Source organism: Castor canadensis, chromosome 3 (genome assembly GCF_047511655.1).
Source record: "Castor canadensis chromosome 3, mCasCan1.hap1v2, whole genome shotgun sequence".
Classification (NCBI taxonomy): domain Eukaryota; kingdom Metazoa; phylum Chordata; class Mammalia; order Rodentia; family Castoridae; genus Castor; species Castor canadensis.
In genome coordinates, this window is record NC_133388.1 from 24,934,697 (window position 1) to 25,006,785 (window position 72,089).

At 35.0% G+C, this 72,089-nt stretch overlaps 1 long non-coding RNA gene across 3 annotated transcripts; it reads left to right on the forward strand.

Annotated features, from left to right (window-relative positions):
• The first annotated feature begins 27,057 nt into the window (after positions 1-27,057).
• Positions 27,058-58,853, forward strand: LOC141421270 (uncharacterized). 3 transcript variants are annotated; one of them, XR_012445880.1, is made up of 4 exons: positions 27,058-27,161; positions 36,810-36,892; positions 41,907-42,274; positions 43,821-43,896. It is a non-coding gene; the product is annotated as an uncharacterized lncRNA (long non-coding RNA). The 3 variants fall into 3 exon arrangements; XR_012445881.1 differs by lacking the exons at positions 41,907-42,274; positions 43,821-43,896 and adding an exon at positions 57,396-58,853; XR_012445879.1 differs by lacking the exon at positions 43,821-43,896 and having other exon boundaries at positions 41,907-43,671.
• The last annotated feature ends 13,236 nt before the right edge of the window (positions 58,854-72,089 follow it).

A 72,089-nucleotide genomic window follows, 5' to 3' on the forward strand; every position in this document is an offset into this window, starting at 1 on the left:
GACTTTGAAAGAGTATATTTCTGTAAATGGAAAAATGAAAAGTAAAAATAATTTTGTTATGTTTACTCCCATATATGTGTTTCTTATGTATTGAGAAAGTCTTTCCAGAAAAAAATACAGGAGAATGTTAATAGCAGTTGGGATTTATTTTAAGAATAGAAATTAAAATAAAGGTGATTAACCACACTTAAGACTTAAGAATATGGATTGTTGGAGAGTCTTATTAGATACATACTCAAGTAGGAAGTTTGTTTCTTCCAACTTGCCAGGGCCAAAGTTCTAGCAATCAGCTGAGTGGAAAAACAACTCATTTTCTCCTTTGAAATGTGATATTTCTCCTGATTTCTTCTCTGCAGGTAGCTGCCATTGTTTCCATCTTCAGTGAATACCCTGAATTTAAGTCACTGGATCCTGACCTGACTGAGCTATGTTCAAACAGCTCCATAAATGAGAAATACACTGTCTTTTAAATTTTTTTCTAAGAGCATCCTAAGTAATTGGCAATTAACCTTAGAAACATCTCTAGTACTTAACTTTCTTTCTAACCACTAAGTCTTTTCAAAAGTTTGAGGTTAATTATAATAGACAGGATATGTCAGGCACTTAAAATGTTGCTAAGATAAGCAATTAAGTAATGCCAGTTGAAGATAGTAAGAGAAGGTGTCAAAGAGGCATCTTCAGGATTATGACCCTTTTTTGGACATATTGGTCCTCTCCTCACTAAAGTGTTAGTATAAAGCTGCAATATTTATAGAAAGAAAATTTATATTCCTAGCCTGGTGGGAAGGTGTTTTCTTTATTTCTTCTCCCATTCTGTGCCACCTTGATTCTCTCCTATCCTTTTATTGCTTACATTTATGTGTGCTAAGGACAGTTACTGAAAAATGTATTATCCTTGTAGAATGTGTGGTAGCTTAAAAAAACTTAAACATCCAACATTTTTTACAATGCCAGAACAAATTCCTTGATAATCAGGATGAGGATTTTCCTTTCATATACAAGAAAATATATACATTGTCTATGAAAAAACAGATTCTCAGCACTGGCTTGAGTCAGATGTGCAGGTCCTAATTTAGTTTTACATCTACCCACTGCATTAAACTATCTCATTTGTGAACTTGAAGTTAGGGAGCTTGGTGGGTCCCACTTCTTCTATATCATGGGGATGATTTGTTCACTGTGAAAATGGAGAATGGTAGATCCCATTAGTTGGGATTAGGGTAACACATTCCCATAATTAATGCACATATTTTTAACTCTGGAAGCATTCCAAGGACATTTGATCCTCTCATCAGTGTACTTTATGATCCCATGCTCAATACCTCTGAGAATGGTGGCAAAGGTCACTCTCATCAGGAGAAACCTTGTTTTCCCTCTCATGATTGTTCACCTACCCTCAAGAAATCACTCACTCTAAAGATTAATGTCAAGTTACCTAGATCTTCTATGTTACTAAATATTTTTCAAGTATAATCACTGCTTGGTATCCATGAGAAATGAGTTCCAAGAACCCCTCAGTTACCAGAATCAATGGATGCTATATGTCTTATATAAAATAGCAGAGTATCTGCATATAATCTACATATAAACTCCCTTATTTATTTATTTATTTATTTATTTATTTTTTTTTTTTTTTACTGGTCTTCATGTCTGTTTTTGTGCCAGTACCATGCTGTTTTTATTGTTATTGCTTTGTAATATAGTTTGAAGTCAGGTATTGTGATACCTCCTGCATTGTTCTTTTGACTGAGTATTGCCTTGGCTATTCGTGGCCTCTTGTGTTTCCATATAAATTTCATGGTAGATTTTTCAATCTCTTTAATGAATGTCATTGGAATTTTGATGGGAATTGCATTAAACATGTAGATTACTTTTGGGAGTATAGACATTTTTATTATGTTGATTCTACCAATCCATGAGCATGGGAGATCTCTCCACTTTCTACAGTCTTCCTCAATCTCTTTCTTCAGAAGTTTATAGTTTTCGTTGTAGAGGTCATTTACATCTTTTGTTAGGTTTACACCTAGGTATTTGATTTTGTTTGAGGCTATTGTAAATGGAATTGTTTTCATACATTCTTTTTCCGTTAGCTCATTGTTAGTGTATAGAAATGCTAATGATTTTTCTATGTTGATTTTATATCCTGCTACCTTGCTATAGCTATTGATGATGTCTAGAAGCTTCTGAGTAGAGTTTTTTGGGTCTTTAAGGTATAGGATTATGTTGTCTGCAAATAGGGATATTTTGACAGTTTCTTTACCTATTTGTATTCCTTTTATTCCTTCTTCTTGCCTAATTGCTGTGGCTAGGAATTCCAGTACTATGTTGAATAGGAGTGGAGATAGTAGGCATCCTTGTCTGGTTCCTGATTTTAGAGGGAATGGTTTCAGTTTTTCTCCATTAAGTATAATGCTGGCTGTAGGTTTGTCATATATAGCTTTTATAATGTTGAGGAACTTTCCTTCTATTCCTAGTTTTTTTAGAGCTTTTATCATGAAATGATGTTGGATCTTATCAAAGGCTTTTTCTGCATCTATTGAGAAGATCAAGTGGTTTTTGTCTTTGCTTCTGTTTTTTTTTTTTTTTTTCATTTTTCTTTTATTATTCATATGTGCATACAAGGCTTGGTTCATTTCTCCCCCCTGCCCCCATCCCCTCCCTTACCACCCACTCCACCCCCTCCTTCTCCCCCCCCCACAATACCCATCAGAAACTATTTTGCCCTTATTTCTAATTTTGTTGTAGAGAGAGTATAAGCAATAATAGGAAGGAACAAGGGTTTTTGCTGGTTGAGATAAGGATAGCTATACAGGGCATTGACTCACATTGATTTCCTGTGTGTGGGTGTTACCTTCTAGGTTAATTCTTTTTGATCTAACCTTTTCTCTAGTACCTGTTCCCCTTTTCCTATTGGCCTCAGTTGCTTTAAGGTATCTGCTTTAGTTTCTCTGTGTTAAGGGCAACAAATGCTAGCTAGTTTTTAGGTGTCTTACCTATCCTCACCCCTCCCTTGTGTGCTCTCGCTTTTATCATGTGCTCATAGTCCAATCCCCTTGTTGTGTTTGCCCTTGATCTAATGTCCACATATGAGGGAGAACATACGATTTTTGGTTTTTTGAGCCAGGCTAACCTCACTCAGAATGATGTTCTCCAATTCCATCCATTTACCAGCAAGTGATAACATTTCATTCTTCTTCATGGCTGCATAAAATTCCATTGTGTATAGATACCACATTTTCTTAATCCATTCGTCAGTGGTGGGGCATCTTGGCTGTTTCCATAACTTGGCTATTGTGAATAGTGCTGCAATAAACATGGATGTGCAGGTGCCTCTGGTAAACTCCCTTATACTTTAAATCATCCTTAGATTACTTACAATGCCTAAAAACAGGCAAATGCTGTATAAATAGTTGTTATAATATCTAGTGCTATGGGTAAAAAAGAATAGTTTGTAGATGTACAATATAGACACAATTGTTTTTAATGTAGTCTATGCATAGTTGGTTAAACCTGGCTATGTAGAACCCATAGGTATAGAAGGCTGACTGCATCCCATGCTAATCATAGTATGTGGAATAATGATGATATTAAAAAATCACACTAATGCTTACCAAAGGTTGTAAACTAAGACTGTGATTTATTTAATTTAATAACTTATTCAGGGAAATAAAATGTAGTCTGTCACCATAAAAGGTTAACACAACTCTCAAAAAATTTCAATCCTTTGTTCAAGGCATATTTTAACTTTTCAGAAAAGATGACTGTTAAATAGTAACATGAAACTATCAACTCGTGAATTTGTCACTAAAATTTCTAATGATAGTTATGAGAGAAATGTCATTTATAAAATGTGTTTTGAACATATATTATATCTTTGCAGGCCAGAAATATGATTCTGAGGAAAAATAAAAATGCTTTATAAGGCTTACACAATAGTGTGAGTAAGAAAACTTAATTGAATAATATATTTGAATGACAATAAAGGGGAAGAAGTTATTTAAAGCCACCATTTTTACATCTGAGCAATGTAGTCAATAATTTTACAAATCTCATAGGTTATTACAAAATTAAATGAGGCCATACATGTGGAACTGTGTATATCAGTATCTGACACATAGCTTACATATAGAAGTAATAGCCTGGCATTATGCCTGTCCATTTGTGTCTACACACACACGCTAAGATGAGCTCAATACATTAAAATAAAGCATTTATTTACTTATTTATTTTATTAAATTATTTATTTTAGATATAACTCTTTTACAAACAGAATTTTGCTATATTTTTATTTTCTGTATTATGAAATTGTATCATGATTAGCTAATATGTGAAGTAATTATGCTATGTTCTTATCTGGTTTGTCTTCTCATTCTTTTGACAATGTCATTCTGTGAGCAGATGTTTTAAATTTTAATGAAGTCTAGCTTACAGATTATTTCTTTCATGGATCATGAGTTGATTGTTTTATCTAAAAAGTAAGCATCAAACCTAAGTTCTAGATTGTTCTCCCACATTGTCTTCTGTTTTTTACTTTTATATGTTACTTTTAGGTTTATGATCCATTATCTCTTAATTTTGGGTAGAGTTTAAGATCTGTTTCTAGATTAATTTCTTTACCCATTCATAAATATCCCTTTGTTTTAGTACTACTTGATAAAGATTATCTTTTTTCCATTTTATTGTCTTTGCACTTTTGTCAAAATCAGTTGGCTACATTTTCTTGTGTCAATTTTTGAACTTTAGTCTAGTGATTTGTCTACTCTTCTACCAGTACCACACTGGCTTGATTACTATAGTTTTAAGTAAGTATGTATTGAAATCAGGTAATTCTAGTGCTTTGTATTTTTTTCCTTCAAACTTTGTTGGCTATTCTAGGTCATTTGTTTCTCCTTTTAAACTTTTGTATCAGTAAGTCAGTGTTGGCAAAATAATTTTGATGGAATCTATTTAATTTTAATTCAGAATTACTGAATTCCAGTGATTACTTTTAGCTGTTCCTATCTTTGTGAAAGGTTTAATAGGGTTAGTCCCCAGTTTAGAACAGACAATCTTCATGGGTGGCAGTATATCATACTTTTATACTTTCAAAGATATTAAAATTCACAGCTTTATATTATTTAACTCTTGGAGAATACTACATATTGTAAAGTACAAGATCAATGCTCCAAATATCTTAGTATACTTCTTTCCTTGGAATCTAACAATAAGTTTCTGATAATATATTACCAAATACCAGATAATGGTGTCATCCAGCTTTGTCCCATTATCTTCAATTCCTTAGCACTCTACAAGACAGACACTATTACCCCTATGCTGGGCACGTGAGACTGATGTTTACCAATAATGTACCCAAGTGTTAAAATACATGACAATCAATTGCACTATCAGGATATCCATGGGTCTTCTGCCCTCCCTGTCAATGACTTTACACTATGCCACATTGCTTCTGTGTCAGATAGAGCATCAAAAGAATGAAGAGCATATTTTGACACAGAGAAATTAAACTCTCCTTTGCCCAAGACTCCCAACTAATCTGTAAAATCATAAGGATATTCGGAGAAGGACATGTTATGCAGGATTATTATTTTTAATGTAGAACTTCTCACACATTGGTAGCACTGTGTGCCAAGGAAAAGGAAATGGGTCTAATGTTCTTTCCTAAATCTTTTGGTAAACTTTACTTCTTTATTGTTTTTGTCTTCTTTGAAGCAAAAATGTCTTTGCCTTGAATATTAAGAATTCTATCAGTTAATCTCTGGCAAGTATTTAGTGAGTTAAGTCAGTGCCCCTTAATAAGCAATGGTCTTGTCTATGCTCAAAGGTATAAGAATAATGTAATATCATTATTAAAACTTCCATAGACAAAAGCGATTTGTAATTATGAAAAGCTATTAGTATAGTGAGCTCACTGAAAATTTGAAAACATGCAGAGGGTGGCTCTGAGTTTTGCTTGAGAAGTAGCCCTTCACTATGGCTATGTGCTAATCTGACTTGTGGAAGGTTCAGAGCAATGATTAGGCATGCCAGAATTCATGTTCCAAGTAATAATTATGAATCCCAGCAGGAAGCAGAAAGGCATGCATTACCCAAAACAGCAAACATGCCCTAAGCTAGAAGAGCATTGCTTTGAGTAGTCAGATAAAGAAACAAACTTTCAAAAAAGAAAATAATAGTCAACAAATTACGTTATAGATGAAATAATGCATTAAACAAAGCCTCATGGTTTAGGAATAGAGGAAGTTCAGGGAGAGAAATTGCAACACAAATTGGTTTAGTTTCAAAGTCACTTGTTACCTTAGGACTTATACAAAAGAAAATAGTAGTAAACAATCCAGAGCAGCTGTTTAATGACTTACCCAATGAGAGACTAATTTAAGAGAAACTTCATAATACTTCAACTATCACACAGTCAGAGAATTTGCACATAAAAAATTAATGAGAGAGAAAGAGAAAGAGAGAGGCAGACGGAAAGAGAGACAGAGAGAGAGAATGTATTCATGCATATGGTGAACACTATGAGGAAATCTATATTTACCTGTGTTCGTTTGTCATAAATAGAACAAAGATGTTAAGGTAGTCATGATTTGAAGCAAGACATTTGATAATGATATATTCATTCACAGAAAACAATATTCCAAGATAGGATTTAAGGAGGCTGTTTCCTATTTTATCCATCAAAAATTTGTCTGTTTCCTACCTCTAGAATATGTAATTAATTTAGCTAGAACCTTAACTGTCTAATTCACTACTTTATAATTAATGCTAGAAGACTCATTAGAATATAGCAGTAATTCACTAAATATTTATTAAATCTGAGATAATGTTTTTACATGTCTGGAAACATTTGGTTAGTCATCACCCTTTATTAATCATCTAGTTTAGCATATAAATATATATGCAATATTATATATTTTTTTTATATCTTTTATTCATATGTGCATGCAATGTTTGAGTCATTTCTTCCTCTTTTGCCCCTCTCCCTCCCTTTCCCCCCACCCCTTCCCTCTATCCCCAACCCCCTTGCTTCCAGAAATTGTTTTGCCCTTATCTTTAATTTTGTTGAAGAGAGAGTATAAACAATAATAAGAAGGACAAAGGGTTTTTGCTAGTTGAGATAAGGATAGCTGTACAGGCAGATTCCTCGTATTGCTTTCATGTGTATATGTGTTACATTCTAAGTTGATTCTTAAACTGACCTTTTCTCTACTTCCTGATCCTCTTCTCCTATTGGCCTCTATCGCTTTAAAGTTTCTGCATTAGAATATTTTCTTAAACTTGGAGGACATTGCTGTTATCCTCTCTTGTTGGACATTGGGAAGCTCCTCATTAGTATCCTTGGAATAAAATTAATTTTTCTTGAAAATTTTAGGATCTTTTATTAATTCTTTCTATTTTGAAGGTTCTTGCACTATATCTCTATCCCTCTGATTTGGCATTTGATGGATGGTTTCCAAAATGCTTTGACAAAATGCTTTAGAAAGTCAAGTTAAAAGGAGGGACAATTTATTTTGGCTCTTGGTTTTAAAAGCTTCAGTCCATGTTTGCTTGGTCCCATTGCCTTTTGGCTTGTGAGGCAGCTAGAAAGCAAAGACAGAAAGGAAGGGGATAGAGCTGCAATATCCTTTTTACATCTTCTGTGATGTAAATTCCTCCCACTAGTACCGACTTCCTAAAGGTTCAACACCTCTCAATAGCACCACAGACTGACAACCAAGCCTTGAGCATATGGACTTTTGAGTGACATTTAAGATCCAAACCATAACAATTTGTGTCTGTCATTTTCCCTGGAAATGACTTCCTGTATTACTTTCACTAATGTCCCACTTTCATTACTTTGTCTTTCTTTGTAAAATTGTTATTGGATAGATAACCTTGACTCATATTCTGTGTCTCATACTTAGTTACATTTTCTTTAGCATTTCCTTGTCTTTTCAATCTATTTGGATTAGAAATCTCAGCAATTTACTGTAAAGCACCAATTCCCATCTTGCAGACTAGACCTTTCCAAAAGTTTCATCAGTTTTTTTGAGAAAGGAAATCTTTGTTTTTTATCTTGCAATAATAAACTGATTTTTGGTTTTCTCAGCAAAATATGTCTGGGGTGATAAAGATGGAATAGATTATCTCTCTCCAATTGCTTCTCTCCCTTTAGCTTTCTATACTAACTGACACTTATCCTGAACCTGATGGCAAATCACAAGGCAAGTCAGCTCCATTTCTTTGACTCCATTCTACAAGTTTTATAAACCCTAGCTCTTATCTTTGTTTTTTCACCAATCAACAAATGTTTACTTGAATATTTGATAAAAACTTCTCTTTATTAGGAGGATGATATAGTAATTAATGAACTAGCTATCGGCAATTTTTTTTTTTCAAAGCTATGTCTTCCAGAAATCTTTCTTATTTTCTGACCTGGTGGTGATTATCTCTCCTATTCTCTTATCTGGTAATGATTATCTCTCCTATTCTCTCAAATTTTATATGTACATTAACATTATATAGAGAGAAATCACTGATTTATATATATATATATAAATAAAAATTAAAGTGAGTCTTAAGAGACAAAAATGTTACAATATTCACAGCTTATTCTCTCGAACCACAAACTACATCTAATATGGTCATTTTGAATTTCATTTTATTTCTTAAAGACATGTAAATATAATTTCTGATTTATTCCTAAATTTGGTATAATCTTACTTTGACCATCAGTGTTGTTCAAAGTATAGTACAAAATTAAGACTCTAGTCATTGCAATTTAAAAGGTTTGAATTAGATTTTTCTGTTTAGTTTTCTTTTAGTTGAAAACACTGAGTTTTCAGAGATTTACTTACTTGAGAAACTTAGATGAAATTACTGTCAGCAAACACACGTATGATATGTGAAATACCTAAAATATATTAAGTGCTCCATCACTGTAGTCGGCCGAAACAGAGACATTTGTGAAATGAGATGGTAGCATGACTGTGGGAGAGAATTAATTCTCTGGTATAAACTATTTTCCACCATATTATCTTTCTCTCTATTTAGTTATTATGATCTATTTGAGCTATGATTTCTATTAGTTAATATGGTTTATAAATAGATTGTGGCTAAGTGAACAGAATGTGTGTGTATTTCTGTTTGTGTGTGTTCTGAAAAGGGTGTGTACAATTATTAAATCTTCCATAATTTTCTTAATAACAATTTTACTTCACATGATATCAATTGGTTTAAGTAATTTTTAATCAAGTTATTTTACATGTACAGAAAAGAAGGTACAATAAAATGCTAAAATGATTAAAATTGACATTTCTACCAGGATTTATAGATAAGGCACAGAACTGAACCCTTGTTCCTCATTAAAATAGCTCCCCTGGGTGAAATAAGTATTTATAATGATATATGGGACACTTTGAAAGTAATTTTTCATTATCTTTTTATAAATATTTTGTTGTATGTTTAAGTGAAATCCCTTAATATTTATTTTGAAACGGTGTCCTCAATTCTGTTGAGATTTTGCAAGTCTATAGAGAAATCCATCAAGTAATGCACTGTGCTTTGCATTTTGTGTTATATGCTGACATTCATTTAATTATGTTTTGAAATGTGGATTCATCATGATTGTGTTTTATTTGAACCATCACCTTAATGTTTAAATGCATGTCTTAACTAACTTTATTGAGAAGAGTTGGAAAATAGGTAGCTAAAATCGACTCAGAGTATCTTTCCACAAACCTTCAATATCTCATTCTTAGAAATTTTATTTCTCATGGAGATTGGGAAACTTATCTCATCCATGACTTCAAAACATCTAATACACAATTTAGCTTTAGTTTTTCCTCCTTTACCCTGTTAAATTGCCATGGCAATGAGAATGCTGCTCCTTCTAGTCAGGGAAGATGACATCTACAAGGCTTTGCTATATTACTTAATAAATATTTGCCCTACAGTCACTTGAACTGTTGGTCATAGATTTGAGATTTCTCCAATATATGGATTCCACCCTCTACTTATTACATCTTTAATCAAAATGTGTAATTGGAATCTTTTTTGACTAAGGGCATGTTTGTATTTGTTCTCTGCCCCTTTCTTGTCTGTTTTCATTTTTTAAATTTCTCCCTAACAACATGTGCAGAAAAATGAAAAAAATAAAGCCAAGTCTCAGTTCTGATAATTGAGACAATATATCTATGGATATTTTCAGAGTTCTCTTCCCCAAGGTAAGACAAGGACTATAAGGCCTATGGCAAAGCTGACTTCTGCCTTCTACCCATCTTTATATAGAGATCATGTATGCCTCGTTGACAGATCTATAGTGATACTGGTTTTAAAGTAGCAGCTCCAGGACATTTTGCACTTTTTCCCCCAATGACTTATCAGCAGTGACATCAACCTGCACAGGGGAAATTTGTTACCCCTCCTTCTATTGTTATTGCTTTAACAAAACAACAGAAGGTTCTGTTTGCTCTGGGAATAATGTTTTCCCCAAGGCTATGGTTACTTCTATAAATATGGTTTGTAGGTCTGTTTTTAAATTATTTGAATAACGAATAACAGTGCTGTTATTCTTCTTGTCAGGTTGACCAAGTCTTCTCTCTGGAACAATTCTGGTCCAGATGTACGAAACCAAAATAAGTTGTTTCTTCAAATATATCTGAAAATCATCCACTAGAATTATTTGCTGTGGGGGAGAGTCAGAAATGGCATTTTGTATCAATGTTCAACATTCACTACTTTTATGAAATTGGATATGAAGTGTCACCCACAAAAAGGCTCAAGTATTGAAGGTTTGGTTACCAGTGCAGCAGTGTTGGGAAGTCACTGTATCATAAGGATTTTGACCTAATCAACAGATGAATTCATAATGTATTCATAATTTTATGTCATTGTTGGGAGATGGTGGTAACTAGCAGGTAGGCTTGGTTGGAGAAAGTCAGTCACTGGGGGCATGCTCTTGAAGGATATACCTTGTGCTCATCCCCCTCCTCTGTTTCTGCTCCCTAGAAATTGTGAGCCAAAACAAATTTTCTCCTATAAGCTGTTTTGCTCAGATATTTTGTCATAGCAACAAAAATATAATTATTACCATTACTACTATGAAGAAAGATAAGATGGTCAGTAGAGGACAGAATAAAGAGAATGAAAGAGGACATAGAGGAAAGAATCAAATGGTTACTACTCCATAAACTACTGCCCACATATCCTAACCCTACCTGTCTTCAACCACTCTGGCTTCTCCATACACAAGCACGAAGAAACTCATGTTCAAGCTTACACAAGAATGCAGGTAGAATTGAACTAGAATAAAGAGCAAAGCAAGTCTCAGGTAAAGGGGATGAAATTATAAAGACAAATTCAACTATGAGGGCCAGGCATGGTGGTGAAAATCTATAATCCAAGATACTCCATAGGTAGAGATAGGAAGATTAAGGCTGAAGACCAGTTTGGGCAAAATTAGCATGAGCACTTATCTGAAAAATAAACTAAAAGGAAAAGGACTGGAAGCATGGCTCAAGTGGAAGAAAAGTTCACTATAAAATGTTTATTCTAAGTTTGGATACCCAAAAGGCCCCAAGGGGAAGTGGCAACAATCTTTAAGGTACATGATGAATGGGATCACTTGAAGGGGATTCTGAGACCTTGGTCCCTTCTTTTCCTCTCTCTTTACCTCCTTTCTGCCACAAAGTGACCAGCTTCTTCTACCACACATTCTTACCATGATGTACTGCCTTGCCACAGGATCAAATGCAACAGGCCCACCTGGTCATTGGCTGAAACCTACAAAGCTTTTAGTCAAAATAAATCTTTCCTTTTTATAAGTTGATTATCTCAGTTATTTTGTTGTAGCAATTGAAAACTGACTAAACAGTAAACAAGATAAAATGTTGCCGGAATACTTCAAGTTCATTCTATATCCCACCCTTACCCACTTTTTATTGCCTTCCATTGTCAATGTCTTCATCTTCTGTATTTATTATTTCAGCCTGGGTAGTTTGCTTTCTCAATATCTGTCTCTTCTGAACTTTTCAAAGCACAGTCCCACCAAAGACTTTCATGGCAAGTAGGGAATCTCCTAATTTTCTCTACCACAGACTTGTATTTTAAGGGTTTTTTTTTTCCTCTAAGCACCTCAGCATAAAATATATGTGAAGATACAACAAAACTACATGTATGTCTAGTCAGCAGCATACTCAAAAACCTAACACTCATCATTAATAGAAATTATAAAATATAACTCAAGTTATGCTTGACTTTTAATTAGTGTAAAAACTTTAATATAGCAGATTTCTTTCACATTAAGGATTCAACATGCTTGTTTCCTTTTTTAAAAAATTCACCCCATTTCCATTAGTAGAGTTTGATAACATAGGTTTCTTAATGCAAATTAGCCTGCAATTTTGGAAAACATTCTCCAGAGATATATAACTTCCTAGCATATGGCTTTGCTTTCATGTGGGATGCAAACATTAGCTTCTAATATATAAGAAAATTAAGCTCACTCAACCATGGAGCAATGCATGTTTTATCAGAACTCTGAAAATTCAGCTCCCTGTTTCTATTTCTCTCAAGAGATGCAAATGTGGACAGCAGCTCTGATTACAGAAGAGAGAGGCTGTGTCTATAAGAACCCAAAATTAATGCAGCAAATATAAGTAATAATAATCTAATTATTGTTTCACATATGCATAAGGCAATAATAGAGACCAAACCCATGACAATGACCTGAAAATTGATTGTTTTTAAATAGTAACTCTCTCTATATAAATTCATTTCAATTCAATAGACATTTATTGGTGACCTGTTCTAGAAGCTTGGGGTTCATCAGTGAACTAAATTACATCCCTAATGAAATTTCTATTCAAATAATATTAGACTGACAATAAGACATAAACATTACAAATAAATAAATTGTATAACATAGTAAGTATTGTAAACAAAAAAAGGAACAGGGTTAAAGGATCAGTAATGAAGAGGATGCGTATTGAAATAGTATGGTTGAGGAACTATTCATTGACTAGTGATGTTTGAGGCAAAATTGGAAGAAGACAGGACTTCGCCACATTGATATCTGAGGACAAACAGTTTTAAATGGTGGAAGTACCATGGATCACATTCCAAGAGAGGAGCCCACCTGAGGCAAAGAACAGCAAGGAACAGCAGCAAAGATATAAAAGAAATAGAATGAGCAAAAGTTAGGTGGTGCAACCACTCTGAAAAAAATTTGGAGGCTTCTGAAAAATGTAAATATAGATCTGCCATATGCTCCAGCAATCCCACTTCTGGGGATATTCCCAAAGGAATGCTACACAGGCTACTCCAAAGGCACCTGCACACCCATTTATTGCAGCTCAATATTCACAATAGCCAAGTTATGGAAACAACCAAGATGCCCCAATACTGACAAATGGATCAAGAAAATGTGGTATTTATATACAATGCAATTTTACTCAGCCATGAAGAAAAATGAAATCTTATCATTTGCAAGTAAATGGATGGGACTGGAGAACATCATTCTGAGTGAGGTTAGCCAGACTCAGAAACCCAAAAATTGTATGTTCTCCCTCATATGCAGTCTTTAGATCTAGGGCAAATACAGCAATGTGGTTGGACTTGGGTTACATGACAAGGGGAGAACATATATGGGAGGTACTGGGTTAGATAGAAAACCCAAAACATGAAAGCATTTGATGTCCCACTCCAGAGTAATTAAAACAGAAACCTTAAAGCAACAGAGGTCAACACTAGAAGGGGATCAAGAAGCAGTATAAAGATCAGTTAGAGATGAATCAACCTGGGTTGTAACACATTTGTAAATGAAAGTAATGCTAGGAATCTCTCTGTATAGCTGTCCTTATCTCAATTAGCAAAAATGCTTTGTCTTTCTTATTATTGCTCATTTCTACTCTTCAACAGAACTGGAGAAAAGCACAGAACAGGGTCTTCCTGGAAGGGAGTGGGAGGGGGGTAGAAGGTGGAGGCAGGGAACAAGGGGTAGAAATGACCCAAACAATGTATGCACATGTGAATAAATAAATAATTAAAAAAAAATAAATTCAATTAAAGAGATCAGAAAGGTAATGAAATAATGGATTAGGGATGGTGTACGAATCAACTACAGCTACCCTTTTTAAGAGTGGAAAATGGAATTTTTCAAGAGAATGAGCAGAGATGTAACTCCAAAGGCAGAGCAACGTTTAAAGCTCACCTCCACCGCAGAGTTCGGGGCCATGCAGGGGTGTGGACAGTGTGGGATTAGTGAGGGTAGAGGGATGTGCCCAAACTTTCAATACTTGGAAGAAAGACCCAACAAGTTCCCTGATGAATTTTCTAAAAGATAAATAGAAAAATTCAAACCTTACGTAAACTAAACACTTAAAAATTTTATTGAATATTAGCCCTTATTTTATTTGACCTAAAAAATAGACCCACAAAACAGAGAGGCAAGGTTTTATTTACCTGCACTTACAGACAAAAGTTAAAGGAGACTTACTAAAGGATGAATGAAACTCTTATCTATTGAATGAATCATTCAAACATAGCTTTGTGCCGGATACCAGACATTTGAATTTATTATATCATTTAATCTGCATACAAACCATGTCAGAAAGGACCAGCCCCATGTTCTCAAAAAATGAAACTAAGACTAGAAATGGCCTATGATGTGTCCAAGTTTCTACAATTAGAGCCATGACTTAAAATAGCTGTCACCACAAAATTCTTTTTTTAAAATTTTTTTCACAAGCTCCAGCTGCTTCTATTTTCTAGAAGTACCTAAATGAATGGATGAAATAACATTTGTCATTTTATCCTCACAACATCCTTACGAGTAATTAATATTGTTAGCATTCATTTTCGAGAAAAAGAGACAAAGATTGTATAATAAAATGTCCTAAAGTGCTACTACAGCAAACTTTAAATTTACTTGTTTTTTTTTTACTCTAGAATCATAGAGTTTTAGACACAATATAATAAGAAATATATGCCCTCAGCAGCCACCCAAGAGAATTTTGAAAATTAAATGCTAAACACAAATTTGTCCATACATAGTATTTATAATTTTTTTATCATTACCCAGAAAGAGAATCATGTTGGATACCTAATTTAAATTTCAAAATTTAAAAATCAAGTCTATGTAAGGCAATCTCTAAAAGATGGGGCAGCCATCATTTTGGATGTTGCTGATTGAACATATCATTTCTAAATATCTGTATCAAATGAGCCAAGTTTCATGAAGGGAAAAAAATCTGAGCAGTAGGATCTCAAAGCATATTTTAACCCAGGGTGCTGAAATTCATGAAAGCTAGTAATTCTATACCTGCCTTTTGGCTCTCAGACAATGAAGTTGCTGCCCACCAGGTACATGTTTGCCCTCTGCTTGCCACCTGTGCCTCATAGTATTCCTTTTATCTCCTTCCCTTTCATCCAGGTATGATCTGGGAAGTATACTTCAAGGCCTGATTACTGACAGGCTGCTTTGAGGAAAGAAGCCCATGATGTCTCTGCCAGTATCCTTTAGAGTAGACTTTGATTAGAGTTTTTGTGGAATTCAATTAAATTCAGCATGCATTGTGGAGTACCTGCAGTAACTCCTGCTATTCTTTTTGGTGCTGAAATGGAAATCTAAGAGAATAAACTCAAAGTTTTTGGATGTCACAATCTGGTAAAAGATAATGCATGAAAATGCATAGGTTTAAAAAAATGAATAAGATTGGGATGTCTCCAAAGGAAGAGTGATACATTAAATTTGAACTCTAAACAAAGGGTGAAGACTTGTTCTTATAAGATGAGTGGGGGTTTTAAGATGTGTTTACATAGAAAGTGAGTTTGAACTTGATTAGAAATATGTGTTCATCAGAGCAAGGGAAAGAATTATGTATTTCAGATGAGATTGCACATATTTATAAGAGCAAGAATGGTGAATTTTGGGAAAACAAATAGTTTGCTATTTAATGACAAGATGCAAATGAGTGACTATATAGGGAGGAGAAAAGAGTATTATGAGAAGTGTTGTTAAATGTTGTTAATTTCTTAACATAAGAAAACATTAAGTTCCAAGCTGAGGGCTTGAAAGTTTATTTTGCATTGTCACGTATCTTTAGAAAACTTTATGTGTAGTTAGTTCCATGATCACAAGCGAGCTTTGAGAAGACTGTTACAATAAGGTGTAGGAGGGAATGACCAAAAGCTGGAAAAGTAATTAGTACAATAGATAATTTAAAAAACCCTAATCCTTATATAAGAAGAAAACAAGGACATAGATGCAAGATATACAGTAAAGGTAAAATTGAGAACATAAGAGTGTTGTTTCTAGAGGGTAAATTTGAGGGGTAAATGGTATAAAACCAGATTGACTAATAGGAAGACACTGTCATTAATCAATGTATCCCAGGAGCAGGTAGGAAATTTTGATCAAGTTGTTAAAATGTAAATTCCTATGTATATGCTAAAAAAATTAATAGCATCAGTAGGGGTTCAGAATTCAGAGGTAGATTAGGCCTAAGTTATAAATTTTGGATACATATGTGAGAAGGGTATCATAGAATTTCATGAAATAAGTAGACAAAAACTTATATATTAAGAAGAAAAGGGAGTGGAATAGGTGGATATAGGAAATGTTTATGAGTAAGTGGAAAAGTAGTAGCTAGTGATAAAGAATATCATGGAGACCAGGAAGAGGAACAAAAAGGATTTTAGGGGAGCTCCAAAATCAAGAGGACAATTAGAGAAGTGAAAAACTCTCTAATATTTGAAATAAGTCTAAGAAAATGGTGATTATCAATGAATAATCAATGATTATTTCATTCCACAAAATTCATCCAGGATAATAGAAGTCGCATGAATTTTCTCATGTATAAAGAATTTCAAGCCAAGTTGTCCCTCTTTAAAGTGATTTTCATGCAGATATCCAGTGCTCTTAAAACCAACAGCAATGTGGAATATTCTTAGAAGTAAACCTTCTCCAAAATAAGGTCAGAAATGCACAGTTGCCTCAAGAAAGCTATCTCTCTTCTTTATATTAGCACTCTAAAAGTTCAGAATATTGTTTTTTAGGAAGAATTGAGCTTTGACTGGCAAGAGAATTTGATATTACATCTTACACATGTTCAGTCCTTCGATCTCCGGGGTTGTTTGAGATGAGTGCGGTTGTAAGTATTAATTAATATGAATAAATTTTAGGGGAAACCAGTGCATTTGATGACTGTAAGTAATTGGTAAGCATTAGGTGCAGATTTTCAAGAGACTAGAGTTGACAGAGATCATCATAACTGCAGAAGTAGGAGGGATAAATGAGTTAAAAGGAAGAAAATCCAGCACAGATGACTATATACTTAAGAAATGTGCTGGTGAGTACAAGAAAAGATAGCATTATTTTGTGAAGAAATAGTAGAAAGAGTTTTATTTTTCTTTGTTTTGTTTGGGTCATAACCCAATTAAATACATTTATGGCAGAGAAAGGAAACAGTATGAAGAAACATAAGAATAAGCAGTTGCACTGATACATAATATAAAGTAGAAGATGAGAAGAATTAATCCTAGCAGTGTGAAAAATAATAATTTTCTTTTTGAGAAAGAGAATTGAGAAATATGGAGCATAAACTGGAACAGCTGATATCAAAAGCAGGGAAAAAAATTCCAAATGACCTAAATTGTTCCTTTCTAGTGGGCAACTAAACTTGTTGAGAATGAGGAAAGAAAAATTGTGTCCAGAAATTTTGGAAGCTGGAAAACCTTTAAGTAGCTCCTGTGGGGAGCAGATAAGAATCCACTAGAAGTTTAATATTGCTCAATGGCACTGCCAGTATATACCTCATTCATTCACTGGGTCATTCATTCCACACCTGTATTAAGTGTCAATTACATGATTTTCCATCTTGGGCTTATGGATGTGATTCAAAAGAAAGGAAATAGCCTGGTGTCCTCTTTCATAAAGTTTCCATTCTAGTGAGAGATCAGGCAATGTGCAAGTATAAAAACAAGAATTCTGGATAATGATAAAGACCATGAGGATAAGCAATAATGGGAAAGAGACAACTAAAGATTCTTCAAGTGATAAGGGAACTTTCAATGGGATGTCATCTATTTGCAGTGATGACAAGTAGATGTCATTTATATGAGGATGTGAATGTAGATTTTAATGGGGAGAGTGAAGAAAAAGCACAGAAGCCAGGGTATAAAACACACTGTTACATCTGGAGAAAAGAAAGGTATGCCTGAGTTTAGGGAGCATATGGGTATAATAGGAAGAACATTGACTTTGACTGAAGAGACCACTGGACCAAGCTCATGCTTAGCTCTGCAGGTACAAGAAAGGAATTCACATTTTATTCTAGGAAAAAAGTAATTAACTCTAGTGTTTGAATTAGAAAAAGAGGTATTCTAGTACAAATTTTAAAAGATGATTGCTTGAGCTGGCTACAACACGCATTCTTACAGATGAGTGAGGTTAGGTGAAAATAGGAAGATTAGTTCAAAAGAGTTTGTTGAGGACACTTGTGAGATCATGAAAGACCAATGAGTTGGTAGATTAGGGAGAAGCTTGTGCTGAAATATTAAAAATGCCAGAGAAATCATTGAAAAACAATGAAATGATAAGGAAAAGAAAGGTAAGCAATGATGGCAAGACTTGAGGAGAGAACTTTGAATGATAAAACTCTGGCAATAAATCAGACCTGATAAATATGAAATAAAGACAATATAAAATACTCATAAATAGCCTAGCATGATGGTGCATGTGTGTAACACCAGCTATTCAGGAGACAGAAGCAGGAGACCCATGAGTTCCAGGCCAGCAATTGAAATGTTAGCAAGACACTATCTCAAAGACAAAAATGCCAAAAGGCTGGGGGCACGTCTTCAGTAGTAGACTGCTTGCTTAGCATGTGCAACACCCCCAGTTAAATCCCTAGTACTACAAATACACATGCACCATAAATAGGACAAAATCATAAATAGGTTTTGTCTCAAAGGCATAGGACAAAGAAATAAATGGAAAAAAGAACCAGGGGAAAATGTGTGTAGATGTTTAAATGAGTAGACTAAAATATAGAGATTTAAACTAATTTGTCTGGGGACATGTGGTCAGTTTTCAATAGGTCTTTTGTGTAAGTTAGTTTCCATCACTTTGACAAAATATCTGAAATAATCAAGTTAAAAAGAGGCAAGATTTATTGCTTCTCATGATTGCACAGTGTTTTATGGCCCTGCTGTCTTTGAACCAATAACCTAACAGCTACTCATAGGCATGACAACCCGTAGTTTCCACCACCTCCCAGTAGTACCACCAGTGGGGAGCAAACTTTGAATACCTGAATCTTTGTTAGATACTCCAGTTCTGAACTGCAATATCCTTCAAATCAATGTTTCAAGTATACAGAAAGACTGGTTGTGAGAAGGCTTACCCATGTACTAACCACTTGATTTTGTCCAATTCAAACCTTTTTCTGTAAATTTATTTTCACTTAGCTAAAAGTGAAAGGGAAAGAATTCTGTTCCCCTCTGTATTTCTTTCTGATTTTGTTCTCTGCTATTTAAAGCTAACTTTCTAGTCCAGGTGGTTGTCTTAATTTTAAATAAATCTTATGCATTATTTTAAAATTTGGTAAATAGGAGGGATTCCAAGATGGCAGCTACAGGGAGGAAGCAGAAAGCGTGCCTCCCATAGTGAAATCTTGGAGAGATGCTGGAGACACACCATTCTGACAAAACCACCAAGAAGAGGCAAAATTTTGACTCCTCCACACCTCCAGCCAGCGAAGAGAATCTCTACTTCATGTTAAATGGAGAAACCAGGAGGGCCCCGGGCCACCAGTCACCTGTGCCCAGACAGCTTGGGAAGACACAGACAAGGTGATCTTAGCGGTACCGCGGTACTCCCACAGACAACCCTGGGCCAGAGCAGCATAGCCCCCTGGACAGACCGACCTCCACCCGGGGAAAAAAGAGAAACTGAGTAATAAGCAATAAGAACAATAAAGACACGTAGGAAAGAGGATGGTGCACACTGAGCACCAAAGATTGGGGGAAGGGAATCCTTCCCAGAACTGTAAATAAACAAGCTGGGTGGGCCGGAGAGGCTCTGGAGGGAGCTGGGAGTGTGCCCAGAAACCAGGAGTGGAAAAGCTTGTGAGAGTGGCAGAGGGAGGAAAACTCCACAGGAGAGGGGGGAAGACCCACTTCCCACATGAACTGTAAACAAACACACAGGCCCGAGAAAGCAGGTGCAGTGTCACCTCCCCCAGTGTGCTTGGAAAGGGGAAAGCTTGTAGCAGTGGCTCACACACAGGAGAACTCTGAGTAAACAAAGCCTGCAGGGCCAGGTGAGTGTTAAGCTCACCCATGAGATCTACATAAATAACACCTCCAGCAAGAGCAGGCTGACAGCAGTGGGCAGGCAAGCCACAGCCGCAGATACCATTCACAGAACTGTCTCCAGACTCTTTTTTTTTTTTTTTTCTCTCTCCCTACCTTTGATGAGAAAACAACTGAACTACACCTGCATGCTGAAAAACTTACTGAAACTGTATTGCATTTGAACTTGGGACATGTGGTGGGTTCTTTTTATAATGTGCAGTTTTGTTCTACTTTATGCATCCCTTTGATGAGACAACTACAGAACAACACCTGAGGCACCATCTCCTGGATTGGAGACTGAGAGGGACACCAAAATTATTAAAACTGAAACTTCATTGCATTTGAACTTGGAGGTTTTTTTTTTTATTCTTTTTTATTTTCTATTTTTCATTTTGTTTTATTTTATTTATATATATATTTCTTTCATTTACTTATTTTTTATTTTTATTCTTATCTTTATTCTTTTTAGCTTTTATTTTCAATCCTCTCCCTGTCTCTCAAAAGCCTGTTCAGCTTACTGTCGATTAGTTCACTAACACTCCCTGTTTATACCTTTGAAACTTTTTTGTTTGATTCCTTGTTTTGTTTTCTCCTGCTTGTCTGTTTATTTGTTTTTCCCTTTTCTTTAGCTTCTTGCTTTCCATCTCCTCTCACCCTTCCATTCTAAATATTACCATTGTTATTATTACAAGCTAGAAAATACTTAATTTCACACAGTACAGGGACAGTAACAACACCAAGGACAATGACAGGAAGACAGAAAAAACAGGGAAACCAGTTTCTTCACAGCAAAAAATTAGTACAGGAACCAGAGGGGAATGAAGAAACCAGATACTCAGATCCAGACTCCAAAACGAAGATAAACTCTGCCAAAGAACCCAATGAAGCCCAAGAATAATTTAAAAGAAGACATACTACAAGTACTCAATGAGAATTTTATAGAGATGATACTGGATAGTGTCAACCAAAATGTACTGGACACACTCAAGAAATTCCAAGACAATAAAAATAGAGAATTTGAAAAAGCAAACGAAGAAATAAAGGAAACCATAGAAGCACTGTATAAACACCAAAGTGAAACAGAGAACACGGTGAATAAACAGATGAATGATCTCAGGACAAAAATAGACAACATTATTAGAGGAAACCAGCCAAGACATGGAAAACCTCAGAAAAAAAAAACGAAACAGAACTGCAAAACAAAACAGAAGGCCAATCCAGCAGAATAGAACAAACAGAAGACAGAATCTCAGAACTTGAAGATAAAATGGTAATTAAAGGAAAAACCAAAGAACTATTAATTAAACAACTCAAGGCCTGTGAAAAGAAAATGCAAGAACTCACTGACTCCATCAAAAGACCAAACTTCAGAATCATGGGCATCAAAGAAGGAGAAGAGGAGCAAGTAAAGGGAATGAGTAATATATTCAACAAAATAATAATGGAAAATTTCCCAAATCTAGAGAAAGATTTTCCCATACAGATGCAAGAGGCCTCCAGGACACCAAATGACTAGGTCAAAATAGAACTACCCCACAACATATCATCATTAAAACAACAAGTTTAGAAATTAGGGAAAGAATATTAACGGCTGTAAGAGAGAAAAAACAAATAACATACAAAGGTAAACCCATCAAAATCACAGCAGACTTCTCAACAGAAATATTAAAAGCAAGAGGAGCATGGGGTGAGATCTTCCGGGCACTGAATGAAAATAACTTCAACCCCAGGATACTCTACCCTGCAAAACTATCATTCAAAGTAGATGGAGCAATAAAAGTCTTCCATGATAAGCAGAAACTAAAACAATATGTGACCAGAAAGCCACCACTACAAAAGATTCTTCAAGGGATTCTGCACACCAAAAGTGAAACCCAACATAACCATGAAAGGGCAGGCAACACCAAACTACAGGAAATGAAAAATCAAGAAAGTAGAGAGTAACCTCAACTTAGGTACACACAATCAAACCTTCAAATAACTAAGACAACTAAATTACAGGAATCACCACATACCTATCAGTACTAACACTTAATGTTAATGGACTTAATTCCCCAATCAAAAGTCACCATTTAATGAACTGTATTAAAAAGGAAGATCCAACAATTTGTTGCTTACAGGAGACCCATCTCACTGACAGAAATAAGCATAGGCTTAGGATGAAAGGCTGGAAGAAGATTTACCAAACCAATGGCCCCTGAAAACAGGCAGGAGTAGCAATACTTATCTCTGACAAAGTAGACTTCAAACCTATATTGATCAAATGAGATAAAGAAGGACATTCCATACTAATAAAAGGGGAAATAGAACAAAAGGAAATAATAATCATCAAACTGTATGCACCCAATGTCAACACACCAAATTTCATCAAATATACCCTGAAAGACCTAAAAGCATATATTAACGCCAACACAGTGGTTGTGGGAGACTTTAACACCCCATTTTCATTAATAGATAGGTCATCCAAACAAAAAAATCAATAAAGATATCCAATATTTAAAATATACAATAGATCAAATGGACCTACTTGATGTCTACATCCAACTTCTACACAATATACATTCTTCTCAGCAGCCCATGGAACCTTCTCCAAAATAGATCATATCCTAGGGCACAAAGCAAGCCTCAGCAAGTATAAGAAAATAGAAATTATACTGTGCATACTATCTGATCACAATACAGTAAAAGTAGAACTCAACAACAAAAGTAAAGACAAAAAACATGCAAACAGCTGGAAATTAAATAACTCATTACTTAATGAACAATAGATCATTGATGAAATAAAAGAGGAAATTAAAAAGTTCCTGGAAGTCCATGCAAATGAAAACATAACCTACCGGAACCTATGGGACACAGCAAAGGCAGTCCTGAGAGGAAAGTTTATAGCCATGAGTGCATATATTAAAAAGACTGAAAGATCCCAAATCAATGACCTAATGATACATCTCAAACTCCTAGAAAAACAAGAACAACCATATACCAAAACAAATAGAAGGAGAGAAATAATAAAAATAAGAGCTGAAATCAATGAAATAGAAACCAAAAAAAACATACAAAGAATTAATGAAACAAAAAGTTGATTCTTTGAAAAAATAAACAAGATCGGTAGACCCCTTGCAAACCTGACTAAAATGAGGAGAGAAACAACCCAAATTAGTAGAATCAGGAATGCAAAAGGGGAGATAACAACAAACACCATGGAAGTCCAGGAAATCATCAGAGACTACTTTGAGAACCTATATTCAAATAAATTTGAAACTCTTAACAAAATGGACAGATTTCTAGATACATATGATCATCCAAAAGTGAACCAAGAGGAAATTAATCACCTGAATAGATCTATAACACAAAATGAAACTGAGGCAGCAATCAAGAGTCTCCCCCCAAAAAAAAGTCCAAGAGCAGATGGATTCTCTGCTGAATTCTATCAGACCTTTAAAGAAGTGATACCAACCCTCCTTAAACTGTTCCATGAAGTAGAAAGGGAAGGAAAACTGCCTAACACATTTTATGAAGCCTGTATTAAACTTATCCCCAAACCAGGCAAAGACACCTCCAAAAAGGAGAACTATAGGCCAATCTCCTTAATGAACATTGATGCAAAAATCCTCCACAAAATAATGGCAAACCGAATTCAACAACACATCAAAAAGATTATTCACCATGACCAAGTAGGCTTCATCCCAGGGATGCAGGGGTGGTTCAACATATGAAAATCAATAAACGTAATAAACCACATTAACAGAAGCATAGACAAAAACCACTTGATCATCTCAATAGATGCAGAAAAAGCTTCTGATAAGAACCAACACCATTTCAGGATAAAAGCTCTAAGAAAACTAGGAATGGAAGGAAAGAACCTCAACATTATAAAAGCTATATATGACCAACCTACAGCCAGCATTATACTTAACAGAGAAAAACTGAAACCATTCCCTCTAAAATCAGGAACAGGACAAGGATGCCCACTATCTCCACTCCTATTCAACATAGTACTGGAATTCCTAGCCACAGCAATTAGGCAAGAAGAAGGAATAAAAGGAATACAAATAGGTAAAGAAACTGTCAAAATATCCCTATTTGCTGATGACATGATCCTATACTTAAAGACCCAAAAAACTCTACTCAGAAGCTTCTAGACATCATCAATAGCTATAGCAAGGTAGCAGGATATAAAATCAACATAGAAAAATCATTAGCATTTCTATACACTAACAATGAGCAAACTAAAAAAGAATGTATGAAAACAATTCCATTTACAATAGCCTCAAAAAAAATCAAATACCAAGGTGTAAACCTAACAAAAGATGTGAAAGACCTCTACAAGAAAAACTATAAACTTCTGAAGGAAGAGATTGAGAAAGACTATAGAAAGTGGAGAGATCTTCCATGCTCATGGATTGGTAGAATCCATAGTAAAATTGTCTATACTCCCCAAAGTAATCTAAATGTTTAATGCAATTCCCATCAAAATTCCAATGACTTTCATTAAAGAGATTGAAAAATCTACCGTGAAATTTATGTGGAAACACAAGAGGCCACGAATAGCCAAGGCAATATTCAGTCAAAAGAATAATTCTAGAAGCATCATGATACCTGACTTCAAACTATATTACAAAGCAATAATGATAAAAACAGCATGGAATTGGCACAAAAACAGACATGAAGACCAGTGGAACAGAATAGAGGACCCAGATATGAAGCCACACAACTATAACCAACTTGTCTTTGACAAAGGAGCTAAAAATATACAATGGAGAAATAGCAGCCTCTTCAACAAAAACTGCTGGGAAAACTGGTTAGCAGTCTGCAAAAAATTGAGACTACATCCATGTATATCACCCAATACCAAGATTAACTCAAAATGGATCAAGGATCTTAATATCAGACCACAAACTCTAAAGTTGATACAGGAAAGAGTAGGAACTACTCTGGAGTTAGTAGATATAGGTAAGAACTTTCTCAACAAAACCCCAGCAGCACAGCAACTAAGAGATAGCGTAAATAAATGGGACCTCATAAAACTAAAAAGCTTCTGTTCATCAAAAGAAATGGTCTCTAAATAGAAGAGAACACCCACAGAGTAGGAAAAAATACTTGCCAGCTATACATCAAAGGACTGATAACCAGAATATACAGGGAACTTAAAAAAAATAAATTCTCCCAAAACTAATGAACCAATAAAGAAATAGGCAAGTGAACCAAACAGAACTTTCTCAAAAGAAGAAATTCAAATGGGCAAAAAACACAGGAAAAAATGCCCACCATCTCTAGCAATAAAGGCAATGCAAATTAAAACCACACTAAGATTCCACCTCACCCCTGTTAGAATAGCCATCATTAGCAACACCACAAACAACAGGTGTTGGTGAGGATGCTGGGTAAAAGGAACCCTCTTACACTGTTGGTGGGAATGTAAACTAGTACAACCACTCTGGAAAAAAATTTGGAGGCTACTTAAAACACTAAACATTGATCTACCATTTGATCCTGCAATACCACTCTTGGGGATATATCCAAAAGACTGTGACACAGGTTACTCCAGAGGCACCTGCACATCCATGTTTATTGCGGCACTACTCACAATAGCCAAGTTATGGAAACAACCAAGATGCCTCACCACTGATGAATGGATTAAGAAAATATGGTATCTATACACAATGGAATTTTATGCAGCCATGAAGAAGGACGAAATGTTATCATTCACTGGTAAATGGGTGGAATTGGAGAACATCATTCTGAGTGAGGTTAGCCTGGCCCAAAAGACTAAAAATCATCTGTTCTCCCTCATATGTGGACATTAGATTGAGGGCAAACACAACAAGGGGATTGGACTTTGAGCACATGATAAAAGCGAGAGCACACAAGGGAGGGGTGAGGATAGGTAAGACACCTAAAAAATTAGCTAGCATTTGTTGCCCTGAATGCAGAGAAACTAAAGCAAATACCTTAAAAGCACCTGAGGCCAATAGGAAAAGGGGACCAGGAACTAGAGAAAAGGTGAGATCAAAAAGAATTAACCTAGAAGGTAACACACACGCACAGGAAATCAATGTGAGTCAACTCCCTGTATAGCTATCCTTATCTCAACCAGCAAAAACCCTTGTTCCTTCCTATTATTGCTTATACTCTCTCTACAACAAAATTAGAAATAAGGGCAAAATAGTTTCTGCTGGGTATTGAGGGGGTAGGGGGGGAGAGGGAGGGGGCGGAGTGGGTGATAAGGGAGGGGGTGGGGCAGGGTGGAGAAATGAACCAAGCCTTTTATGCACATATGAATAATAAAACAATAAAAATAAAATAAAATAAAATAAAATTTGGTAAATAAATTTCTAACAATGATAACATAGCATTTAAAAAATGTCTAATATTATCATCACAATATGTCACATTATATATTCAATGTGTTTTAAACATAACATAGTGTTTGAGTTTGTGAATTGTACACTTGCAAAAATATATTATTTTTCTCCTAATGCAAATTTTCTTACACATGTCCCTTGTGTATGTGATTAACTACTTCTGCTAGATATTTATGAGGAAGGTTAATGAATGAAAGAATATTCCTATCTTTGTTTTTTGAGTAATAACCAACCAACCTACAGTGATCTTGCCCCTTGTTATTTTGTACTTTTTCTTATCCAATTGTGCCTGGAAATTCACATTGACCCACTTCTGTGTCAACACTTGCTATTTTTAGCCCATGAAAATATTTGCTAAGCTGATGCATTCAATTTGATGTTCATATTCATAAAGACAAAGAAGCAGATCATAAAACATTTTAGCCTTCACAGAATCTACCTGCATCATAAAGAAAAGCAACAAAAGTATGTTAAGTATTCTGATAAGCTATATAACCATATTTGTTGTTGGTTTTAATACTGTCTCAGGTCTTGGTACTTGGTAAGGGAAGAATTTTAACTTATGTTCTCTAGGTATATATGTGAGTGTGTATATGTACATAATGTATATTTGTATAAATGTATTTTCCTATGTGCTTGGATGTATGTGTGTATTTTGTGTATATATATACAATCTTTCTTGGAGTCTCCTAAAATCTAATATAATGTAATAATTTGTGTTATTATCTACTTATTCTAAGTTGTCTTTAGTGAAATTATTTAGCAAAGTAACACAAGACAAAGAAAGAATATATTGTTGGTTGAAATCAGCAAATTTCTGTTTCGGGTGGAAACATAAAATAGTCTAAATCATTAGGAAAATAATTTGGCTTATTGCATCAAAACCATGAAAATATTTATAAATACTAATCCAATAAATTCACTTCAATAAATTACCACTACAATTATCAGAAATTTCCACACAGATTTTCACCTCTATTGGTAGTCATTATAATATTGCTGTTAATGAAAGAAAAAGGGATTGGGGCATAGCTTGCATAGATTAATTGACTAGCAAGTGTGAGGCCCTAAATTCATTCCTGAGTATCACAATAAACAAACAAATGCACAAACAAGTAAATAACTAACTAAACAAAGCAAAATGGTTTCCTTTAGGATTCCTTTGCTTGAGTCACCCAGAAAATTGATTTGGCTCATATTTCACTGTGTTTAAATGGGAGTAAACCAAGTGAACCACAATTTTATAGTGTTTAATTAGATTATTTTTTAAAAGCTGCTCACCAAATGAAGCAAAGGGCAAAATTTTTTTCTCTCCAAGACTGTAATAATCTGTACTCTGAACTTTATTTTTTTAAGCCACTATAGTTCCTTGTAAGCCCTCTTTTGGCTTCTATTTTGATTTATCCTAGTATATATTATTAACTTACATGGAAGAAATTCTCTGAAGTTATCTTTTAAATAAATCTGGATATGGATTTGCGGGGTGCCAACTGAAAGCATATCACAGGAATACTATGTCTTAAAGATAAGACTGGCAGGACAGATGTGAGCCTTTCCATCCTTCTCTGTGTTTTATATGACCACCCATTTCTTTCTTTACCTTCAATCTCCTGGTATATTTCACTTTTAATACTGGCATTTGCCCAGCCAATAACTGCCTTGGACAATAGCCTTGGTTTTGTCATAAGGATAATATATTTTCACAAGGATGAGTTCTTTTTGGAACAATTTATCCAGTGGATTAGGCTCTCCTGCATTGCGGAGCTCAGCAGGTCTTCCTGTTTCAACTGTTTGCTAGTCTAAGATTTATTAGGCTTTACTCACGGTACTTTCACTGGGCATATTTCATCCCACAGACCTCCTGATGTTCTGTAGGGAAGGCTAGAGAGCTGTACGTGTTATGTCACACTTGTGGATTCCTTAAGTGCACAAATTTGAAAGAACACTAAATAAATTTCAGATATTTATTATCCCATTGTATTTCCCTCAGAATTTTGCAATGTTCAGAGTAGAATAAAAGCAGGGAAAAAACAATGATATAAAATTTTGCAAAAAAGAAAATACTAGATGGGAGTACTGTTGCCTGTTGTTTTCTCCTGATGTGCTGTTAATTCTCCATTGGCTTCACACACTTGTCATTACTAAGCATTCTTCATATTTCTCCACCCTGCTTTCTGCCCTGGCCTTCACTATCTACATCAGACTTCCTTGATGACTACTTAAGTTTGCCAAACGTAAAGCACCAGGAACTTTGCAGAGGATGGAGTATGAGAGAAGTTGAATATCCTTTCTTCTAGACCATTCCTGACTCAGTGCCATAAGATGGCAGTGGTGTGTCCCTACAGGATGTAGCTTCTGAAGGCTATTTAAATATTTATATTTCATTATAAATATAATGTAATATTTGCATTTCCTTCTCTTGTGCCTTCAACGCAGGTGTGGTAATGAGTTTCTGCTATTGGAAGTCTCAGAGTACCTTGCCTTTAATTGTCTCAGTTGGTCCCTCAACCCACCCTGTAAGTAAGTAATCCCTCTAGTAAAGTTTTTTGTACCATCTTAGTCTGAAAAGTTATCCTGCAAAGGCCTTAACAGACACACATGGTATGGGTGGCAAGGCCCTACCTGCATGATTGGCAGACAGTCAGCATTTCAAGAAGTTCTTGTTTGTGTGTATTTCTTTGTTTTTATTCTTTTTTTCCCAATTTCTTCTTGATACACATCTCTTGTCCATTTACCCTAAGGTCAAGGTGCTTCTTATTATGCATCTCAGGTGTGTATAATAAGCAACGTTAAACTTTAAGAGTTTGTACTCTTAGAAAAATGAAAAGCATTCTTTTGAATTTAATGGTTTATGAAATGAGTAAAGTTTTAGAGCTTTACACATTAGTTGTTTACATAGCTTCACAGGACAAAGCAGCCTCTTGTCTAGCCCCTGCTTTCAATTACACCCACTCTCTGAAACTCTTCTAACAAAAATGTCCACTGATAACTAACATAAGCAGAATTAGTGAAATTTGAAAGATTCAAACATTGCATAAATAATCTCCAAAGGGCCACAAATTCCTCATTCGCTTTATGACTGGTTTTATGACTTTTGTCTACAGAACAAAAGTACCTTGGTGACTCACTTCACAAGTGGTCAGATTATGTTGATGAGAAATACTCAACTCTTCACTGCTTGGTTTCCTGTTATTTTGTTATTATATAAAATACAGAGTGTATTTTCCTATATCACTGAAATCTAATGCAAGCCTACTGTTGAGGTCCTAGGAAAAGGTCAACAAAACCCAAGGATGGTATATCATTTAAACTTCTGGATAATATTAAAAGAAGTTTGTAGCAGAAACCATCTGAAAACTCAAATGTGTCCTTCAAACATTGAGGTTAATACATTCAACAAGGTTAGGAAAACCACAAGGTGAGACCACCACTCTTACCACATTGCACCAAAACCAAGGAAGGTACATACCATCATAAAGTATTATGTAAATGCCTCCCAGGGTTGTGTAGTGCACAATCTAGATGGCTGTACTTCCAGTAAGGTTCTGATGACAACCATTGGTCCAACTAACAAAGAAACATTCACAGACATGATGATCAATATATACTTACTAAATTACATTCCATGATTTAAATCTGCCACTGAAATCTACTACCCAGTTTCAGATAATCATTTCTTGCTCTGAATTTTCCAATCTAATTTGTTTCCTTTATTAGGTAAGTATATGTTTATGGAAATAATTATCCATTGCACAAGTCCACAAACTTTTTCTAAAGGGCCATAAAATATATTAGGCTTGATATCCATATGGTCTCTGTCACAACTACTTAAATCTGCTGTTGTAACATGAAAACAACCATAAGCAATACATAAATAAACAACTATGGCTGTGCTCCAAAGAGTTTTTATTTACAAAACAAGCAGCTGGTCTCAAAGTAATAGTTTGACCATTATTGATTTAGAAATACCTCAATATTTGTATATTCAAAATAAAACACCATGGTTATTTCATTTTTTTCCTTCTTTATCCATCCAGTTGTTTTAGTGTGTGTATGTGTGTGTTGCACATACATGGACTCACCCTCAGACATATGGAATCTGATTTTCTGGAGAAGAAGCCAATAACATGTATTTTCATATGCCACCCTCCCAAGTCTCGGTTGTCTAGCCAACTTTGTCAGAAACCATTGTAATTAATTCCAACTCCACACATTATTTTTTGCTTTGGATTATTTGAATTATTCTATAGGAAAATTCAGCTTTTTAAGGCACTAACTCTGCCCAGTTTCTTGGCTCAATTTGTTTATTACTTTACAACTATTACTAAATTCAGTTCATCAGCAAAGGAAGTCAAAATTCTTCATCTGATTTCATGTCACTCTTTTGACTACTGTCACCAAAATCCAAGCCACTACCTCCTGACTTTGTATAATAGTCTCCTGGTTAGTCATGTAGTTCCTATCTGTGCCTGCATTTGGTCTATACCTCATGCCTATTCAAACATCTTTCTAAAAATTATATTAATTTTTTGATCATATTTTTCTACCTCATTGAATGTTCAAAGCCAAATGTCTTAAAAATCTAGATGGTGTGCTGGCAGAGTGGCTCAAGTGGTAGAGCAACTGCCTAGCAAATGTGAGCCCCTGATTTCAAATCCCAGTAATGCCAAAAACATAAAATAAAATAAAATAAAATCTATAGGGCTTACCCTTCCCTTTATCCCATTAGTTCGCTGACATCATGCAGCAGTGGTCTCCCAGCTCTTTCGTGAATATCCTAATAATGCCTTTCCATCTAGTCCCGAAGAGCCTCTCATGATCATTCCCCAAAGATGTACAACTCTTACCCAGGACTTCCTTCACATGGCTCCAAAAAAATTTCAGTGTGCTTTCTCTAGATGACAAATATCAAAATACAATGCCCTAATGTCAGTTTTCAGTACTTTTCTAAACTAATAATCCCTATTTGCCACAGAATTTCCTTTGTGTTTTTTTGTTTTTGTTTTTGTTTTCCTTTGTTTGTTTAGGCTGTCATTTTGTTATAATGTAAGCTACAACATGAGTGCAAGCATTTTGTTTGTTGAATGAATGAATGTGTGACACAGATGATGCTTGCCTTTATTTCAAACCTCTAAGATTGTGCTGAAATGTCTTTTTTTTGATAATGTGCTTCCATTTAAACTTTATCCCTTTGGTCTAATTGCAAAACTTTCTTAAGTGTTTTCCACTATTATTTTGTACGTAAAACTAAACAAGGAAGTAGAATTATCTTCTCAGAAGTTGGAAGTGACTGCATTAACAAGATCTCCTTAAATATGAATACATTTCATTCTTGTTAAATTAATGCATAAAATGAAGACATACTATTTATAATCTCTGAAATGTCTTCAATAGATTTTCCAATTGTCATTATTTTCAACCTGTGCTATTCCAGCTTTTCTGCTGAATTTAACCAATGGTATTTAAAGAAGATGTTAATTCAACTTTAAAAAGCTGCATTTATTTAGTTTACTTTTGCTTTAACTCTCTTCATATTAATACTGAAACGGGAAATTGTAGAGAAAATGTTGTGAACATCACATATATATTTGATACATTATAAGAACCTTTGTAAATACCACAGTATAGCCCCATCCAGCACAAGAATAAAGGGAAAAAAATAAAATCAACAATTAAAAAAATAAACAACAGTTTGACCAATGATTAGAAATCTTTGAGTAGAAAATTTAATTCAGGAGCACGGGAAACAGGACTCTTGCTTCTCCCCTGCTACCACTCACTCTTCCCTATGTTAAGAGTGCAGAATTGCAACTCTGTTGATGTGTACATTTTATTGCTGTAAATTCTTCAGGAAGTAAATTAGATTTTTTTTTGTAACAGAGAGAGTGCCCTTGTTAAAATTTGCAACAGACAAACTAATTGTTTTTTAATGATGATTTTTTTGCATTTCTGTTGAAAACAAAGATATGTTCAGAGTAACATAAAAATTAAATAGTGGGAAATTTTTAATTTGATAGAAAAAAATGTGGTGGACTGCTCTAATCCCCCTGAAGACCAAAGGAATTATTCCTGCAACTTCTGATAAAATGTCACCTAAAAACCAAATTAGGGGTGGATGGGTCTCTCCTCTACCCCCCCAAAACCTGCTTAAGTATTAAAAATAGTGCTCTTCATATTTATCAAATATCATTATAAGCACGTAATAAATATTAAATTATTTAAATTCTTACATCAGTCTCTAAAATACTATTATTACCATAATTTAAAGAAAGAAAAACAAATAACAGAGAAGTTATATAACTTCCCCAGAACATGCCTCCATCAAGTCTGGTGACCAAGTCTGAGTAATTAACTGCTATACCATGCTGCCCTTTGGATATGCTTGAAGAAAAATCTTAGATGAAATGAATTTAGCAGATTTTATTTTACCATCAAAAATATTGATGAATTGGGCATCAATTAAAACTTGAAGACTTTTACAGATCCATGCTTTTAGAATTAGCAATAAGTTTTATAGACTCAACAAATACAACATCAAGGCAGTACTAGATTGGCCAGGCATAGCCTTCTTGAGTGTAACCCGTAGACTGTCACCTAGGACAGTCCATAGGTGACAGTTGGCTGTGTCTGCGTGTTCAGCTTATCTCATTTTACTGTTACATTGGGCTTCAGTTTGCTTGTGAAGGGTCCCAAATGCACTGGAGGCATTTCTGCTTGATGGTTTCCCATCTACCATTTTTTTCTAATAAGTGAAACAGAATTTGGGTTCTACTCTGGTGGTTTAACTTTACATAAAATTATAATTTGCATAACTCCAATAGAAGTATGAAAATAATATTTGGTCCAAACTAGATTTAATTAGTGTTCAGTTTATCTTCTTGTTTCCTGGGCACTAATAATCGTGCGTTTTATTTTTGTTCTATTTAGAAACTTTACCCTTTATTTAAAGAAAGAAAATAGAAGAAAAATATTTCCAGCGTTTTTGAATTGTTATAATTAAGGAGTTTGCTTATATTCACTTTGCTTTTCAGAAATTTCTATTACTACATTTTCCCTAAATATAATATAAAGTAGTTAGGTATAATGCAAGAGTGACTAGCATATGCTTCATGATTTCATTTGTAAAAGGCTGAAAAAGGCGAGATGCAGAGGCCCATGCTTATAATCCCAGCTATGCAGGAAGCATAAATCAAGAGAATTATAATTTGAGGACAGGCTGAGAAAAAAGTTGTCAACACCCAATAGGGTGGGCATGGTGGTTCATGCCTGTCATCCCAGCTATAGAGAATACTTGAATAGGAAGACCAAGGTCCAAGTTGGCTCAGGAAAAAATGTGAGAACCTACTAAAAATAAGCAAAAAAAGGGTTGAGGATGTGGCTTAATGGTAGAGCATCTACCTAGCAAAACATGAGGCTCCGAGCTCAAACCCCAGTACCAAAAATAAATAAATAAATGTTTCAGCAAGCCATTTATCAGTTAGTTTTGGGAAAGCAGGAGTTACTGACTGGAAGGTGACATGTCCTGGTGTCCAGGAATACCCACTTCTTTATGTAGGTGTCTTAATTCCATTGTGTGGAAATCAACTGGCACTGAAGTTATATTTTTATCTCAGTAAGTCATATCTGTAAATAAGCTACTGATAGCCAGAGTAAAATAAAACAAAAAATTAAAGAATAATTATTATAACCCTTAATATTAAAGAATATCTTTAAGAAAACTATAACTCTCAACTTGCCAATACAAGAAACCGCTATATATTGAATGTTTTTAAAAATCTAGCTATAAAATCTTCAAAGAAACATAGACAAAATATAACTGGGAAGTTTTAAGTCAAGAAATGGTAAGAGAAAATCAAAAAGGAAAAGATTATAATCCAAGAGAGATAAGAAAATAATAAAAATATATCATTGGAAATAAAAAATAGTACTTCCATAATGTCAATAGGAGAAAGATATAGACCAGAAACATATAAACACTTTCAATCTCATTGTACCTTACTACATGGCAAAATTATATAGAAGAGCAATAGATATATCAAGTAATAATATTGGCAAATTATTCAAATCCTCAATCTGAAATGGATATACTAAAACACCCAAATCTTTGCATATATAATTGATACATAGGAAATTTGCAAATTATACATAAGAGAAACACATGATTTTATACAACCTTTAGGTACTATCTCAAAAGAGCACAACAATATGCAAAAAAAGAAAGCCAGTGATATATTCTGGCAAGAGTACAATACCCTTACAATGCAATAACAAAGGTAGGCATTTAAAAACAAAAATATAGTTGAAAATGAAAAATAACATTTCTAAATAATTCCATGGTTTAAAAAGTCATATTGAAAATTATATGGCCCTGAAGATTCATTCTCCACAAAATAAAACAAGATTTTCAAAACTAGCATGACTAGTTCTACTCCCAATTATATATTGAATAAATGAAACATTATTTTTCATTGTAAATAACTAGAATAGTGGGCAAAGTAAAAGAAACAAATATTTTCAGATATTGTGACAATATCTGACATTGCAGTGTCTGAATTAAAAGTCTGGACCAAGGAAGGCCAGAGTAGGTTACAGATCAGAGTCCAAGAAGGCAGAGGCAGATGCGAATTTGCTGTGCAGAGATATGACTCTTGAAATCTTCATAGAGTCCTCTTGAATCCTGAATCTTGAAATTCGTTTATGTTTGTATATGTAAAGTTGAAATTCTAGAAGACTGGGAGCAAGTTAGAAGTGAACAATTTTCAGACCTCAGAGAGGGCTGATGAATATTCAAATTCCAAACAGGCAGACCATAAAAATGTCATTCAACATTCAGAGACATCATTAGAAAGCACAGAAACAACCACTCTTCAAGAGCAAGACTAGACTAGCCCAAGGATAAGGATTACTTTAGTCTTGCCTGAAAAGGTGCTTCAGCAAGCTTTGAGAAGTATCATGACTACCAAAATAAACTTCAAAACTTTTTGAAGGAGAACAAAAAATCCCATTCTCTCAAACATGCCCTATTCCCTATGTCAAAAATCCAATACAGAATTAGCAAATGTGAGATAATAACAAATGTGGTTAAAAACCAGTAGAGTAATTACCTAACAGAAATAAATTCAGAAACAATAAAGATGCAGATTGAGCGGAGAAAATCTTTAAAACTGCTTAAGAAATCAAAAGGACAAAATTGAAAAATATATAAATTGGGCACAATTTTGGAAAAATTATCAATATAAAGTAAGAAAATAAAAATAAACCACACAAGAAAAGAAATGGGTGTGAAGCTGATCAGAAGAGATTTTCTTTCTTTTTTTCTGGGGTAGAGGGGCAGGCATGGTGATTGAACTCAGAGCCAAACATGCTACCATGTAATTCACATGGTAGTCAATTTACTTTTAGTTTGTTTTTCATATGGGATCTCACACTTTTTGTCCCAGGTGTCCCTGGACCATGTTCCTTTTACCTCCACCTATTTGGAACTTTTTATTTTTACCACCATGCTCACCCTGGAAGAGGTTATTTTTATATTGAAAGAATAATTTTATATTAGTGTACATTAAAACAATCAAAATCAAAATCCTTCAGGCTAAATATTACTTATGAAATTAACTCAAAAAGAAATTGAACACCCAAACAAACCAATAACCGCTAAAGAAATTTAATGGTTAATCAGTAATCTTTACTGTCTCTACTTTTTTACACAAATTTTACAAAACTCAAAAGAAGCATTTAATTCTTGTCATTAAACACTGCTATGGTCTTGTTTGAAGAACTTCACAGCAGCATAGAAGTTTCTGTTCCCCATCTATAATAATGTTCATAAGACCCACTGAGGATATACAAATCCTAATCTGAAGGTTCCTCTCCTCTTTGATCAGTAGAGGCCACTGAGTCTGAGTTAGTTTAGTGACAGAATCAGCCCTTGATTGTCAAACACTCCCTTTCTAAGCAGGGCACATCCTTGGCTAAGGAGGTAATGAACTATTCAGACTTACACCAAGTTTTCTTACCTGAACCCAAAGCATATATCTCCATGGTGTCAGACATTTTATATCGTGCGTGCTCTGCTACTTCTCTGTTTATAAATTTGTTTGCTTCTTTTCTTCTCAGAAAATATTATTTTCTAAGTTCCAGCTACTTAGAAAGCAGAAGCAGGAAGATCACAAGTTTGACATGAGCCAGCCATGGAAAAGGTAGTGAGATTCTGTTTCAAAGTGATAACAACAGGGCTGGGAGCTATTAATACTCTTGTGCTAGAGTACTTGCCTAGTAAGCACGAGTCTTTGGGTTCAATCCCTAGTACTGCAAAGATAAGTAAATAAAAAATTAACTAATTAATTAAATACTACTCTATTTGAGCATTTGACAATAGTGGAATATAAGTCTAATGTTTCTTGCATAATTCCTATGCTTAATATGTTTATCATGAGACCCATAAAGATGGTATTAATTGAACCTATTATCAAATTTTGGTAGCTGTCATTATTAGTTATATCTTACTGCAGTTACTCCTACTCTGTACTTTGCCACACCAAAAACCAGATTTCAATTCCCTTTTAACAAGTAATTCTCCCTCACCTTTTACTTTCTTCCATTTTACTTTTTCATTCTATTCATCTTTATGTGTTGTATAAAATTATTTAAATTGTAAGTGAAAATTATAGAATCTTATATGCTTAATAGGTAGCTCAGATACAATTAAACATAAAGGACTGAGTATTAACCAACTTCAGCAAGGAGAAATTTCCCTATGTTATTACTTTGTCCTTCACTGACAATGCAGGGCCTGAGATATATGTTTGCACTGTTTTCTGTCTTCCTTGCGTTGCTATAATGAGTTGAGCTGTCAGTAGTGAGGATGTACCAAAAGGACTATGAATATGTAGAGTGCGGCAAGATAAGATGAACTGGAGTGCATAATGTTGACTCCAAGGGCATTGTATTCCTGGCTTTTATTAAGCAGCATTCATTTTTCAAAGATTTTTCACTCATTTTCATGAAAACTTCCTATACATGCACATAAAGGATGTTGATCTGGCTTGTTTCTGAATTCAACCAAAATCATAAAGTAGAGTAGAAGGAATAAACATGCATGGGGAGGCATTTATTTCCATTGCCCTTGCTTTCCCTGTAGAGCTCTGTCCTTCACAGACTTCTAGTATGTAAGGCTTCAGCTGACACCGTCCAACATTCCCCTACATTTCCAGGAGCATTGTCTGTGGCATCAAAATTTTCTTACGCTTCATTCTCTAAGAAGCTGAAATGGTAAAGGACTATGAGTAGAACTTCTTGGCAGCTTAAAAATTCACAGATAATTTCCACACATTTTAATGATTCTGCTTGAACCTGATGAACTCACGACAATGTATCAGGAGTGATTGTGAAAACAACTTTGCATTTTTAACTGGAGCTTTCTAAAAGGAAAAGCAGTTAAGTATTGAAAAACCATTTTTGGATAAGGGATGTGCATGTGTATGGGGGTGTGACGTGTCTATGTAGGACTACTTCCATCTGAATTTTATGTTGTCAGGATAGTAGGGAATAAGGATTCTCCACTTCTTTATGAAAGGAACTAACCTCTTTTGAAAAATAGTGCTTCCCAGACCCGCAGAGTTATTCTTTTCAAATTTTTACATGACAACACTATGTGACAGATGAATTTTCAAAGTATACACATAAGATACACTCTACATGGTTTCACTAAATGCTCTCTTTGGTTTTAATATTTCGGGTAGCATGACTATTGGCAGACATTTTGTAAAAGTCTCAAGAGAATCATAGAGATGTAGACAGACATTTCACTTCTACATCCCAATGTCAAGTAAATCTGAGTAATCTATAAAATCCATATACCTGACAATACTACTTACTGCCCAAACTAATAACTAGGGGTAGTGGTTGGCTTCTAATTTTGAGAAATGCTAGCTCTGGTTATTTTTATCATCTTAAACTACTTCCAATACTTACTTACAACTCTCTATAGAGAACTGTTAAACATTTCCCTCAATACCAAAATTCCTTATAGACTTCATTATCCTTTGTTGGATATTTTTCAATCTGATTTTAATCGAAATAATTTTATTTTGGCTCTGAAGGACAAAACAAAATTTAAAATAGGGATGAATGCTAATAAAGAAAAATGTGACTTATCTCCTAAAAAGATACCATATATCCTGATTCTAAGATTATAACTAGTCCCCTTGCCCTATCATTCAGATATGTTCCAATAGGTAACATGATGTACACAAATATTAGTAACAACAGGATTGTTACTGAAATAGCAACAACCACGCCAGTTCTTCTGTGCCTTAATCATGCTGTTTGATACAATGCAACTTGTCTATGAGGACAAACATGAAGCCATTAAATTGCTGGTACACCTGTCCCTGTCTCACCCCACCCTAACCTGAAGATCTTAAGATTTCAGGTGATATACTAGTCACATTTGTTTCCCAAACTTCTAGGATAAATATAATTGAATATGATCTCTTTTGTTTATTGGAGAAGTTTTTTTTTTCTTTTATTCATATGTGCATACAATGTTTGGGTCATTTCTCCCCCCTCCCCCCTTCCCCCTCCCTCCCACACCACCAGCTCGCTTCCAGGCAGAAACAGTTTTGCCCTTATCTTGGAGAAGGTTTTAAAAAATATTTTCATTACTTATTTTGCACACCTGCAGCCCTTTTTGCTTAGTTATTTTTCAGGTAAGGTCTCATGATCCCATGTAGATGGGATGACAGGAGTTAATAACCATGCCCAGGTTAGTGGTTGAAAAGGTGGTCTTACTAACTTTTTGGCTGTACTGGCCCCACTTGTACCATGATCTTCTCAATCTCTGTTTCCTGAGTATCTGGGATTGCAGGCATGAACCACCATGCCTGGCCTGGACTTTTCTAGTAATGACTCAATTATATGCTTTTAAATTTCAATGCCTGAGTGGTCTTTAAAAATCAATCTAGAATGTATATTATTATTAATACTATTATTATTATTTGCTTTATTGGAGTTTGAATTTAGGGCCTTGCACTTGCTAGGTGGGTGCTTAACCACCTAAGCCATGCCTCCAACCCTTTTAGCTTTAGATATTTTTGAGATAGGATCTTGCAATTTCTGCCTAGATGGGTCTGTTCCATGTTCTTCCTAGTTATACCTTCTGTGTATCTGGGATGAGAGTTGTGCATCACCATATCTAACTTTTATTGTTTGAGATAGAATCTTGGGAACATTATGACTGAGCTGGTCTTAAGTCAGGATCTTTCCAATCTGAGCCTCCTGAGTTGCTACGATTATGGGGTTTTTTTGTTTTTTGTTTGGGGATTTATTTCACATAACAAGAATAGAGTGTAGCAAGCACAAGGAAGGGCTTAAAATATATGTCAGTAACTTAAGTTAATAAATCAAGAAGGCAATTTATCTAAATTAAGAGTTTTTCTATTGAATTTTCTCATATTTTGTTCTGAAGGCATGAAATATGCATGTACAATATCTTTCTCCATACAGTTCACACACCCGTAATCAAGCTCTGTAATGTAACAAGAGAAACCATTGTCTTAGAAAACAGAGCTAATTATTTCTGTAAAGTAATGACTGAAAAAATGAATTAGACTTCATAAAGTTAGTTAAAATTTCCACAAACATTAAAGTAAATGCTAACTCAAATGTTATTTAATTTTGACTCAAGGATAATATTGAAAGTTATTAATAATATTTTGCTTTGTCATATGTCTCAACTTTTTACATGCCTTGTATCAAGCATTTTATTAATATTCAGAACTGCTCTTGTTACAGCAATAGCACAGGTATAACTTTTCATGCTAGTGATGCACTTGATTTGATCATAGATCCAACTGGTAATAGAAACCTCCTGCCAGGACATAGATCTCATGATCCCTTCCATCTTATTTTCTACGGAAAAATAAAAGTTGCAGAGAAAAAATACTAAGTGGAAGTCTACTTTGAAACTTGAGATTTAATAAATTATCAAAGCAAGTGGGAAAAAAGCATTTTTTGTGTGTAAGAGAATTTTGGGGGGTTTTTTGCACGTGCTTTTCTGCTTGCAAAATAAAGGCCCAAATCTATACACTTGAAAAACCCTAAATCAAATATTAATTTATTAGCAAATATATTTTAGGGCCTAACATATCACAAAGAACTTCAATCCCTAAGTAATACAATGAGACATATACCTCATGTATGATAAGACAATAACAGAGATCAAAATGCTCTCCCATGGAGTTCATGTGCTGAAGCTGTCATGACAAGAGGAAATAATAATGCTAAAAAATATTAAATGCTATGTAAGAAATAAGAAAAAATAGCAACCTTGTAGATTATTGTGTGTGTGTTAATTTTCAATAGTGTCATTTTAAGGGCATCCTTGAGAAGGTAATGTTTGCACTCAAATCAGGATCAATATATATGCTGCCTTCATTTACATAACATTTCAGTTCAACTTAGTGCCAAACAGTTCAAATAAGCTTAAGAAACACAAATGAAGATGTTATTTGATATAAATTATGCTTAATGGTCAATTTTAATTGCATTCACTGACTTGAAAATTTTGGACACTGCTGCACATAGATATATTTAATGTATTCAGTAAGTCATTTGAGTACCTTGCTTTCAAAATTTAATTTTTTATCATTTTTCTCATACCTGCCTTTCCATAATTAAAGGTTATCAATTTCATTTGCTTGTTAACAAAGAGATCTCAAAAATTAAAATATTTCCTTAGCTGAAAAAATTTTTAGCAAAATAATCAGATTTCAGTGCCAGCAATCAAATGTATTTATATGCTTATTACTTTATTAGATTTGGATTAATTTTAATAATATAAATATGAAAGACCTTCTTTTACTTACGTGGTACTGTGGCCATCTGCAGCTTCATAGTAAAACACTGTGGTACTTGCCTTAATACAACAGTATATTTTTATCTCTCACAGACCTATATAACTTGGCTGGACTTGGCAATAAGCAGTGACAATAAGCAGTGAGTTTTAATTTTGGGTCCCTTGTATGGTTACAGTCAGATTGTCAGCTAAGCTAGAAGTCTAAGATGGTTCAGTTACAGAGCTATCTATAGACAATGGTTTTTAGCTGAGGAATATGTGAGAAATATCCCACAAAGCATCTACACTTGGTATCTCTAGTGCCTTGCACTATTAAGAGGATGATAGGGTTTTGTTTTGTTTTGTTTTTTTCTCAGATGATCTCAAGAAGAACATTTCTAAAGGATCCATTTGGAAATCTCAAGGCATCTTCTGAAGGCACAAGAAATTCTCACTTGCCCTAATGCTCCATTTTCTTGGTCTAGAATAAAAGGTGCAACCAAAATTTAAGAGGAAGAAAGCACAGTAGGGTAGGAATTCAGAGAAGAATAATCCATTTGACAGCCACCTTTAGAAAAGAGATACTATACATGGTATTCTATCCATGTGCTCAAGATAGAAGATTCTTTAAGAAATCCATATGTAATAATTATTTGTGAGAGGTGTAATGATTGTTGGCATATCGCTTATTCACCATATAGATACCTAAAGGACGACCATGTGACTGGATGTACTGATGACGTAGGTAAGAGAGATTAGAGAGACTAGATAAGAAAGAGTCCAGCAGTGTACAGTTCTCATGGTCTACAAAATTTCTGTTGAAGTTTTTTTTGGCAGTACTGGGGTTTGTACCCAGGACCTCATGCTTGCTAGCAGGTGCTTTACCACTTGAACCCCTCTGCTGGCTCTCTGTTGAAGTATTTTGAAGAAAGATTGATGAAATGTATAAAGATAAAGGAGTGCCAGAATAAAAAGAATGACTTACTTGAATATGTTTAAGCTGAAAGAAATTCTTGGGAATAAGTTCTAGATTATTCATAAAAACAGTCATCAAATATTATAAGATAGCATCCAAGACGTCAGTAACTAAATATCAATTTGAATTTGATTTAAAATACATGTGAAATTGACACACTATGAGTATTCAACTGGAAATAATCTACTTTTTAATATGCTAGCTTGATTATCAGATCAATGTGTGAGCCTATCTTAAAGATAAAATGCAGTTCATTTCACAATTTTAGATACAGAGAAGCATAATCACATTGATGAGTGAATGTATATGTCATAAAACACATACAATGTGCATTCATACTTTATATTCTATATAAAGGATTTTGTTAACGAATCATCTAAATCACAATTATCACAAAGATACTGAAATATCTTCAGATCTAGAGTTTACTAATTTTAACATTACAAAACATTACTATTTTAAATAACAAAATAATTTTTAAATTGAAATAAAGAAGACTCTCCAGAAGTTATAATTTAAGCAATGCCTATAAGCACATCAATGGTTTTTGACATTCTTTATTATGCATTGGAATTCAAGTTTTAGTCTTATTTGGTAATGTATTTATTTGGTTTCTTCCAAAAGAAATATTAGCAAATATTGCTCTCATCTGAAATAAGTCTGCTTGAATTATGGTACCACTAAAATCTTCAGTAATTCCTTTCTTCTCTGTCTGTATTCCCAGCAAAGTCACATCTGTCGTGGAAAATTATGATGATTACATTCCTGTGCACCTGTGTTGATGCATTTCTGAGATGATTTTAACCAAGATTGTATGCCAGTGTAGGGAATGACTTCTGAGTGGGATTCCTGTTTAAATGTTACAGTCCTCATCTGGAAATTCAAGTAGTTCATAACGCATATGAAATTGAATCTGTTAATTTGAATTAACTTTAGAGAAAAATTTCTCCTGTCACCTAGTCCTCAATTTCCTGGGAATTATTTCTGAACCAGGAAGATGGCAATTTGAGTTACTTTGTATCTTTATCCACTGAAATTGAATCTAAATTAACTTGGAGATTACAGCTCACCAGTGCTAAACTGAAGATTTCAAAGTTGAACATGAATCTTCTAGTGGAGAATTATTTCTTAAATTGCTCTAAAATAAACCAGACAGCAGAAACACATTTGGTCTAAATTTACTCTCATTATCTTAAAAGAAGAAGGAAAAATTGAGGCTCATTTTACATACTGTTATTGACTTTTTCGAGCTAATGTTTTCTTCTATATCCTATCAACAAGACTTATGGAATGCATTTCTTTTGTGCTTTAATAGGTGACTGCAAGCTGCTGTTTACCTGTGTCTTGTACTGCATTGAGGAGGAAAGGGTGGAGGGAAGATTTAGAGGAAGTAGACCTATTCAAGAACTTAAAGAAGAATAATAAATAAATGAGAATATTCTATCTTCCTCAGACCTTATTGATCAAATAAGTGTTAGGTTAGGGCCTGCATCATAAGATGGATGATGCGGTTTGTTCAAGAGAGTAAGGAAAGAATGGGTTTGGGTCTTTATAAACAAACAAAAATTTAAAAAATGACATAAGGACAAGCCAAGAAAACTAGGCAACTTAAAGGCAAGCAGATAAGAATAATTCAAGATACTTACAAATCCATATTGGGAGAGGTATAGTTGCAGCTACTTGAGAAGTGGAGTTCAGGAGGACAGCCCAGGCAAAATGTTGGTGAGATTCTATTTCAATGAAAAAAAGCTAGGCACAGTGTCATGTGCCTATCATCCTAGCTATATAGTCCAAGCAGAAATAGGACCCTATCTAAGACATGTGTGGTTCACGTGGTAGAGTACCCACCAGGCAAGTGCAGGACCCTGAGTTCAAACTTCCCCACACACAAAAAAAAATATTAAGAATGCAAAAAGAAGGAAGGATAGATGAACAATTCCAGAGAATGACTCATGAGTCCACACAACAAAAATACAAAGAATAAGTGTGTACAACAAGAAAAAGAAAGGTACCTTTTTAATTCCCTTTATTTCACAATTCAAATGAATGTTTCCAGTACAAAATATTGTATGTGCGTGACTCTGTGTGTGTGTGTGTGTGTGTGTGTGTGTGTGTGTGTGTGTGTGTTGTTTTGAATTAAGCCCTAATGGAACAGCTTGCTTCCTTGGAGTTATTATTGAGGGGCTAAAGATCAAATATGGTACCTGGTTTCTCAGGACTGGTGGAAGGTAAAGGAAAGATTTTGAAAAAGCTGTTAATTTTAGATACGCATGTGGAATTTGTAAGAAAGAGACTAGATGAAGGGAAATACCCTGGGCTCCCTGGAGGTATACACCTTTCTTCTGTAGAATTTCTGTGTCTGGCTTTCTTGAAAATAGTAACTGTGACTTCTGGGCTCCCTACCACTACTGCCAGGTAGTACAACCCAATGGTGACACGGACACTTCTCCCATGTCTCTTATTCTGAGTGCATCTTCTTTTTGAACCCATCACTCTTTGTCCCTTACTAACAATTGAAAGAGAAGAACAGTTCCTGCGTTTTACACAGATATTGAAGGGCTTCCCTGAAACAGCCTTAGGGACACACTTATCCTACACCAAAAAAATAATATGCAAATTGTCTCAACATGTTAACAAGAAAAATGGAGAGATGTTTACTGAGAATGTCACTGAGAGATAGACAAGAGCAATCAAACCACACTGCACAAAATATACTGAAAAAAAATTCCCATCTAGGCATCACTACCATTCATCCCAAGGTCACTCCTCCTGTTTCTTTGCTTTCTTCACACAACTTCTGAACCCATTGAATGTTCTGAAAAATTCTGCTACATTCCTGGTATATAAAGAAAATAGTCATTCCACACTGTGATTTACAGATTACCTCTTTGATTATTTTAAGTTATTTAAGAAATTTTGTAGGAAAACTACCTCTAATAAAAAGCATCTAAATGAAAGTATTCATCAAAGAAAACACTTCTCTGTCATTAATGAATACTATTGCTTAAAAAGAAGGATTTCACCAGGTGTGGTGGAAAAGGACTGTAATCCCAACTACTCAGGAGGCAGAGATCAGAAGGATCATGGTTCAAGGCCAGCCTGAGAAAAATATTAGCAAGACCCCTATCTCAACAAACAAGCCTGACACAGCAGCACATATCTGTAGTATAAGCTACTTGGGAGGCATAAGTAGGAGGATTCTGGTCCAAGTCAAGTCAGACAAAAACTGTGAGACCCTATCAAAAAAAGGGCTTGGGGAGTAACTCAAGTGATAGATTGCTTGCTTACCAAGTGAAAAGTCCTGAGTTCTAATTCCTTTATCACCAAAAACGAAAATGTAGGATTTTCTCATTTATATAGCTATATATATAAACTTTTCATATTCAAATAATTTATACTTATAAAAGATATTGGTATAATATCTTTGATTATTACATAATCAAAGTTAGGAAATAAGAAAAACTACTGAAAGAATACTGTTCAGTGAGTTGTTGACTTTCTTCATATCATTGGTATTTTTAGTATGCCCACAGCAGGAGTTCTCAAATACTGTGTATTCCTGGAAAATGAAGTCTTCAGAGTGATCTGGATCTTTCTTGACTAATAGATAATCTATTCCTTTGCTCTTCTCATTCAGAGGTTATTTCTGAGTTTAACCTTTCATTATTGACTTTGTTCACTAGTTTGCCCAATAGTTTTTTGAAGATGTGAATAGGCTCATTGACTCTTGTCACAATACACAATAATTAGCAGAAATTTTTCAAATTGCATGTTATGTATCTTTGACAACATTTTTCCAATGATGAAATGATCCCTTAGTCATATTTTGTTTCCATAAATTTGGTGAGTTCTGGGGAATTGTTTTAGAAATTTATTCTAACATCATCATCATTTCAAGAAAAGTGCCCATTAGTGCACTTCTCAGTGACTCTTACTATTCCTTATATTCATTTCAAAGCCCAGCTCTATAGCAACTGAATCCATGTTGCACATGAAGTGCACAGTATCATTCTCAAAGGTGAATTGCGTATGTAATTGAAATAACACAGAACATCCATTCCTTCAGGAATGGTCTAGTAAAATGTGAGCCTAGAAAATGAGAGAGAAGAGATTCGATTAGGCATGGATTTGGGGTGGAAAATTCCAACTACACTTACATTGTGCAATTGCTTCTCCCCTTTCTACAATATGTTGTTAAATGATTTCTGAATAAACACAAATTCCTTCTAAATATCTCTGTGCAATATGAATAAGTTACATCAGAAATAAGCAATCTTTGAAGATAAAAATGACTGAAACTTCGGAGGTAACTTTTCTACCAATAAAAAGTTATTATAGTCTCCATCAGTCTTGGAGATTGTATAATCTCATTTAACCTATTCAAGTAGGTGAAGATAATAGTTGTTTTAAATTTGTTAGAATGAATCCAAAAGCAAAGAGAACTTCACTGATGTCTGAAACATGATTTAAGCCTCAGATAAGTTACTGTTTATATTCTTAAGTTTTATCTCTTCATGAAGACCACATACTGATAAGCAAACTCAGGACAAGCCTTCTTTTCTAATAGCACCATCATTTTTTCCTTCTCAGAATTTTGTTGGAAAATATCTTTACCTTTTAAGGGTTAATAATGGCATCTTAGGAAATCAGCTTATTGTCTTAAATATTCTACATAAAAGTTGATATTGTATTTCTTGTGAGATGGCTGGTACTCCTTGTCACTAATATGATCACTGCACTGCTTTTTACACACTAATATAAGAGCTTTTCAGACATGGTTTATTATTACTGAGAACCATAGAAAACTTTGAACACCCTAAATGGTATGCAAATAATTTCAAATGTTTTCTAAATTACCCACTATAATCATTGGCTAAAGGTGAATAGAATCTGGTAATTATTTTTATTGATATGTATGTTTGCATAGCAAGTGTTATTTCCAAAGGTTAATTATTTGCATAACCTCTTTGAATTATATCTCCTGCTGACTCAGAATTTATCTCAGCCCAACTTAAATTCAAAGAAAACCTAAATTTTCCTTTCTGTTGCATTTAAGAGTTTTGTGGATAATTAGAAAGGAAGCAACTTAAGATTGATTCAAATTTCTCATGAATATCTGATGAATTATCTTCAAATATTTGGAGGATGAAATTATAATTAAAAACTTCAGTTTTTCTTTATAGATGAAGATATTTTAGACAGTCTTGAAAAGTAAAGAAAATAACTCATTCAAATCATGTAACATATGCAATTTGCATTGCTATTTGTAAGATTTTGCATGTATTAGGTTTCTTCAGAGAAACAGAACCCATAAAGTATACACAATTTAAAAAGGAGATTTATTAGCTGGCTTACATGATCAGAGGCTGAGTAGTACCATACTGGTCATCTGCAGGTTGGGGAGATAAGGAAACCAGTTCCTGCTCAGTATAAGAAGCTAGAAAACTCAGAACAATAGAAGCTAATGATATTGTCTAAGGTAGAGGTTGAGAGTCTAAAAGACCCCCAAAGGAATGTTGGTACTACTCTGTTCAGAAGCTGGAGAATCTGGAGTTTGATATTCAAGGGCAACAGCAGTAACAAATACATGCAACCTACAAAGGGCCAACTGTGTGTGTCTGTGAGCTCCCCCTTCTTCACATTTTTGTTCCATCCAGATGCCAATATATTGGATGGTGAAATCCATGATTAGGGTGAGTCTTTCTCACTCAGTTTGCTGACCCATACGTCAATTTTCTCTGGAAACACCATCAGGGACCTACTCAGAGGTGCTTTACTAATTTTCTAGGCATCTTGCAATCTACTCAAGTTGACATCCAAAATTATCCATCAAACTACATAAAAGAAACCTTAGAATACAGTATGTTTTTTTTTCCTTTGTTGTTGTTTGTTGTTTAAATTGGGATAGTTAACATATCATCTATTCATTATATTTTCTCCTATTAAATATACAATTTTCCATCCATGTCATAAATCAACTCCAGGTCTTCCATGAATCCCACATCTCAGTATTAGTCTTGGTATTAATACCTTTCAATTGAAAATGGGTGAGATTTGTGACTTTCTTCTATGTAATGGAATATGACAAAGGAGTTTTTATTTTATTCCTATGATGAACAAGTTCATCTTGTTAGCTACCTCTGTCTAAAGACTGGTGTTGGGTTAGAGACATATGACACCTTTCCTTACTCGTTGTAAAGATCACAGCTATTCTTATAGGAAAAGACTAGCAATAGAAAAGCATAGCAAATATATTTAGTCAAAGTTGTACAAGACACTTGAGACTTTAGAAATGAAGACCCAAAGATTCAGGGAAACTCTGAACTTTTATGCTTAGGATTATAAAGAATGATATTTATTTAGAAATGCAATTGGTAAAAAGATATCTAATGCCAGAGACTGAGGGTGAGAAACCCACCAAGTCCCGTCTATTCAATCTCCTTGAGCTTTCTCTTGTCGCATCTTTCTTCCCCTTTGGAGTGAAATTCTCTTGACCTACTACAATAGAGGTAGGGCAAATATTTCTTTATGTCTGGAGCCTACAGGGAAATGTAGAAGAAGCTTGGACTAATATTTCAAGATTTTATGGCTTACTTTGGGAGGAATGTGTTCTAGTTTGTGTGGCCCACCTGTGCAAGAAGAATTCTAGTTTCTGTGGCTTACTTCACAAAACAAAAACAAGTAGAAAGGATTTATGTATGAGTGGCTTTTAAGAGCATGGAGTGGCTGGTCTCCACCTGACCGTCAGTGGAATGCTAAGGCCACCAGTCCTAGAGCTTCAAGGAAGCTAATTCTGCCAACGACTTAAGTGAACTCAGACTTTGGTTTTTCTCAGTTTGCTTTCCAGATGTGAACATTGTCCAACCAATACCTTGGGAGTGGAAGACCAACACCTTAGATCACTTTCTTATTTCTGACATAAATCTTTTATAATCTACTGACTACATTCCAGAGTCAATAATATTACTGGATAATATCAAAAAGATAAATGACTGGTGAGCAATAATTTATCAGTGTTGTTTCTTTCCACTCTACTCCATAGTCAATGAAACATGAGTGACAAGATATGAAAATTGAACTCTATAGATCCTTCAAAGTAGAAATTCTGACCTTCTTAGAATTCAAAGCCATTCTCAGAATATTAAAGAACAGCTGGCAGAATTTAATATTAAAGCACTATGAAGATCGACTATGAAAAGTTCAGAAACTTTGAAGATGCATTAAAGTGGAGCTTCAACAAATATTCCATTCAAATACATAGAACTCAGTTAAAATTTCAGTGACAAGGAAAATATATGTATTATTTATTATAACTGTTCATAAAAACCATAATTATATGATGTCAAAATATATATTAACAGAAGAATAAATAAATTCAGTATTTTTTGTTTGCTTTTTGAGACAAATTCTTCCCACAAAGCCTAGGCTGGCCTGGAACTGGTTATGTAGCTTAGACTGTTCTTGAACTCAGCATCCTCCTCCCTTAGCCCTCCAGGTGCTGGGATTACAGGTATGTGCCATCATACCTAGCAAAATTTAGTACATTTGTACTTGAAATGTAGTACTAAAAATAAGCTAGTGCATAACTATTGTGTTATTCAGGAGAACACTTAGTGCTTTGTGTATAATAGCTCAAGTACTACAGAAATGTTTCTTTGCAAAACTAATGAGAAAGTGGCTATTTCTTATTAGCCATTAGCTTTTTTCCAAGTAATAATTTAGGGATCAGAATTTTCCTTTTTGTGGGTCTAACTTCCTTTAGGACCTTGTCAACATCTTTATCTTGTAAGCAAAAATGAATATATTTGTTAAAACCATGGACTAGGAATATTCTGTGTTAGTCAGCTTTCATCACGGTGATAAAATACCTGAAATGATCAATTCATAAGAAGGAAAGATTTATTTTGTCCCAGAGTTTCAGAGATTTTAGACCATGATCTGTTGGCTCTATTGCTTTTGTGCGTTTAGGAAGCCAGTACATCTTGGTAGAAGAATGGAGTAGAGCAAAAGTACTCAACTCATAGCAGATGAGAAGCAGAGTAAAAGAGCAGAAGGGGCCAGGTTCCCAATAGTACCTTCAACGACAAGCCACAAATAACCTAACTTCCTTCCAATAAGTTTCACTTTCTAATGGTTCTACCACCTATCCTATGCTTGACTAGTAAACAGGCATATGGGCCTTTGGGGGACACTTAAGATCCAAAGCATAGCATTCTGTCCTTTGCCTCCAAAGGCTCATGCCCATTTCACAATTAAAAATGTATTCAGTCCATTTCTAAGAGTTCCCGTAGTTCGAGCACTGCTCAAAAGTTCAAGTCTAAAGTCTCCATTGAGCCTCATGGCAAATTCTTAGCTTTGAACTTCTGTAAAAAATCAAAAGAAGAAACTATATACTTCTAAGATACAATGACATAGGATAAACAGTCCAACTACAAAAAAGAAGAATAGAAAAATTGTAAGGATGAATTTGACCAAAGAAGACCAAAACCCAAGCAGCGGGCTTTACATTAAATCCTGTAACTCCATATATAACATCTGGATATGATGTTGACTCTAAAAGACTTGGGTACTGCCTTTACAGCTTTGCTGGTCACAGAATATGTATGCGCTGGCTTTGTGTGTTGTCTGCAGCTTCCTTTCAGGAAACATTTCATGTTCCTGGCATCTTTACCTTCTTGAGGTATTTACTACAATTTTAATTTTACTCTCACAATTTATATATAATCCTGTCACTGCCTGCTTATAGTGACACACTGACCTGTAAACATTTCCTTTGAAACTGCAGTAGAGTCCTCTATGACCTCATAACTCTTGTATTCTGCATGAGTGCAAAACCAGAATTGTGTGATCAATGCTAAGATCTGCAATCAGCATGAGCCACACCTAGAACCTCTTGACTCACAGCTGCTGCAACCTCTGAGAACTTTGACAGACGGGGATGGATAAATTAATTGGCGTAATGATAATTCCCCAGGTAGCTCTGTGCTGCCAAGACACTGGGAGCTCACTTACCAAAAGATAGTTTTGAAATGAGTTTATGCTTTTTCACCTTTGAGTCAGGGATAGGTGAGGTCTCTATCTTGTTTTCTTGGTCATTCCATCCTCTTTGGCCACAACTTTGAATACGCTTCCAAATTTTTCACTCAGCTGTTTGCTATTGATTCTCTCTGTAAATCTGGCTATAAACTGGCAGGAATACCTATGTCACAATCTGAACATTATGTTGTTTTGAAATTTCCACCACAAGATTAGTTAGTCCCTCACTTTCAAACTCAGCTCCTACAGAGTCTCAGGACAAAATATAAACAATTTCTTTATAAAAATGTAACATGAATGGCCAATATAGTACTCATTTCCATCAGAAACCTTATTAACACAGCCTTTACTGTTCCTATTCCTACCAGCATTCTGGTTTCCTGAGTCCCACCAGAATCACTCATTAAGCCATTCTTGTAGTATTCTAGGCCTTCTATTTAGTATTTCTTCAACTTTTCTAATCTCTTCCCACAAACCAATTCCACATGTTTCTGAAACATGTCGTCCCATAAAAACCCCACTTCTCAGTATCAGTCTTCTATGGTAGTCAGCTTTCCATTACTATGACAAAATTCCTAAGATAATTTATAAGGAGGAATGATTTACTTTGACTGACAGTTGCAGAAGTTTCAATCCATAATTGGTTGGCTTCATTGCTTTTGGTCCTGTGGCAAGATCATGGTGGGGAGCATGTGGTAAAGAAAACACCTTACCTCATGGAAGTTAGGAAGCAAAGAGAGACACAGGAGGGGGCTAGGGTCTGAATAACCTTCAAGTGATAGCCCCAGTGACCTAACGTTCTTCCACTAGATTTCACTTACTCTACCACCTCCTGATAGCACCACAGGCTGGCAGAAAAGTCTTTAGCTTGTGGTCTTGGGGGGAAAATTTCAGATATAAATCATAACATATCTCATTTCTTTTGTTCACATTTCATTATATAAAATTCAGTCAAAAGGCAACATCTATCTATAAAAGGAATCCAGAAAATAAAATGTAATTATGTGACCCCTCCCCACAGCACAGATTGTTTTAAAAAACAAAAATGTGCAATTTTTGACACATGGATCGTTAGGCATGAATTTTACAAGTATAACATCGATTTGACAGGGCTGAGGGTAACCCCATGGTTATCATTACCCAGTGTTTGTGTGAGATTCTGGGTTCAATCCATATCACCATACAAAGAAAGAAAAGCAAGTAAAAAAGATGTTACTAGAAAGAAATAATTTGTATAAAATTTAACTGCATGTAGCATAGAACATGCATGTTGAAGAAATATATTTATGTGTTAAAATGATGAAGAATTCCATGCAAATAATAAATCCTAAATTAAGGAGAGTAGTTATCTTGAGAAGAAAGGAGACAATTGTATTTGGGGGAATAACGTGTAGAGTTACAATCTTTTTATAATCTTTTATTTCTTAAACTACGCCAATGACATTTAAATATTTTTGTTGCTGGACTATTCCAAAATACAGTTTTAAAGAATCCACTCTTTAAGACAGGAGTATATAAGCCACATAAAACAATGAGTTATCTTACTGAAAAGGGTTATGAGAATAGTGAACATTTGAAATTGAGACAGAACCACGTTAACATTTTTCAGAGAATTAATTAATATTTGCAATTAAGTGAAAAAAGAGAATATAATGAAATGTGGAAATGGAAATGAAAAGGATAACATGGAGGTTTTTTTAAATCCACTTGCACATTTCAGAAAAGTGCTCCTTATTTAAAACAAAGTGACATAAATCTTGTGGCCTGAATTCTAAAACATGCTCCAATTATGCCAGTGGGCCCTGATCAATTGAAGAAAAATTCACACTGGCTAGAAAAACAGGTAGGGTTTCTTATTGTGAGCTCCACAAAGAAGGATCAGAAAGGAAATCTCACCACCCTAGTGAGTGTTTATTCTTGTGACTTTAGCTTTTCTTTGCTTAAAAACTAAGTTCTTGAGGTTAAAAGGCCTTAAAATATCTTTTAGTAATTTGTATGTGTTTTGTTTTATTTTTAAAGTATCACTTCATAGTAGTATTTCTAAAACATATTTTTGTAAGACAGCAAAGTAAATTTAAAATTATTTTAATGAGACAATTAACCTTTATTTTGACCATTAGTATATTTAAAGACTTGAAATAATTTTCTGTAAACTGACAAATTTAAATTTGTCAGTTAAATAGTTACTGAAATATTTAACTGACAAATATTTCAGTTAAAAAAAAAACCTACTTTTGTATTATATACAATAATATAAGCAATCATGAGGTTTTTTGAAGGAACTTACAAAGAATCAACCTAAATTACAAAGATATTCTGGCCATAAATGGAAATGAAAATAAGTATTAGTGTTTATGCAATAAGAGGGATGAATAATACTTATGAAAATTCAGAGAAGAGAGGCCATTAGTAAGACTTCACAGAGGGGAATGGAGTTTTATATTGAAGCTTATATGCTATATTGGATTTCAGTATGAAAATAAGAAATCAGGACAATTTGTCAGTCCTTTCAATGATATTTATTTAGAAAGTATCATCTTTGATAAAATTATGTGTACATAGAACTATTCAATACCTCTTTACCTACTGAGCCATCACACCCTTTTCCATGTGAGAAGATTTTATTATAAAATTATCTATGAAAATCATTATTTACCTTAATGAAGTTAATACAATCAGACATAAAGTAGTAACAACTACCATATATATCTCAGTGCAGATATTATAGAATATAAGTAAAGGTAATGTTTGAAATATTGTTAAACTAGGAATGCTGTTAAGACTGCATATATTTGCATATAAGATAATGAATATATGTACTGTTAAAGGATATTTATTGCAAGTTCCCTATTTTATTTAAGTGTTATGATAATGATTTGAGTAGCTGATCATAATACCAACTATTTCTTTGATAAGTTCAGATGATTTTGTCCCTACCACTAGATTGTAAGGTAAAGAAATGTATAATTTTTTCTGAGTGGTGTCCTTTCTAGAATGAAAGTCTAGCACAGGATTTCAATGTAGTAATTAAAAGAATAATAAATTTATCATTTATAAATGATAAATTATATATTTGTGTATATTTTCATATTTATAAATATATTTATTTTCATATCTTTACATGTATATTTATGTATTTTCTTATTCATAATAATGGTATATATTTATTCATATACAATATATGTGTCCACATATTGTAAAAATGTTATCAAGTAAGAAATATGTTAATTATTCAATAATAAGGAAGAAAAATAAGTCAGGATAAGTCTAAGTGTTCAGCAATGTGCATATTCTATTAACTTAGTGACTGGTGTTTGTTAATTACTATGTTTCTAAACTGGTATTAAAGGAAAAAACCCTTGCATTTGCCAAACTCTAAACAGTCTTAAGACTGAATAAATTAAAGCAATGTTTTATGTTAACCTTCAAATAAGAAAATGCCATATGTAACATGCAGACATGTGTTTTCACTCATGGCAAATTCATTCAGCAGTGTGGTATTCCTCCTGTTGCATGCAATTGCAGGCATTTGGTGTCCAGAGCTGAAGGAAGCTCCAGTGTCTTCATTATACACTCTAGCTTTCCCCAGGTGTGGCAAACCAGTCAGCACCACAGAAATAAAAGACAGAAAATCTCTCATGGAGGTGTCTACAGACCAGGCCTGGAATCATCATACTTCCTTCCTCTTACTTTCCATTAGTTGGAATTCTACATACAACACTCACACCACCACCCTCAAGGATTCTGGAAAATGTTACCTAGCTATGCACTAAGACGCATAATTTTTATGCGTGCTGAGCAGTCTCTGCCAGATTCCAACACCCAATCCCATCACTCATTTGGACATTCTGTGACTGAACAGAACAAGTCCAACTTTTGGTTAGTGCAAAGCTGATCAATGCAACCAGGAGGTAGAGGAAAAGACAGTGTTTTATTACTTAGAGCAATAAGAACACCAGAGTTTATTTGAAAAAAGTAACATTCTCCTGAACAAAGAAAGCAGTGGTATTAATTGCAGGAAATTTATGCATATTCATATAGGGAAGACTCATCACCATATGTAGAGAAAGGCACAGTCACGAAATGCTCAGTTCCAGGTCATAATCACCTCATGTTCAAAAAAACTTCCCTGAACAGAGAATTTAGCATTACAATGGACAAAGTTTACATCAGACTCCAGGCCATCTGAAAAGGACAAACCAGAGTGACTTGATGATTTGGGGCTGGCTCCTTTTAAGTTTCCCCCAAAAGTCTCATCTAAAATAAAAAGAAAACAACTTTGAAGGTATCCTACCAAACTTTTATTTATTTATTTTTTATTTTATTATTCATATGTGCATACAAGGCTTGGGTCATTTCTCCCCCCTGCTCCCACCCCCTCCCTTACCACCCACTCCACCCCCTCCCTCTCCCCCCCACCCCCTCAATACCCAGCAGAAACTATTTTGCCCTTATTTCTAATTTTGTTGTAGAGAGAGTATAAGCAATAATAGGAAGGAACAAGGGTTTTTGCTGGTTGAGATAAGGATAGCTATACAGGGCAGTGACTCACATTAATTTCCTGTGCATGTGTGTTACTTTCTATGTTAATTCTTTTTGATCTAACCTTTTCTCTAGTACCTGGTCCCCTTTTCTTATTGGCCTCAGTTGCTTTTAAGGTATCTGCTTTAGCTTCTCTGCGTTAAGGGCAACAAATGCTAGCTAATTTTTTAGGTGTCTTACCTATCCTTACCCCTCCCTTGTGTGCTCTTGCTTTTATCATGTGCTCAAAGTCCAATCCCATTGTTGTGTTTGCCCTTGATCTAATGTCCACATAAGAGGGAGAACATACAATTTTTGGTCTTTTGGGCCAGGCTAACCTCACTCAAAATGATGTTCTCCAAATCCATCCATTTACCAGCAAATGATAACATTTCGTTCTTCTTCATGGCTGCATAAAATTCCATTGTGTATAGATACCACATTTTCTTAATCCATTCGTCGGTGGTGGGGCATCTTGGCTGTTTCCATAACTTGGCTATTGTGAATAGTGCCGCAATAAACATGGGTGTGCAGGTGCCTCTGGAGTAACCTGTGTCACAGTCTTTTGGGTATATCCCCAAGAGTTCTACCAATCTTTTAAAGGAGCAGTAGTTTTCCCCCACATAATTACAGAAACCAGCCCTAGCAGCAGTGTGATGTAGCAGGAGTTTTACTTAAGCAGAAATTTGGCCTACAGAGAAGTACAAGTGAAGGGACAGAAGCGAAAGGTTATATATTATTGTTGTAGCTGTTGATAAATAGAAAATCCAGATTCTTATATTCTGTATGGATGCATCAAGGCAACATATGTCGACATAGTGAGGGTAATAATAAAAGTTTATTAAAGGTTAGGGAAAAAGTCACAAAAGGCCATGGTGGGTTAGGTATGCAGTGAAAGCAGAGAGAGAGAGAGAGAGAGAGAGAGAGAGAGAGAAAGAGAGAGAGTTCTTCCTATATCCTGGTGCTTTTAAAACCTGTGCTAACCTATGGAAGGGGGAAATGCCTGAGCAGTTCATGATCACCAATAATTGGTGAGTGGAGAGAGTTTTGGGTAGGCCCCGCACTAGAGTGATAGTTTAGGCTAGGGTGTGAACAAACTGCGAATATTTGCAAATGATGGGAGTCTTGTAGCTATTAAAATTTTTGCAATTGAAAGAAAGTTTCAAAGAGAAAAAAAGTTCAGTCTAATTTAAGATATAATATTAAGTCATATGAGTTCCAGTCTCTCCCTATCTTAGCCTGCCTCATTATGATAAAAGGATACTTACTGAAGTTGACTTAAGACTTTGTCCTTGGAACCAAGTTTTGTTTTTTGTTTTGTTTTGTTTTTCAGTAATGGAGTTTGAACTCAGGACCTACTCCTTGAGCCAAGCCACCAGCCTTTTTATTTGTGTGGGTTTTTTTCAAGATAGGGTCTTGTGACTATTTGCCCAAGCTGGCTTCGAACCAAGATCCTCCTGATTTCTGCCTCCTGAGTAGCTACGATTTACAGGCATGATCCACTGGCATCCAGCTGGAACCAAGTTTTTGAAGAAGCCAGGAAATTTACATTCAACAATGTCTTTCAAAGCAAGTGGGAAGAAGAGCATTTTCAGAATATGGGATGAGAATATGAAATGATAAAGACGAAAATGCTAAGTGTGGCTTAGGAATCATCAGACTTAATTCCAATTAATATTTTGACAGTATTAAGTCCTTGCATAATTTTTGATCCTATGTATGAAAAAAAAATTGTTAGAAAGGTGTTATAAACCTTCTAAGCTAGCACAGAAAATCATCCAGATATCCAAGAGAGCTGATAGTTATCTCACATATAAATTCTCACCCAAGTTAATGAGGATTGAGGAGCAAGACATTTGAACTATAATCCTTACATAAGGTCTCTAAAATAAGTTCAATAGGTTAATAGCTTGACATATTTCTAAAATGACATTGTCAAATCTCTGGAATGCAAAAGAAATAGATTTTTCATATAAGCCTCATTGTTTATGTGCAGCAATGTGATTTTTGAAATAAAACCAAAGTGACTTTCTCACTTTTGCAAATTTTATCAACAATTGTGTTTGTAGAAGATATAATAAAATGTGTGTTGAGAAAGTAAAAGTAAGCACACCAAGATTCCTTCCCTCATAGAATCTATGTTTTAAAACAAATGCTCTATGTTCCTCCTGACATGGGTATCCCTTTGTAAAAACATGCCTGCCTTCCTTTGCAGGAGGGAAGAGAAATTTCCCCTATGCCCTCTAAAGGTTCAGTAGAATAAATTGGTAAAGGAAAAAGAAAAAAAAAGGCATAAAATATGTTAATGTGCAAAAGGGTAAAATCACCAAGGCAAGGAAAAAAATCACTGGAGTGCCATTACCCTTCAATTTACCATTATGGAGAAACTTATGCATCCCTTTTCCTACAGGGGAGGGGCAGAGTGAGGAATGCAGACAATTTTGAGGGCCTATAAGTGATTATTATGTGAATGAATGTTCCAGGAGACAGTCTTTTTGGAATTTGAATAAGCCTATGGGTTAGACATTATCTTGTAATAGAAGACCATCCAGGTGTAGTTACTTTCTTCAGGTATCTTTCCTAAGATAGATAATGGGATTTCAAGGTAGGATGGAAAGCAATTGTATTTCCTTTTTCAGTCTAGTCTTAAGACTGATAAAGGGAATTTCAGAAAGTGTCTTTCCTGTTACATCAAATTGCTCAACAGTGTCAAAAAAAAAAGAAAAAAAAAGAAAAAAGCACCTATTTTCAGGGATTGGTCTCAGAGCCCCAGCATCTTCCTTCACATAACCACAAGTATAGCAAAACTGGGAGTTAAGTCCACAAACATTGTAGTCATACCTGGTAATCTCACTTTTATCTAATTTCATATGATTTACAAAACTTATCTGCAAACTGGGGATGCAATCACACAGAGTTTAGCACATTACAATATCTTAAAAACTGCTGGTATAGCTATACATTTTACTTTTTTTATTGAGTTTTCTAAAAATGTGTTTTACAAATTTGGGCTGATAAAAGGCAGCTCCCCAATTCTGACAAGTGTATGCATATAGTAAATCTTGCTGGTACTAATGATTCTACTAATTAATTATTGGTTACTTATATTGTTGATGTTTTGAAAACACTAGTAAGGCTTTTTATAAATACAGCAAGCACCCTCTCACACAGGTGAAATGACCATGTTTTTATGCCATAGAGATATCTGATATCTCAGCATCTGTTGTTGCAAGTTATCTAGATGGTAAAAGCGATATGAGATAGATAGGCAGAAAGGGAACAAGAATACAAAGCAGCCAGAAAACAGGTGCAAGACTATACCTGGGTACATTTTGCCAAATATTCTGCTCCATCATTGTCGTGGTATAACAAGATAATGAAGGTACAATGAGGTTGTGAGTCTTCTTCATTTCTTCTGAACAGCAGATGCAGACCCCATCGGGGAACGTTCCCAATCCTAGAGGTTAGCCAGAGGCCTCATCTACATCTCATTACAGCTATGGTTTTACGCATTCACCTCTCCTCAATTTGATATCTTGGCTCTGAGAGCACCTTATTAAGTAAACCTCTCTTCATTTCCAGGTTCTTGGAAAAGTCCTCCCATTTCTCAGAATCTCCCCAATTATGAGCATATCATGAACATATTCATTAAACCCTGCCCATAAAAGTGCCTTGAATTTGAGCCCTAAATGCACCGGACTGTTTGATCGAGCTGCCTGTTCTCAGTTTCCTTTTAGGTTGTACTATCATTTTGCCTCAATAAAATCTAGCTTTTGCTTAAATAAATCTTGCTTTGTTAAAAGTCATGTGTGTCTGCCCTGAAAACTTTCTCTGCTAAGATCCAGAACCTGTCATTTGTTTCTACTTACAAAAGTATAAATCAACATTTTTTGCCCTTGCTTTTTATTCCCCAAGAGAAACCACCACCATCATGCATATTAGACTCCAGAAGTTCTTTTTCAATCATTTAAGAGGTACCTACCATGGCTCTTTTCTGGAACATTTCACACACCTCAAGTTCCTGGAGAGGAAAAACAGAAGCCATTAATTGTCCTCAATGAAACTTGCCCTCTTTGATTAACAGATAATGGTTATAACAAACCTATACATTTTGTGAAAAAGATTTCCAGGATGAATGCTTCAATGGCTCACTGGCTTCTTTTTGCTGTGTCTGACAAGTTACACGGTGATGATGACCAAAAGAAACAATTGTTTTGTTTTAACTCATAATCTACAGCAAACATTTCTAATCCAGCTTGCTAACTCAGAAAATACATTTTTTTTTTTCTTCAGAGTATCTACTTGTAACAAAAGATTTTCAAAATAGAAATGACTTCAGGACAAAAATCAAATATGCACTTAGAGGAGAAAGATCAAATCATTGGCCTGGCTATTTATAAAGACATAAAACAATCAAGGAAGAGCCTCTCAAACCCTTTCAGCAGAAAATGGGATTCAAATGATCTTAACAATATACTTTATAGATACTTGAAAGAGAGTTCTGGAAATTTGTATTCTCTCCCTCAAAGTAGAGGGTGAGGCTGGAGATACATACTTGGCTCCATTTCAGAATCAGCTGACTTTTGAGTGCTTTCTCTAGTATTCCGCCTTCCCATTTCTCTGTACACATTTCATGGGTGTGTCTATTGCATATATGGTCTCTCTGCCTCACCTTTGGTTATGATTTGGATTTGAAGTGTACCCAAAAAGTGTCATATGTTGAAGGCTTGTTTAGTCCCCAGCTGGTGGCACTATTGAGAGGTAATTGGATCATGAGGATGCTAACTTCATTAATTTATTAATCTATCCATGAGTTTGGAGTGAATGGGCTATTATTGAAGTGGGGAATTATTAGAGGAAGTCAGTCATGAGCCTACTTTTGGGGAGTATGTCTTGCCCAGCTCTTTGTTCTCCTTCACTCTCTGCTTCCTTACCACCAAGTTATAAGCAGCTTTGCTCCACCACAAGCTCACTGACATGATGTCCAGTCTCGAACAAACCTACAGCAATGGGGCCAAGCAACTGTGGACTGAGACTTGTGAAACATCAACAAAAATAAATCTTTACTCTTTTCAGTTGTTTTTCTCAGGTATTTTCTCAGGTACAGAAACAGCAAACCTATTATATGTGAGGTGGCCGTGGAAAAAAAAAGCCTGTCTCTTTAATTACTGGTCTTCTGATAGAGAAAGAACTTTTGTACCCAAGGAGGCTCATTCTTACTTACATGAAATTAACATAATGAAATCTTGGACTTGCATTAAAGTGAAAAGATACTGGGACATCATGAGAGGGATATGCAAATTTTGAAGAAATGTAAATTATTAGGCCACAGAGGAAATAGAGAAAGACCCAAATGAATCATTTCTTATAACTTATAACTGTGCACACCCATGTTAATTACAGCATTATTTACAATAGACAAGCTGTGGAAACAGCCCAGCTACAACTGATGAATGGATTAAGAAAATATTACATATATACAAGTATTATTCAGCCATAAAGAAGAATGTCATTTTGTCATTGCCAGGTAAATGAGTGGAACTGAGAACATCATGTTAAGTGAAAAAAGCCAGGTTCAGAAAGACAAAGGTCATATGTTTTCTCTCATATGTGGAAAACAGATACAAATACAAGCATTCTCATATTTACATATATATGTACAGAACATGTTTTTCAGAAGTGGGACTATGAGAAGAGACAAGGGAGGAGGAAAAGAAGTAAAGAATGATAGGGAATGAATAATATTGAAATATATCACATCTGTGTAGGAACAAGACACAGTGAAATGCAAGGAAGACTAATAAAAAGGGTAGGGGGAACAGAGTAAGGAAGAGTAATAGAGAGGTTGTGACTGATTCAACTGCAATATAATTACAAGTAAAATACCAAGGCAAAACCCCACTGAACAATGAAGAGATAAACAACAAAGGGCAGGAATGTAAAACATGTCATGTTAAGGGAAGGGCACATGCGGGAGGGGGAGGGTAAAGGAAGGTGAATATAGTTGAGGTAATTTCTATGCATATATCAATATGGAATGTTGAAAACTGTCCAAGTCATTTTAAGAAGGGGAGTGGGTGAACAGGTATAATAATGGAGGGTATGAATCAAACAAGGAGACAAAATACATACATACATGTATGTGTACACACACACATATGTAGAAATGTCACAACGAAACTATCTATACAACTATCATATACTAAAAAAATGTTTTAAATATTCTTGTGCAATTTCACTTGCTTTTCTTCCCTGAATTTGAGCTGGGTGTAAATCTACTTTAAGGTACAGAATGTGCTGTAAGTAATGCTGACAAGTTTCTACCTGGAGACTTAAGACAAGTTCACCACTTCACGTTATGTGCTCTTGGGACTCCAAGCCGAGCCTCGGTGTAGGAATTCCTGCAATCTTGATTGAAAGACCACATGGGGAAGCCCGATAAAGTGAGAAAACCTTAATATTATGTGGAAAGAAAGGTGCTTAGATAAGCCTCAGGCTAATGTGATAGATACATCCAGATTAATGATACACTACAAGATCATCACAGATCTAGCTTGAACTGAAGAACTGTAAAAAAATTAAAATGGTAGATGTTTAAACCAGTAAGATTTAGAGTATGTTTTTACACCTCAATAAACAACTGAAAACAAAATATGGAACAAGTCATATTTAATAGCTAAGTCAACTTGAAGGAATAGACTACTAAAGGTAGAAAGGCAAGTTCAAATTTGATTAGCTTCATTAATTCATTGGTAACCATTTAGTAACTAGTCAAATGAGCCCAATATATTTCATCACGTATAATAATCTGCTAATGTGACTTAGTGGTACCCATTTTAAAATAATGTTGGAATTATTTTTACTTTTTTAGTTTTTGTGAAGTTGCAGAAAGTATAACTTAAAAACACTGCTATAACCACCATAACTAGTCTATTACAATTCATTACACATTATTCTCACTCTAGAACATGTAAAACACAAGTTGAAAAATAATATCAGATTTATTTTTCAAATAAAAAGAATTTGCAAGATGGTTTTGTTGTGAAAAGATGGAGTCCTAGATTAGCTATTTGGGTATATTCATTCCAGTTGTCAACTTATTAGAGCCATCTTTTGGTACACATAAATTAGTTCCAGAAACCCTCCATACTAAACTCTATGGATTCTCAAGTGCCTCATATAAAATGTCACACTATTTCCATAAAATCTACATATACCTTCTTGTGTACTTTAAATCATCTCTAAAATGCTTGTAATACCACCTAATACAATTTGCACCTACTCGTTTCTTTCCACAGATTCAACATAGTTCTTACCTATGAGATAAAAGGATGTTTTTTGCTTTTTCAATTTCTGCAGATATTTTATTGAGACAATATTTATACAACTTTATGGAATATATTTTGATAATTTGATACATGTACACTATGTGTAATGATAACATTTGGATTATAAACCCTTCTATCTGCTCAAATGTTAGTTTTTGTAATAAGTTTTGCCTATCTAAATCTCTGGTGAGCACTATTTTCCACTCTATCCTTCTATGAGATTGACTTTTTATTTCCATAAAAGAATGAGTACATGTGCTGTTTATCTTTCAGTGTTTGGTTTATTTCATTTAACATAACAGCCTCCAGCTCTATTTATCTTGCTGCAAAAACAGGCTTTCATTATTTTGTGTTACTCAGTAATATTCCATAGTGTATAAATAACACACTTTTCCTATTTATTTCTCAATTAGGATATAGGCTGTCAGTTGGGTAGGTGCTTTGACTTTGGTTATAGGTGAACTCAAAGTGTAACCTGTATCTCATTTCTTTTGGTATAACTAATCAGCAGTGTCTATGTCTATAAATATCTCAGTAGTCTAGACTAGGAGATTCATGAATGTTGTTGTAAGACTAAAGTTGACACAGGCTTTCATAGATGAATGTCCTCAGTGCTCACAGAGGATAACACTGATGGCACTGGAACTGATGATGATAGCTTTCTCCAGGTCCTACAGGCAAGTGTATGGAACACGAAGGGCTCTGGAGTCAGCACCACAATTCCAGAGCCCCAGGATGTGAAGGCGACTTTCCCTAGGTCTTTTGTCATTACAGACAGGAGAGTCTAGGCTGATGGCATTAGAAGCCTCAGTTCTGGGGCCACAGATAGGACTTTGTCCAGGTGCCACATGGTAAGCATAGTTGATGCTAGGGTCTGTGACCTCAGAAACTGTGGACTAGTATTTGTGGAAATGTAAAGGAGACCTTGTCCTATGGGGCAAGAATGGGTGGTGCTAAGGTTATTGCACTGGTAGCGGTGTTTGTGAATCTATGTAACACAGATGACATCTTCCCCAGGACATCCATGGTGAGTATAGGTGACACTGGGACTTGAAATTCTGGCAGTCACTTTTCTATAGGTTCAGGACTTAGAAGGGACTTTCTTCATGTTCCAAGCATCAAACACAGGTGATGCCAGAAATACTAAAACTGTAGCCTTGGTCCCAAGGCCATGGCTGAGGAGGCAGCCTTCCCTAGCTCCTGATAGGCAAGTGTGGGTGGTATTGGGCCATGACTTTGGTTCTGCACTCCTGCAACTGAGGGATATAAATAGACTTGATGATTTAAGGCGAGTCCTGGTGAAACTTGGGCTTGTTGTGTGGTAACCACAGCTGCGGAGATGCAGGGCATGAGTGGGATCCTTTCCTGGCCCTGTGGACTGAGTACAGGTGATGCTGCATTTTTTGACAAAAGAAGCCATACTCCCAAGCCTCATGGGGTATGAAGGAGACCTTCTCTAAATTCTCACTGAGCGAAATGCTAGTGACACTGGAACATATAACATAAAATCTGGGGCTGCAAGACACAGAATAAACTGTTCTAAGTCCTTTGAGGTGTGAGTGACATAGGGTTTGTGGCACTTATGTCTATGTTCCTGGACCAGATGGAGACTTTCCCAGATCTCAAAGGACAATTGCAGGTGATGTCAGGGTTTTTGTAATAAAAGCCATGCTCCCAAGGTCCTGGGCTAGACAGGAGCCTTTCCTGGTACCCATAGGACAAGGGCAGGAGGACCTGAGGCTTGTGATTCTGGCAGCACCAGTCCTGAAGCTATAGGACACTGACAGTCCCGTTCTTCATCCTTTGTGGCACGCACTGTTCCAAGGCTTTGGCACCATCAGGGGCCAGGAGCTATCCTCTACATTAGGTAGAGTACTATATAGCAGGTGCTATTGTACAATCATGGGTTTTGGGCCTTGGAGGAGGGTTGTATGAGTTCCAGAACAGTCACTCTGAGACCAGGTAATTCCTCAAACTGGATTTAAATCCTGTGAAAACTGTGGAATTCTTCTATAGTTATGACTACTAGTTCACTGCTGGGAGTGTTTGCTGGTATTTCCTGCCATGTTAGTCAGCTTTCCATTATTATAACAAAATACCTGAGACAATATAATAAAAACCAGAAAAGGTTTATTTTGGTTCACAGTGTCTAAAGTTTCAGTCCATGGTTGACGGGTTTATTGCTTTTAGGCCTGTGCTGAGCAGCATATCATGGCAGGAAACTTGCAGAAAAGGAATATGCTACTTTATAGTGAGAAAGAATGGACCAAGGTCCCAGTATCCCCTTTCCAGGACACACTCCCAATGATCCAATTTCACCCAACTAGGCCACGCTTCTTAAGGTTTCTACTACTTCTCAATAGTGCCACCAGATGGGAACCAAGTCTTCAACACATGGGCCTTTGGGGAATATTTCAGATCCAAACTTATAGCACCACTTAACTTTTCCAGGCAATGTGGAGTTCCTCTGGCCAGGCTTCAAGTGGCAATTTGCTTTATTCCTTTGTCTAGTTTGCCTTTTCAACAACATGTGCTATCTAATCTTCCTATCCCTTCCTTGCTGTTTTCCAGAGTTTTCCCTCAGCCACTGTACTTGAAATATAATTGTTTCCTTTTGCCCTGGTTCTCTGTGACAAAGGCACATGCAGTGCACCTCTATTTAACCAGGTTGGATCTTCTATCCCAAAATGTGTTTTCAAATATTTTCTATCTATACTTTGTTGAATTTTTGGGAGTAGAATGTGCAGACTGTACATTGCAGATACAGGGCTGACTGCAATATCAATTCAGCATATTTACTGTAGGAATCAGTCCTTTAGGTATTGATGGGCTCCTGATGACCAAAAGCTAAAAATTAGCCTATGTTTTTTTGGGAAAAAAAAATCAAAGAGTCCTAATTGAGGACTTGATTCTATTATGTATACCCTCAAACTTTTTCTCTTCCAATCATAATTCTAGTTGCTTAACTATTTCTTTCTCTCTCCTGTGTTTTCTTTTTCCTTGGTGTTTGTAATCCAGCCGTAATAATTCTGACATTTTCTGAACTTAATTGTTACAAGACTGAGATAGAAAAGCTATCTAGTGGTAAATGTACAGGACTAGCCATTTTATTGCAAGAATTCATTCATTCGCTTATAAACCTCAGTTCAGACAACCAATGTGCTGACTTCCTGTGTAACATCTATTAATTTTCCAAAGTAGAGAGAGTAATCAATTCTAAGGTTTTTTTAAGGGAGTCTAATAAAATATATTGTTCATATCCCACCATTAATACTCACAGACTTCTCACAAGTTAGGTGTTCCCCCTATGTCTCTTATAAAAAAGCAAAGTATTTTATTATTGAAATCAAAAATTTTACATATATTAAAAAAATTTAAATGGTACATGTTTATGGAGTACTATGTGATGTTTTGATATGTTTATATATTATGTAATGTTTAAAAGAAGTAAAGTTTTACTGAAGCTATGTGACCTACACAAATTGCACAATTCTTAAAGTGATATTTGAAATATTTCTCCCTAACCTCAAACCTAGGCTTTTTTTTTTTCAATACTCACCTATTTTAATACAAGATTTAGTGCTTAGAAATTTGACATAACAAATCTTAAGCTTGTGGCTTAAGAGTTCACACAGTTTTTAAAAGATTGCATTACAGGTGAAAACTTTAAATAATTCTCAACCAAGTCAGTTCAGAAAACAGTATGTAGTGTCTAGCGATAAAATACAAAGGAAAAAAATCCAAGCTATTTTATACTGCTAACATCATTCTTTCACTTTTGTTAAGAAACTTTGTAATATCACTTTAGTCTTTTAAATCTTCATAGATTTCCTATCACCATTTTCCTAACTTGGAGGTAAGAGAAAGAAAAGAATGAAAACAAAAGATTTTCTTATTGTATACATTTTAGCATTCAAAGGTTATATTCATAGTAACTGTTGCAACTAAATTAATACCACAATGTCTGAAGCAAAAGTTCAACCACTGATACCAAACATCTCTGTATTTAGAAGCATTTGTATAATTGGTAACATCTGGATAATAGACCAGATTATTGACTTTTTCACTAATAACTTAGAAATTGCATAAAGCCCTCTCTGTCACACATTGTTAGGTTTCCAGAATATGAACTATACTGCTTACAGTATATGACGCTAGAAAAGTAGAATTAGGGATACTTTGTTGAAGGTATTGTAAGCAGTTTCAAGTATCAGGTTTCACTTATAACCTTCTTGGATATAAATGAATCACATTGTGTATGTTGATCTAGAGTAGAAGCTGTCAGACTCCATCCCACGAGGCTGCACACAACTCTGTGAAACGCTATTCTAATGAATCCCCTACAACTTTCCAACAGAAAAGTCACTCTGTAATGAAAATTCCCATTTTTCACCTTATTTTCTGGTGCATGTGTGTATAACAGAGAAGTAGGGAACTTTGTATTTATGCAGTAGAAACAGAATTATAAAACAGCATCAACATGACTTAAAAAGATCTTTGCAAAGCTTTTATAAGTCTCAAATGTTATTGCTACAAATATGTGAGGTATCATTATAAAGCATACAGTATTCACACGGAAAAGATAATTTAGATCAATCAACAGATACTTACAATTGAAAACTTCAAAAGGTTGTCTAATGTGACACCATTATCAGACTTCTTGTAACACTGAACTCAACAACCTTCTGTGAAGCTGAACCATATGCATCTGCTTTGGAAGACTGGCTCTTAGTGAACTTTAATAAGCCATGTGTTAGCTAAACAATATGTTCTCTCTTAATATTAAAATTAAAAGTACATAGAGTTGTGGTTATACTCTTGAAAAACTCAAATTAGAAAAAAAATCTTGAGAGTTTTGAATCTTTTAAGAGGCTTGATAGAGCCTGGCATTGTGGTACATGTCTATAATCCCAGCACTTAACAGGAGGATTAGGAGTTTGGTGCCAGCCTGAGCTTCATATAATGAGAATCTGTTTCTAAAAAAATAAAAATTATAGAGTGAATAGAGTCTCCTAGTGAAACTTATCTTACACTTAGGGAATCAGTAGAACAGAAATTTCTTCTTACTCCTAAAGTTGACTTCAGATAAACATTGAATTTTTTAAATGATATTTCTTAATCAGAAAAAGAGACTACACAGAAAAACATGACAATAAATTATGAAGTGCTGGTCTGGTATATATTTTGGTGTAAATTTTCCATTCTTCCTTTCTTTCATCTATTTCCCAAGACATCAGGAGTGAAGTGTATTTCTCTCTTACTTGATTTTGGGTCTGTCCACTTTAATTTGTGTTGGCCCATGGGATTATACAGAAATGACAGTGTGTGTTTCTAGTGTACTCCTTTACTTCTGTGATCACCATGAGAAACACAATTAGTTATTTGATATGTTATTGTCCAGTAACATTCATTCACTTGCATGAGTATTATACAAGAATTCTCATAACTACCTTACATTAAACAATAATTATATCCTTCTGCCATGATATTCAATATTTATGTACAACACTGAGTTTTTAAGAAAAATAATTGGTGGTCAGTAATGGAGACATTTTAATGAAGAATAATTAAGTTCTTTATAAAAATATAAAATGAGGCTGTAAAAAATTAGAACTTAAAGCAGGCAACAGAGTCAAAGCACCAGATACTGCCCTAGCTGTGACTGTGTTTGGTGGCACTTCATACATTCATAAGGACTTATGTAAATCCCTGTCACATACTCCATAGTTTAAAGAATATGCCAGGTGCTCCATAGTTTAAAGAATATGCCAGCTGCTTGTGACTCAGGTGTGTAATCCTAGTTACTCAAAAGGCAGAGATCAGGAGGATCACCAGTCGAAGCCAGCCCTGGACAAAGAGTTCCCAAGGCCCTATCTCAAAATAAGGGCTGGTGGAGTAGTTCAAGGGGTAGGCCCTGTGTTCAAACTTCAGTACCACAACAAAAAAAAAAAAAAAAGGAAGAAAAGAATGTTACATCTTTTTGATTCCATCTAGTCAACTCTGAGACAAATTCTGTGATTTCTAATGATATATACATCAAGAAAACTTTGGCAATAAAAATGTTTGTTATGTTGCAGCATGAGGAATGAGAATAAGAAAATCTCAATTCACTTATACCTGTACTTCCGGTCGAAGTGTGACAGTAAATCCAGAGATGAAATGGAAGATTAATTTGTGGGATGGCAGCTTGGCAGGCACATAGTATTGCCATATAGTTAGTCATAGTTACATTTTCCTCTTCACGTCATTTATTCTCATGTATGTGCTTCGGTTTCCAAGTGTAAGAAAAAATATTCCCTCCATGATATTAGGCAGTGTTTTTCATATTGAATGTGACTATGAATCAATTAGCAAATGAGCCTATTGATTGGGAGTAGACAATGTATGAACCCTCATGAAACAGTGATGTCAATGCAGCCTGAGCTTTAGGAGTGTGCCCACTAACCAGTGCTTCCACTGGCCCTTGGGTGTCAGTTTCCATGAAGTGATTTAGAAGAGGGAGGAAAGCTTCTAGAGTCAGCAGTGGTGAGGATTTGGGGAACTAGGCAGAAAAAGGACGACATGTGAAACAATTCTCCAAGCCCTGCCTTAAGGCAAAACACCTAAATATAGGGGTGCAGTCAAAGAAGCAGAGCTGATTCATCTGAGATTCAACAACGCAGCCCTAGAGTAGCTGCTGAAGGAGAAACGTGAGACAGAGAGAACGGGGTTCCTGTGGCTTGGGGGATGCAGAGATACACCCTTGGCAAGGGTAGACAGGTACCAACATTGGAAGCAAGATGATGCAGGAGCAGAAGGTGAAGCAGTGGAATTATAGAGGGTGGAGTGCAAGAGGATGCACAGGAGCTTTGAAAAAACGTCTCCAAGACATTCAGAAATCACTATTTGTAAATCTTAGCTATGCACTAACGTCCTGCTACTATACAGGTGGAGCAGGAGCTTGTGAAATACGTTGCTAATGAGACCTTATTTGTACTGGCAGCTGTAGAGGCCCAGAAAAGCAGGCCTATGCCTTCAAAGGACTCCATACATAACGGAGGGTGATGGAATAATAAACATGCAAACATAACAGGATGCAAATGCTCCACCAATGACATAGACAATTGTTCTAGGGTCAGAGAAAGGAGATCATTGTGAACAGAGCTTTGAAGGAAGTTTCATTTTATATGCTAAGTGGAATAAATATCTGAGTATCAGACCCTTGGGAAGCCCTACATCCCTTTCTCTTCCTCTGGGATGGTAACCATTCTATGTGCTACCAGGTCATATGCATTATAATCGTACTCTGAATCTTGCATGGTAATTGTGTGTTTTCTTGCCTGTTTAATCTGAGACTACAAACTCTGGGAAGTAAAGAGTTGTTTCTGTATTACTGATATCTAAATTTTTTCTATTAATATATAGTGGGTATTATATTATTTATCGACTTTATGATTAAAAATAATAAATGAATCCTCATAAAAGAAACCTACATCTGCTAATTTTAATAAGCACAAATTTTAAAACTATCATGCCTGGTTTCCTCAGAAACCCTGATGACATGTAGTTGACCTTTTGATTTCAGATAATGTCTGATAAAGGTTTCCATTTCAAAATTGAATTCCATAACCTGAAAAGTAAGGCCTCTTGACCTTAGTTATTCACATTCTTCTCTCTACAGTCCAATAAAACTAGATAGCCAAATTTTTATGAGAAGTTTTCCATGAAAGACAGGTGCCCAGTCAAGTAACAAATAGCGCTCTGCAATTTCCTTATACTGTTATGATGCACAATGATTCTTCTATTTCAGTATCTTTTTATTTTCTTTCAGGTACTAGGGATCAAACTCAGGTCTCATACAAGCTAGGCAATACTCAACCACTGGGCTACATTAGTAGGTCCATTTTGATGTCCTTAATGTCTGGGATTGGCATGAAGATTTATATACAACCTTCTCACAAATAATTTTTAGTATTTCTATACAGTGTGGACCAGTATCAACAGAGGTAATTATAATCTTTTGTCAATCTGTCTTATTGAAACAGCTTAGCTGTTCTATACTCATAAACCTAACCTGTGGGTATGCCAAATTCATGATGCCCCTCATTCAGCAAACATTACCTACTTGAGTCCCATAGAAATGTTTTTGTTTATTGTAGAGAGAATGAACTGAAAATAGTTGCTATTAATTAAACTTGTCTGAACTTGAGGAAAGGAGAGTGAAGGAAGTACAGGTATTTATTGCAGTTTCCTTTAGTTGCAAATCTTTCTGAAAGACACATAGAAAGTCACTAAGAGGTGATCATATATTCCCAACAAAAGGTGCTCTGGTGCTTTAGAAATTTTTAAAAAAGCATTTAGTTATTCATCTTATGGAAGTGCCATTTTTTGGTTTTTATGTCACTCAGTTGATAGCTTATGAAAATGCCTCTCTTGTCATGCTTTTCTACAGAAAAATATTAGGTAAATGGTCATTTTTCATTTTATGTTTAATAAACCATCAATCTAGGCCATATTGTTTTAGCGAACAGGTTGATTTTTTTTTCATTTGTGCACAGTAAGGATGATTTTCCTATCTACCCCTGATCCTTGTGTGATGTATTATCCCTTCATCACACTTTTTTCAAATCCTTCTGGTGACATAACCAATTCCACAAGAAACCACAGATATATTTAAGTTAGAGATGATTATGATATCTCTGTCTTTTTCTCTTTTAAAA